Below are 72,089 nucleotides of genomic sequence, written 5' to 3'. Positions count from 1 at the left end.
GTGCTGGCACATTTGAACAGATGTAAACCTTCTATTGCTTGTAATCAAGAAACACACTTATCGCTACAGGAATCCTTGAATCCTTGAAGTTGAAAAAGGTTTGGGTTTGATTTAACTTTCCATTCTATTTCCCATAATACGATGTCCCGTATTGATTATATATGTTTATCTAAATCTTGAACAATCATTAATTGTAGAATTGATAGTCCAGCCATTTCTGATCATACCCCTGTAATTATAATGCTGGAATTGAATTGTTTGTATAAAAGCTTGACTAGATGGAAATGGAACAACTTCCTATTGGAAGATCATACTTTTGATGAATCGTTTCATGAGTTTCATCAGTCTTTCTTTAAATTAATAAAGAGATGAATACGTCACTGGGTTGCAATTGGGATGCATATTAAGCAGCTTTACTTGGGCACATCATCTTATATGTGGTTAAGAAGAAAAACTATTAAAGAGACAGTTGGATAATCTTTTTGATCGATTGTACCTTCTTGAAAAAATATATAGTTCCCCCAAATTGATAGATTGTTTAGGGAAATGATGTCTCTTCGCTTTACAATTAATTAAAACATCTCTCAGAGCACACCTGTGGAGCTTTCCTTAAATATAAGTCAAACATTTATCAAACGTCCAACAAAAGGTTTCTTCTATAAGAATGATTCTGGAGTGGTGTTACACCAGACAAAGATATCTTGAATGTTTTTACCAAGTTCCTCAAGAAACTTTACTATGATTTGCATACAGACTTTAACAAATTTTGTAGCCAACTAAAGTTTCCTCACCCATATATTGATTTAAGTTCCCTTGACAATCCTATACAAAGACATTACATTTTTAATGGCCAAAAAGCCTTAATAAAGTAGAACACCAGGCCTGGATGGTTTATCTATTGATTTAGAATCCCTATATAAAAATCCCTCTGAAACTGGTAAATCATCCATTACATTTAAAGAGGCATTCCTGATTCTTTTTCCATAAGCAAGATGAAGATAATTAACTCCCTCAAAATGATAGGGCTATTGCACTAGGGGTCGTCCTGCACTTGCCTCTGTGTGTTGATAAATGAATTAACTTAGCAGAATTTGTTTTCACAATTGTCTTTGTAGGTATTTCTGTGGTGACATATGTCCATGAAGCGGAGTTAAGTGGGGTTTTGGGGTGAGGGCAAGGAGAGGAAATGCTGTTCAGCTCCACTGCCCAACACATTATGAAAAGAAGACCTCTTTATTTCCTTGCTCAGGCCAAGTGTTTGTGTATGTACTGTGCAGCTTCTCTCATGTGAGCCCAGCAATGTGTTTATGTACAAACAGATTGCAAGAATTGAAACTGTAGAACAATCACCTTTCTGGGGCTTGGAGGTGCAGTCCTATCTCCTAGGACTATGCCACATCGAGGCCTGAGCCCAGAAGGTAGAAATATAGTCAACTAAGGTCACAGAAAGTTCAAAAACCCAGCAGGACAGACAGCAGCAAGGCAGGCCAGTTATTCCATTTAATATCTCAGACCAGCCAAATATTAGAGACCACAGTATACACACTACCCCTAAAAATTGATGTTCATAGGTTTACATTTGTATATGCTTGCTAAGAGATAGCCTAACATCTGCATCATGCAGAGGCTTGGGTTTGATTTAGTTGATGGCCAAGGTCAGCCCCCGATTCCTTTTTCCACAGCATGTCCCCTCTGTAATGCAAGGTATCAAATGAAAAAGTAGTTTTAAAGAAATTTAAAAAAAGGTTGATTAAGAAAGACTGCTCTGTGACTGCAAATTGAACTGTCGTGCCCCTTTGCACACAAATGCTGCACAGGGGCTGACAAGCGCAGGCAGGAGATGAAAGATGCATCGAGGGAGGTAAGTATTTTTGGTATGTTTGGTGTGTGTGTGCGTTGAGGGAGTAAGTGTGTGTTGGGCTGGGAAGGGGCACGGTGGGTGAGGAAATGCAGGGTTTAGGGGGTTAAACCCCCTCGATTTACAGGACATCCAGCAGGAGAGGGTTGGGATGGGGACAGAATTGCCTTGCGAAGTGCGGTGCGAGGGGCAGTATGCGATATTTAGGCATTTTAAAGGACAAACAAAAACAGTCCAAAAAAATCTGTATTTTTTGTTTTCGGCCTTTAAAATGCAGAAATATCACATAGAACCATAATGAAATCCGAAACGTGCAAGCCATACCCTTAGGGGAACGAGAGTGGGGCAAGAGAGCGGGGTCCAGGGAATGGACAGGGAATCTGAGTTTCAATGCAAGAATAGTGAACTCATGAAGATAAAAACAAAATGGTGCAACGAAAGGATGGGGAACAGAAGGATGGAGAAAGCATGAGGGGCAGAAAAAAAGGCTGTAGCAATGAGAAAGTGAACAAGGTGTTTAGGAGTGGCTGCAAATAAAATATCAATAACAATATCAAAGGAGGTGAGAGTGGATAAGGGACAGGGGAGACGAAGAACTCCCAGAAATAGAGGAAGAACTTGCAGAAGAACACCAAAGAAGGGAAGGTTTCAGGGAAGGATGAGACTAGCTGCCTAGTGGTCCCATATCATTTGTGACTGAGGCAACAGGCTTGGCTTTTTGGTCAACATTAAGAACTTTTCATTCTGGGACATGTAGATCTACAGTTTTTGAAAGCCTGTATTTTAGAATGGAAACAAGCTACATCTCCCAGAATGGAAACTGCTATTGACTGACTGAATGTGTCAGATACACAAAATAGCAGACATTAAAATGTGCTTCGCAAGACTGAACAGGGCACATCTGTCTGAAATCAACAAAGACAAAAACACACTATGGAGACAGAATCTCCATCTCCAACAATCCGTGCTGGAAACTCCACAAAATCCTAGGGGATTTCAGCTCCCCCTGTTGCCTAACACAACTACCCTAACAGACAAGCTCTCTCCCATGAACGATCCAACGACTTTCATAACATTGTGCTTGAAAGACATTGCACCGTCACCCCAAAACTAGCTCTGATTACCCCCTCCAAATCCTGTCCTCTCCCAAACCCGACCCTTGCCTCACCCTCCTACCAACCTTCTCTTCATTCACACCTATTTCCAAAGCCAATTTCTAAAACCTACAAGCACTTAGCCGACCCTCTGGCTCACGTGGGGATCCTTGCCCACTGACCCTTCTAAAAAAGATCCTTACCACCACTTGTGAAGGCAGCGTTGCTCGCTCCATCATGAATAACTCCCTCTCATCTGGGACCTTCACAGAGGCCTTCAAAACTTCTCATGTCAAACCACTCATCCCATCAAGCTACTGTCCAATCTCCAACACCCACTTAATTGCTAAACTAAATGACCACGCTGCATACAAGCAACTTGGCCTCTTCATAGAATCCAATGACTCCTCAACTTAGCCCAGTCGGGGTTCCGACCCCTCTGTGCAACAGAATTCTCACTGGTCTCTAACTGGTATGACCTAAAAAGAACTGCTGATTCAAAAGGATGTGCTGCACTCATCCCCCTCAATCTGTCCACAGCCTTTGACACCATTGACCACAGAATACTCAGGAACAGGCTCCTCACCCAAGACATCAAAGATTCTGCCCTCAATTGGATATCCTCATTCATTTGTAATCGCTTGCAAATCATTCTCCTTCCACCTTTCTCTTCCGCCTCTCACCTCATCACAAACGGGGTCACACAAGGAGTCTCCCTTTCACCCCTCCTCTTCAATATGTACCTAAGCACGCTCCCGGCTCTCATCCGCTCACACAACCTGACCTACTACAATAGCAAAAGTCTCTAAACTCCAGCCTCCCCACTTCCCAACCTCGCATCTTGCCTCTCGGATATCGACCTATGGATGATGACCAACCACCTTATTCTCAACCCAGGCAAATCAGAAATCCTAATATGCAGCAAAAATGCTCTCATTCCCCAACCTATACCTGGCAACAGGCCCTGGGAGCCCCACCTACCGACTTCATCTCCGTTAAAAATCTTGGATGCACCATGGATGCTGCCCTATCTCTCTCCAAACACATCACTGCTGTATCCAGAACTTGCCACTTCCACTTCTGCATCCAAAAGTGAATCTCTCCCTATCTCTCCTATCTTCAAAGAGTCTCTGTAATACTGGCCATCATCACCTCCAGCCTACACCACGCCAACTCACTCTATCTCAGCGTCCCAGCATGCCAGCTCAGGAAACTCCAATGAATACAAAACTGAGCAGCCAGACGGCTCCTTGCCCTCTCACCCAGAGAACATATCACCCCACCTTCAGAGTACTACACTGGCTCCCTATCAGCCTAAGATTGATCTTCAAGCCATGTGCATCACGCAATGAGCCCTCCAGAATACAGAACCAGAAATCCTACAGAAGAAAATCATCCACTTCCAACCCCACAAAAACCTCTGTTCGGGCTTGGCTCTCCTCCTCGCTATCCCCCTTACCACTCCACTAGAGTTGGTGGCTCATCCTTCTCTATCCTAGCTCCCACCATTTGGAGCACTCTTCCTCTGTACATCCGCTGCACCGAGGACTACCTGTCCTTCAACAAAGTCCTCAAATTCTGGCTTTTTACAACATTATCCTAAAACCCGTCCCTAACCTTCCAATTCCTAATCCGAGCATATGAATATTCACCACCAGGTGGCGGCAGCTATTTTTACGGTGGCCCGTGAGCTTGCAGCACCTGGCAGCGCTGGCCATTACTGCCGTGTCTCAGACCTCACGCTCTATCAAACAGCAATCATGACCTTGGTTCCCACAAGCACCACAAGCTGGAAGCACTGGCCCTCATCTCATTTTTCACACTATGAAATGTCACAGGATTGATTAATCACTGCACCTGGCACGTATGGGGAAAACAGGCAAATCACAGTCAAAGTGGCTGAGATAGAACAGCACCACCACTGCACTCGGATAGATTGAGATGAACAATGGAAACCAAAAAAGTGATGGGTGTAAGGTTTTTAATTATATCTGAACCACTGGTACAGCCCAGAGCAAGGCCAGTGGTTCTGACTAATTCAAAAACTTCCAACCATCATTTTTATGGTCATGAGATCTACAGAAGGGCATTGTCATGGGAGGATGTTTGTGCCATGGCCATCTCTCATGAAAGAAGGCCATGTGGGGGTTTCTCGTGCCTTAATCAGTGAAGGTAATCAAGAACTAGTCCGGAATTGGCACTCGAAGGACTTGAGGGATAGGTCGTATCGCCCCTCGATGGACTATAAGGTTGGCATCCAATGGTAACAGTAACAATTCAGAAGGATTAGTGCATGCATATTATCTGGGAAATTTGGTGATGCTCTCCAACTGATAGAGCCTCTAAGTATAGCCCATGCTCCTCTAGTTTCAATTTGTGAAGCATAGATTGTTGCTGTCACTAACCGTTTTATCACAGCCACAACAATCGACAAAGGTAGTCACTACCTGATCGGGCGCACAGACAACAAATATCCACCCCGAACTGCAAGGTAAATATAATGCACCACTTTGGTGGACATTGGCTGCAGGCATGGCTACCCACACACATCAGAATACAGCAATGACTACGACAAATTCAGTCTCACTGATCTCATAATTGTTCTGCCTACTTACACAAACTCCGCCTCAACACCTCTGACATCAGTATGCAGCAAAGACCTATGACAAATGTGGGCATGCTGGACATATAGCAAGTCTCTAACACTCACGACATCTCCTGACTCCTCTCAGCACCCATCCACATGCCTGAACTAATGGGTTACTTGTTCTACCAGAGCCTGGCCACCCCTGCTAAGCCTTATTTGGCCAAAATGCACACACACACACACATTCTAATCATACTCCAAGACCTCCAACACTCTGAACTTCGGTCCCCAAGGGCGTTCCACCACCAGCGTATTGAGACTATAACAATAGTAAAAGGCTCTATATAAATGACAACTACAATACAATACAATAATCAACTTGTTTGTATGATTTTAGAAAATATTGTCTAATATAATTGAGCTAGTTCCACATAAACTAATGAAAAGTGATCAAGTTGGATTTGTCAAGGTAAGACGTATTTAATCAAATTCAAGATCGTTTATGAATGCTCTTCATATTATTGATAAAAATAAACACAAGCAGTGTTATATGGGCATAGCCTTAAACGCTAAAACTAGCTTTTGACCATCTAGAGTGGGATAATCTGTTTGAGGCGCTAGAGGTCTCGTGCAAAAGGGATGTGACCTAGTAGTTTGGTCTGGACTGATCCTTTTGTGGTGGAACCAAACCTGATTTGCATATGGTCTTTCCCCTTCTGTAATGGCTTGGCAGGCTGAAAAAGTATGGTCTGGAGGGTTACACCCAGAGCTTTGTCCGTGGGTATGATTTATTAAAAAACCTTCCAGCCATCAACATTTGGTTTTGCTTGAGGTGCTCAAGTGGCATGGTTTAGGAAATGGTTTCCTTTCCTTGGTTAAGCTTCTATATTCAGATTCCAAAACTTCTATTTTTATGAATGATAATTTTTCCTCTTTCTTCTCATTGCAATGAGGCACTAGGGTTATCCCTATAACCAAGTCTGTTTGTTTTTTCTCTTGAATCTTTATTAGAACGGATTTGAAGGAACAAACATGTGCCTGGTATTACATGTGGTAGATCTGAAATTAAAATTGCTGCATACGTGGATGATATTTTAGTTTTTGTAAAGAACTTAAAGGACTCACTTGATTTATTAATGGATACTATCAAAACATATTCTATTGTCTTAGGGTATAAACTAAATAAGGCTGCTCAATTCTTTATGTATCAAACAAGATGTGGCAAATATGGTCTAAAATGGTGTCCTGTGTTTATTAAATATTTAGGAATTCTCATTGCACCTTCATGTGCAGACATAATCAAATTAAATACTCAGACACTTTTAGCAAGTTTACGTGAGTCAGTGGCGGTTTGCTCTTTGCTATACCTCATCTGGTGGGGCAGATTGGAAATCATTAACATGATGCTCTCTCCAGAAGTTCTATACTATCTACAAATAATACACATATCATTAGAGGCCTCTCTTTTTAAATTCATATACACAATTCTTCTTGACTTTCTGAGGGGCCACAAGAAAAGAAAGAGAATATCCTTAAGTAAGTCAAAGAACTCATGCAAGGGGGGGTGGTGTTGGTTTCCTGAATGTTAAGTGTCATCACAAAGCCTTTATCCTTACACATGCTCAAAGCTGGTAACTTCCTAAGGAACCTGACATTGTCCCTAAATGGTTGTGTATCAAGAAAGTACAGATTTTGCCTTTTGACTACTTTAAGGACTTAACATATATGTGTAGTTGCTCTAGGTATTCATTTTCCACATCAATGTATATGGCAATGTCATATCTAAGGCAATTTATTTTTTACTATATTGATCAGCCCTCTCAAGCCCTTTTCCCATTCCCATGGCGTTATACAAATCTGAATATTAATGGCAAACCTGTAGTATTGAAAACTTGGATAAGCAGGGGAACAAAACGTGTTAGCCAAATAATCACAGGGGAAAGTGTTCTTTCATGTAATGAATTTAGTGAGAAATATTTGATTTTGTTCTGCTACTCACTATTCGGACCTGACAAATGCGTGCTTGGACTATGCGAATAGAGAGAGGGGTGACAGACTTGTAATGGACCCAACCAGATTCAATATTATGGTTTCCTTACATTCATTCAAGCTTCTCATTTTTATACATTCTTGAAATAATGGAAGACCATTGAACACCAAGTTATCCTCAGAGGAACATTGGGAAGCAGACTGTGCAACACAATTCAATGAGGTGACATGGTCAAATATCTGGTACAAGAGTTAAATGGGCTCAACCTCAGCTAATTTAAAGCAAACACTTCATTATTGTATACGTAGAGACTTCTTCACTCCGCTGAAACTATATATAGCAAATCTCTTGGATAATAATTTATGTTGGTCATGTCAAATTGAGTCTGAAACATTTAAACATATGTTTTATGAATGTACCTTTGTTAAAAAGTTGTGGTTACAGGTTTGCACTCATATGCAGCATATATTTAAAATCTCTATTCGTCAAGTTTTGCCAATATAATATTAGGTAGCCTGGTATGTACTTCCATGAATATTGATTCCTCATTTGTGACATTTGACTTTTTTATACTAATAGCCGTTAGTTTAATCACTACCAATTTGAAAGACCTCAAGAAAATGCTATTATGGGATGGTGGAACGACATATGTCTAATTCACGGAATGGAAAAATGCATGGCAAATACATGAACTTTATTAGTCAAATATAACAAGAAATGGTGTGTCTTTATTAATTTATTTGATAGTACTTGACAATACTATCTTTAGTCTAAAATTAATATTGTGTTAAGCATTCAATCTCTTCTAAATCGAATCCGTGATTGTTATTATATAATTCTGGCAGCAATGTAATACATTTTGTGCAGTGACTTACTAAAATGGGTTGATATATATCCCCTCCGCTTGTTTATTTCTCTTTCTCTCCCTTTTTTGATATCCTTGTTCTTATATATCCCTCCGATGACTCTGTAGCTATGAAAGCAGTTCTGATCCCTACACAAATCTTAATTTGTATATTATTGCATTTGCTAAAGGTCTTTTCAGTTCTATACATGTATCATGTGTGTAATGTGTGGATGTTAGCAATGTTTATGTTATATTTTAGATCTAAATAAAAACCAGTAAATTAAAAAAGACAACAGATAGTTAGCAAGTATAAAATGTATGTACCATATAGATCTAAAAATCACCAACCAAACACATCCCATATAGCAAGATGTAACTATAAAACATTGTGCTTCTCCATGTTAAGTGGTTCCTGTGGCCCTGTGGCTGAGTGTCTCACAACCCACAACCTTAGTTCGAATCCCAACTGTGGCACTGGCTAGTTCGAGTGGGAGGAGCAAGTTGTTATTTTTGAGTTTCTTAAGCACAGGGAGAACAGTGTCTGCCGTCTCAAAAAAGGGAGTGGACGCCATCCACTCACAGGAACCCGACTCTTGTGCCTCGTGTTAGGTAGGAGCCAATCCTTTAAGAGGAGGTATTGAGCGCTTTCCTGAAATGAGGAAGTGTGGGGGTTAATCCGGTGTTGGCGGGGAGATTTAGAGTCCAGAGTTACAATATAATCCTACTTTTTACAAAGGCGGTTATTTTTTGTGGTGGTAGATGTACTACCAATCACAACATGTTGCTAGCAGACATGTAGAAAAATTGTTAAATGTTTATTATTTAATCGTTATTGAAAATATACTGTTCTTTGATCATTTAGCTGGTGAAGTCTTGATTATTCCACTGCTTGAAAGGTCCTACAAAACAATGCTTGTGCCTTTTAAAGAAAAGGTTAAAAGTCAAGTTTAAAAGCACCAGAAAGCAATAAAAGAAAAGCTTTGTCCCAACCGTAAGCATTGTCAATAACCTGGGGCAGCTTCATTCTATCGTTTTAGAGGTCAGCTGTGCCACTATAGAAGAGGATCAACTATGTACAAATCATTGTTGGCATTCACCCTAAACAAAGCAAACATGCTGAGCTGCCACTGTATGTTCTTTTCCCTCTTCAAGTAGTATTCGTGTCTATGGTAGTGATTAATTCAGAGATTTCCATCTATAACTTTTTGGTTGTTTCTAAGTTTTCTCAAGATGCATAGATATGAGCTGACTAATCTGATCCTAAACTACTTAGGGTCTGAAGCTGCACTTTACTGATGGTGTTCAATACAGGCGAAGATTGATTTTCATGTGTTTGTTCTCCTTTGTAATGACCCAGGGAGGAGAAAAAAGCAATGTAATGGAAGATTACAAAAAGCATTTCATCCATACATGTTTATCCTTACAAAATATAGAATTCTCACAACTGTGATTGTAACTTAATGATGAAATGTTTAAAATAGTTTACATATTAACTGACTTGTTTGAAGAAGATAGATAGCAGACACATATTTCATTTTAAGACAGAGGCTCAATCAGGTATTGGTGGTCCATTGTCTGTCCATGCCATTGCATAAACTAATACTACAAAGAGCAGCAGGTCAGTAGCTGTTTATTATCTCCCACATCACGCATCTTACATGCTTAGAGGGTTGGAACACTTCTTCCCAGGTACCCAGGCGTTGGTTAACAGAAGTGGATGTAAGTTGATGCCAGGTTGGGCGGCTTGCTGATGAAGAATTACATCAATAGCTACAGCATTTGACAGGTATTGGCAGCGCATCATAAACATCAGACGTGGGTCTCTCTTCAGAAAGCATAGCTGTTTGCATTATGACATTGCCGTCAAAGTTGTAATGGCTAAAGATGCATCAGGGAAACAGCAGTTTCGGTTGGGATAAATACATTTGGTTGTCTCTCTCTCTCTGGGCCATTTGTAATGGAATGGAAAGAAAGATACAACTATATTTTTGTAGAAAAAGTTAAATGAATTGTTTTGACTATTTCTGGCAAATGCACAGATGAACTATTTTCAGGTTAGTGAGGCAACCTGAAACTACAACAGTTCCTCCGGTAAACCTATACTCTAACCTCTGAGCCACCATGTTGAACATCAGTGATCATAGCTTTTTACTTTATGACATGCCAGTCTAAGTTGTAATGGATGAAGATGCTTCTGAGACTAGCAAAGCCAACTGGGATACACAAAGGTGCTGGTCTCTCTGAGCCATTTGAAATGGAAATAAAGATAAAACAATATCATGTTAATAGTTAAAACATGAATAATTAACAATCCTACCTATTTCCTGTTATTAATAGCAAAACAAAAGTCACCTTTTTCCTCGCTATGAATAACTCAACTATGCAGCCTGAGTGCTTTATACGCCAATGTTGGATTTGAACCTGCATGCTTGTCATTGGTAAACCCAGTCTATGGCATCTGAGCTACTGGGTCTCTTTTTACAGAGCTTAGGTATCTGCATTATGACATGGCTGTCAGCGCTATAATGGATGAATCTGCATCTGGGATCTAGTAATGCCCATTGCAATGAAAAAGGAGCAGAGTTCTGTCTCTGCGCCTTTTTGCAATGGAAATGTAGATCAATATTTGTGTAATAGTAATATTCAAAATATTCACTTTTTCTGTCAAATGCTCATTTGCTTGCTAGCAAATTGGCTTGAAGCTGCAATTTTCACTTTGTTAAACCTATTTTCTAACCTTACATCAGGAAGTCACTGTTTTTTGCATTATGGCATGGAGGTCAAAGTTGTAATGGATGAAGATGCATCTGGGAACTAGCAATACCCGTTGGGGTAAACAAAGTTGCTGTTCACTCTCTCTCTGAGCCATTTGAAATGGAAATAAAGATAAAACAATATGTTTCTAAAAGTAAAAAAAAAACATTAAAACATCAATAATTAACGATTACCTATTTCCTCTCAACACCTAGGTCAACATAGAGTTTGTTCATGTGAATGACGGGATCTTAACCCTCAACCTTGCTGCTGATAAAAACATGCTCTAACCTCTGATCTACTGCCTCACCCTTCAGAAAGCATAGATTTTTGCACTATAACATAGATTTCGAAGGTGTTATCGATGAAGATTAATCTGCGATCTAATTAGGGGAGGACTGGGGCATAAAATCCATTAAGGCACCATTAAAAAAGGAGCACAAAATTACGCATCATAAATTCATCACTATCCAGAAGACACCGTTTGATTACTGTCCAAAGGGATGTTTATTTTATAAGATATTTTGTAAATAATGCATTTTGAAACATATTTGCTTAGTACCATTGGTTTAAACTAGTGAAGTAACTTAAGAAATTGGACGGACAGAAAAGTGGTTCATTATTCTTTTTTTAAACTGGTCCATGCTAGAATCATGGGATGGCTCTTTGGGCATTGCCCTGTTATGCTATAGGTCAGTCTAAGCCTGCAAACTCTAACCTCTGAGACACTGTGTCACCCTACAGAAAATATAGCTTTTTGCAGTATGAAATTGTCAAATCTGTAATTGATGAAGATGCATCTGGGAACTAGTAATGCTGGTTTGTATAAACAAAGGTGCTGGTGTCTCTCTCTGAGACATTTGTAATGGAAATAAAGATAAAACACCATTATTATAACAGTAACAATTTTAAATGTTATCTATTTCCTCCAAATGCACAGCCCAACTTATCAGTTAGAGTATTTTCATGTGGATTGAATCTATAACCTTGCCATTGGTAAACCCATGCACTAACCTCTGAGTCACTGGGGCTCCCTTCAGAAAACATATGTTTTTGCATTATGACATGGTGGTCAAAGTTGCAATGGGTGATTATGCAACTAGCAATGCTGGTTGGGACAAACAAAGGTACTGGTGTCTGAGCCATTTGTAATGGATATATTGGTACACCAATATTTGCATAACAGTAAAGCAATATACAAATGTTGCTATTAACTCCCAATGCACTACTCATCTTATCAATGAACGTTTTGTCATGGCCACAATCTTGCCATTGGTAAACACATTCTGTCACCACTGAACCATTGGGTATATCTTCAGAAAACATAGCTTTTTGATTTATGACATGGTGGTCAAGGTAGTAATGGATTAAAATTGTTGGGTGTTTTAATGGACCAATAACTAGTTTGGGGAATGATCCCCCCACCCCAAATCGGGCACACACAATTTTTCAATTATTGAATAAAATTATTTTTATGAATCTGTGAACTGCAATACTGATTCCCTACATTGTCCTTCTATGTTGGCACAAAAAACCCACTGGTTGAACAGAAGGTCTATTTATCACTAAAAATAGAAATAGTTGATCAATCTAAATATATACAAATTATACATCAATGATATTCAATTGTCAATGGTGACTCCCATGAAGAATGATCAATAAGCCAGTCCCCTCAATTTTCAATAGTACATTTACAGGATTAGAGACTTTGGTAATACACACATTGCCATCTGTATTGATTTTAGCGTGTACCCACATCCATAGGAAAGTGTATGAGGCTCATATAAAAGCTGTCAATTTATGGTATGCTATATTATTTGGTCTTGTTCCGTGCACTGCTGCCACTTATGTGGACTCTTGTGTCCTGACGGATCCGAAACAGAAGCAGGGCTGGGGAGCTTTGTTAATGAGATTGAGAGGGAGAAGCAACAGAGCGTTGATGTACTATTGGTAGCTTCAGTTTGGAAAAACCAGTCACTGTGTGCTGGTTTGTGATATTTGGTGTTTGGTGTGTTGTGCTTGGTGTAGTTGTGTGGTTGTCATGGTTTCTTTTTTGTTGTTGTGTTGTGTGTAGCTCATTGTACCTTGTGATGGTCTTATGTTTTGCTACAATAGAGGCATGTTTTATGTTGTTCTGTGTTTCATGGTGAGTAATCAGAATATTCGAGAGTTGTTAGTGGGTTTAAGGACAGTTTTATTGCATTTTCTAAGTTCAAAGCATGAGTCACGCCCATGCTCATTCAAATCCAATGCATTGGCTACCCTCAAGAAACAAATGAATGTAGTACCTTGGCTACCCCTGAATAACATCCTAACTAAATGCACTGGTTACCCTCGACTTATATCCATGCCGAACACATTGACCATCCTCAAACACATCTAATGTCAACAAACTGGACACCATCTAAAACATCAAAATATAATACACTGGCCACCCTCAAACACCCCCACGCTCAATACACTGCCTAACCACAAGATGTGTGCATGGCAAAGCACAGCCCAATGCCAGTTTCATTCTTGTGGATTTCTCTTGCTTTTTTAAGTTTGGAGTGGTAAAGAGCCATGTTTTTAACAGCTTCCTGAAGTGGAGGTGATCCTCTGTTGTTGTATAATACCAGAAGCATATACTCTTCTGAAATATTTTTTTCATTTCTCAGGATGTGCAGTCAATTTATATGTCAAGTACTTTCACAGATAAAAAAGGATGGGATTTAATCTTTTCCTCTTTTGAGTAAAGCTCCCCTCAGAATGTTTTCCCCTTAATATTATATGTACATAGATATTTCTGTTTGGCTGTATTGTGGATAGATGGGTACCCTTTTAAGGACTGGTGAAATTCTTCCCCTCTGTTAAAAATTGGGCATCAGTCAGAAAGATGCGGTCAGCTTCCCTCCACATCCTGGTTTCTCTCTCTCTGTATTGGGCCTGTTTGTTATTTTGTCCCTGAAGATGGTGTGGGCTTTACCTCCAAGTAGGCCTCTTTTAAAGTGTACTTATGGTAATCCAAAATTGGTCCTGAAGACAAGCAATCTATTTAAATCTCCTTTCTGCTGTTGTCAATTCTCCTTCTCTCAGTCAGTCCATCCCAGTCAGTGAGTAAGAAAGTGAGGCTACAGAATCTATGAGTTTAGACATTTATAAATCAGCATCCATTCCTTTAGAGGTGTGACAATGTTCCCAAAGTGACATCACGCAAAACCATCCCCTTCTTACTCATTGGGCGTAGCAACGAAAAGGACAGCCTGATGAGAGTAACTTCCAAACCCAGTATCACTTGATATTGTGTCATCTTGGAGATTAGTATATTAAACAATTGTAACTTTCTAAAACATAATTTTCCTCAGATGTGACCATGCTAATACTCGTTCATTAGATTTCTCTCACTCATGTGAATCCAATCATGCAATTCTCATCTCGGTATGACCTGTGACTTACAGATTTTTACATTTTACACTCTGGTATTATTATACAAAAATAATATTTTAATCTCAGAATAACAGGCTCGCCAGCAGAAATGCTAGGATATATGAATCCCTGGCACATTCCTTTTCTGTGCAAAAATATCCACATTTCCCTAATTTACATAATTAACATAATATAAAAAAATATTGTTTTACTTTCAGCAGATGGAGCTCTTCACCCAAAAAAAATTTTAAAGTAACTTTCTACAACCTTTCGCTGAAAAGTTATTTACAAAATGGAGATTTTGTATATGTAATTTTTAAATAGTGCATTTCTCTACCTGTCATAGGATAAATCACAATATGAAATGGCATCCACCATTCATGGCTGATATTCGCCATATGGTGTCTATTCTTTTAGAGCACAGAGCTGGTCATTTATGACTGCTGGACGTCATGGCACAAGTTCTTTGAGGTTTAGTTTCCAATATCCACATGTTTATATAGATTTGCACCCTTGTGTGATTACTGCCTTTTCTGTCACTTTAGTAAGATTGAAGTCTTTAAAGAGGTGAATCGCATCCACCTGAAAAGACATAGTTGATGGGTAGAGTTGATTATGTTGGAGAGGACCACTGCAGGCCTCTTCCCACAGGATATTAGTTGTAATTGTAGTGAATTGTTTTTAGGCGCAATGACACAAGGGGTTGTTAATGAGTTGCATTTGTTTTTCTCTGTAAGGCCTCTTCCCAGAGCAAACACAACCATTTGTGTCCTTTTGATTCAGACAGTGTCATATGCTTGTATGGCCAGTTCAAAGCATGACTGCTTTGCCTTGGAGCAAACACCCCCGTCCTGTATCTGTTGGGGAGGTCAGAAAAATGCTGCTTTGCTTTCTAGGCCTAAGCTAGTTTCATTAATAAACGCAGCCTTTACAAGCCAATTTATTCCCCACGTTTACCTAATGTAATTGTCACTTTAAACAGTGCAATATAATACCTTTTCTTTGAAATCAACTCCTGTCGGAGTGTTATTGTTTTACTTACTCTGTATGTTTCTTTATACAAAGTTGATTCTCAGTTCCGGAAAAAGAAAATCAAACACCAGCAGGCCTCAATTCGATTATTTACTATACTACGAAATGCTGTACTTTTCATCTAGATTAAACTATTCTCCAATTATCAAAAGGTTGTTGGATTTTTCCATGTATCTGAAAATATTTCTCTTTGTGCCTTTTCAATTACTTTGAACATGTACTCTTGTAGATGGAATGCTGTCATAGCACATTTCCCCACATATGTCTCTTTCAGATGCTGTGCACAGGCACATTTTAGGTTTTAAATTCAGTGCTTTTCTCTTCATCCGCCTCTTCATTGTCGATGTCCCTACAAGATGCATCTGAAAACTCACAATGCCAGTTGGAATAATCAAATTTACTGGTCTCTCAGTCTGAGCCATTTGTAATTGAAATAAAGATAAAACAATAAACAAAATCAGAAAATAAACATTTTACCTATTTCCTCACAACATACAGTTCAATTTAGCAATTTCAGTATTTTCATACCACTACGGATAGTTAAACCTGTAACTTTGTCAATGGCAAAGTCACGCTCTAACCTTTGAGCGGCTAGCTTTCCATTCAAATAATTTTGTATTATGACACAGTGCTCAAAGATGCATTTGGGAACTAGCACTGCCAGTTGGGATAAACAAACATGCTGGACTCCCACTCTGAGCCATTTATTATGGAAATAAAGATAAAACAATATTTTTATAAATGTAAAACATCACATATTTTACTTATTTCCTCCAAACACACATGCCAACTTATATTTTTCAGCATTTCCATGCAGCGAAAACTTGAAATGCAAAACTGCCATTTGTAAACCAATGCTCTAACCTCCAATGGCCCTGGGTCTCCGTTCAGAAAGCATATTTTTTTGCATTATGACATCGGGGTCAAAGTTGCAATGGATGAAGGTGCAACTGGCATTGCTGGTTGGGATAAGCACGTTTGCTACAATCTGGGTTCCGTGGAAATCACAGAACAGAAAGTGCATTACTAGACCTGCAGACGCAAATGCTAGGAAGTATAGATGAGGGTAAAACGGGCCTCTTAATTTTATTGAAACTTTCAGTGGTGTTTGATATCCTAGACCACGCCAGACTACTGGAAACACTGGCTGATATCGGTAATTGCTCAAGATAGGCCGTAGAATGGATTTGCTCCTTTCTGAGCGTAAGAACATCCAAGATATGCTGGGTTTCTGCGTGTTCAGACCCCATCTCCATCAAATACGGTGTGCCACAATGGTACTGTATTTCCCCACTCCTGCTTAACAGCTACATAAGGCTCTTGTGTGATAAACTTGAAAGTATGGGCTTTCATTTCACTAACTACACTGACGACTTCCAGCTTATCATGGATGTTAGTGGTGACCATGTAAAAGACACAACAACCCTCAATCACATATACTCGATCAACCAGGAGTGGATGATTGAAAACTGGATGTGCTTAAACAGCCCTAAAACAGAGCTCATGATCTTTGGAACTATCCAGGCCAGAAGAAAGTTGCACCAAGCCTACACAAATTTTACTTTAGACACCTGCACCATCAAGGTGGTTGAAAAAGTAAAAACCCTAGCCACAATATTTGAGGCCTCCCTCAATGCGGATACACATGTCAACTATGTGACTAAAAATGCACACTACCACCTTAAAATCTTAAGACAGATGAATCCTTTGGTGTCATGTAAAAACTGTGAAACCTTAGTTCGAGCCATAATCATGGCCCGGCCTGACTATTGCAACGCCTTACTATGCTGAGCAAGCAAAAGGAACATTCAAAAGTTACAGACTGTTCAAAACGACGCCATCAGGATAATCTACAATGCTACTAGGAAGGATCATATCTCATACTACCGAAAGGAGCTTCACTGGTTGCCTGTAGAGAAATTAATTCAATTTAAGATACTGGCCCATAAATGCCCACATGTAGAGGCTCCAGACTACCTAAATCAAACATTAAGAAAATGCTCCCCAAATAGGACTTTGCGCTCAAGTGCCACACACCTTCTGGTTATACCACAAGCTAAAAGAGCGCAAGGAAAAGGAAGATCGTTCCCTCTCAAAACGGCAAGTAACTGGAATAAACTCCCTATGTATATGCGATCAGAGGAAAGTTACACTGTTCGAATAAATCAGTCCCTCTCTGCCTTTTTTAAGTTTTTGTGCCCTGGTGCCTGCGGGATATGGCGCAGTAGAAATAAATAAAAATAAATAAATGCAAATAAATAACTGTTGTAAATGATTGAGATAACAGATGACAGTCCTTAAGTAACGGGGAGTATGTACATGTGTCCATATAGAATGTTTTCCCAAGGTACATGGACACATGAAAGGATTACATTATCGGTTCGCAACGTGAAGGAGTGAACGGGATCTTGTAATGCTATTGTATACTTTTACAGTAACTTATTCAGTAGGTGGGGCAATACGTATCACGTGATTATTTATAGGGAAGTGAAATGGCGGATGGCTTTGGAACGCTGCCTTCACGAACTAGAAGTGAGATTATCTCCATGATTGGGTAAGTGCTTCTGTTCAAGTAGATAGGCGTCATCACATTTAGCAAGCGAACATTTAAGTACTGCAGGTACATTAGCGAAACGCGGTAACACTGAGACGCAAGCTGCAACATATATGCAAGATGATAATAGACAGTACTGTGAGGAGGTCTGTTACCGCGCTAAGTGAGGGAAGAGTTTAAAATAGCATAGGCGAATTGCGGTACGTGCGAGGAGTGAGATGCATGTTCTAAAACACATGGCAGCAACACAGTGAGATAAAGAAATGCTACTGGGAGTATGCTACTATAATTAGCTTTATTTTATGGGGAACGCGAGAGGAGTAGCCCTTACTTGTGACACATGCACGCCGTTTACTACTAGTTTACATCGAACGAGATCGAGTGATTTACTATGGCCATTCATAGTTGCAGCAAAAGCGCAGCCACATTTTTGTTACAGATGGGACATGTGAAACTACATAGAGCAACGCGCCAGGGATTCCATAAAGGGATAATGTTAGGGAGATATGATGCGTAAGCAATGTTTATGAAATTAACTCAGAGCATGGTATTCTCAATACAGAGAAATCAGGGATATTAACCTGTGAACGCAAAAGATGAGAAAAGACTGTGATTAAGATGATGTATGTTGAAAAGCCAAATGGGTGAGTAACAATTTACAACACAGCTTGTTTAAAGGGATTTTGTATGGTTTTGAAAGAGAATTGACCGTTGAGAATATTAATCATTTACTGGATTAACCTTTTTCTTTTACCTTTTAATCCCGCCCTTTACGAACCCCTTTCTGTCTGTTCTCAACATATACATTCATTGTGTCCTTGTTTGTGAAAGATTGTCATATGTCTGGTTTTGAGAAAGGCTTAGTGCTGAAACACGTGTCAACCAGTGGACATAATTAAAAACCAGTGGACATAATTACATACATCATATTAAATTAAAAGATTCTTATTGAAGGATTATTTGAAATAGCTCTGGCCTGGTGATTTTTTGCATGCACCAACAAGGACTGCATTGGGGTCACAGGTGTAATGGCTGAAGATTCATCTGGGAACAAGCAATGCTGCTGAGCTATTTTTAATGGAAATAAAGATTAAACAAGAAATCATAAAAATTGCACCTTTTACTAGTTTCCTCCCAATGCAGATATTTTGTATTTTCTTGCCGACATGGGGATTTGAACCTGCAAGATCTCCCTTTTTGCTTCCGCTTTCTCTCCTGCTCTCCCCTTCTGATGCACCTGACTGATCCCCTTACTGGTCACCTGGTCACCCTCTGAACTCTGGCCCAGGTTCCTGCATGTCCAGTTGTCCTTGCACTGCCTCTGGGCTCCCCAGCACTTAAGGGTCTGTATCTGCAACACTACAGCCCCTTCTCTCTGCACTTATGAGCCATCCACTGGCCGCATTTGTGAGTTAACTGCACATGACCCTCCCCCTGGCACTTCGCCCCTTCCCTCTTCCCCACACTTGCGTAATCTGAATGACATAAGGCCTAGTAAGATCGTTATTGTGTACTCCCTTGTTTCTCCCTCCTTGTCTTTTCGTGCCTAGAAACACTTGTGTACAGGCATGTTATAAATGCCACATCATATCATATCATTCATAAACCAATGCTCTAACCTCTGAGCAATTGGATCACTCTTTGGACAGTATAGCTATTTTATTATTACAGGGGGTTCAATGGTGTATTGTATGAACATGCATTTAGGAAGCAGCAATGTCAGTTGGAATAAACGTGTGTTGCTCTCTCTCTCAGCCATTTGTAATGGAAAGCAAGATGAAACAATATTTTTATAACAGTAAAAAAAAAACATTACCCATTTGTACAACTTTACCTACCAATTTGAGTACTTTCATTCCAAAAAGCAAAGCTGCACCTGCATATTTCCAATTGATAAATCCATGCTTTAACCTATGAGGTGCAGGGTCTCAATCAGAAATGTTAGCTTTTTGCATCATGACATAGCGATCAAAGTTGAAATGAAAACAGTTGCTTCTGGGAACGAGCAAGGTCAATTGGGATACACAAAGTTGCTGGTCTCTCTGGCTAAATCATAGCTTTTTGCATTATGACATGGGGTCAAAGGCGTAATGGCTGTAGATGTATCTGTAAACTTGCAATTTAGTTTCGGATAAAAAAAATGCTCTCCTAGCTATTTTGTATCGGATTAAAGATAAAACAATATTTTTATAACAATAAAGAACATTTAAGATTATATTTCACCAATTTCCTCCCAAAACACAGATTAAGAATGTTCATGTTGAATTGAACCCCGAAACTTGACATTTGTAAAACCATAAAATAAACCTCTGGGCCACTGGATCAATCTGAAGACAGCCTAGTGTTTTGCATTTGTTTTATTGTGTATTTAGTTATAAAACATTACACAAATGCTCAATGTAAAATAAATACAATCCATAGATCAACAATAAAATCAAACAAATTACACAATACATTAACACTACAAAATAATTATTTCCACATATTAAACCCATTTTAACCACAGACAACATTGAAATCAAACCAATTTAAAATCCTATTTGAATACTAAAAAAGAAACACTCTACATTGCATTAAAATAACTTAGTCAGTTTAAATTGCATTGTCAGTGCTATTGATTATCAACTCATACTATATTCAGGAGACCAATCAATAGACTCTAAGTCAGTTAATATTGCTGCAGCAACTTTCCAAACCTGTACACTCATAATTAGAAGACCCCTACTATAGCCTGATACACATCTTAGCCAAAATTGATAATTTCTTATCACTTGTACATGCTCCACATGATTACTATAGTACTGGCCATAAGTATTATGCATGGCAAGTATTATGCATGGCTGGACAAAATGTAGTCACATGCCTGATTGACTTTACTTGATGGTCATCGAGACAAACCCGACACAAGTGTTTCTCTTTTGGAATACCAAGCCATGCCCCTCTATTGCCCAGGACTTCAAGTCTGTTAAATCTAAGCAGCATGAACAGTCTTCTCATAGCAGGTGATGGAGCAAACCTTATATACTGTTGAGGTTTTTTAAAAGTGAAGAAAATTTGGGTAAGGGTAGAGAGTGATCTAATTTTGATTTTTTTCATGGCTGTTGACTGAGTCCCATTTTCGGCACTGTTTCTAAATAGTTTCAACAGTGCACCTGGGCAATACTTCCATCTGGGATTCCAGGCAATCAAAATAAAGAAATCCTGATTCAACCTTTGAAAGGATTGCAGTATAGCACTGTTATGAAATTAATTTTATGACATTCAATTTACATTTTGCATTCTGAAATTGTGGTCAAAGTTTTAATGGATGAAGCTGCATCTGGAAACTAGCAATGTCATTGGATAACACATTCGCTCTTCTTTCTCTGAGCTATTGGCAATGGAAATAAAGATAACACAATATATTTATAACACAAAAAATGTTCAAATTAAATGTTTTACCCATTTCCTCTCAATATACAAATTGAGCATTTTCATGCCTACAAGGTGAGTTAAACCTACAGAATTGCCAAATGTATACCGATGTGTTAATCTCTCAAGCACTAGGTCTCCTCTGAATGCTTAGCATTTTTCATTATCACATGGCGTTCAAAATTGTATTGGATGAAGGTGCATCTGGGAACTAGCATTGCTGTTTGGGATAAAAAAAAAAGGTGCTGCTCTCGCTCCCTCAGCCATTTCTAATTGATATACAATAAACAAATATTCGTATAATATTAAACAACTTGACAATTAAAGTGTTACCTTTTTGCACCCAACACGAGAGTCAGCATATCAGTTGCACTATTTTCATTCAAATGAACGAATGGACTCAAATCCTTAGGTTTTTGCATTAAGACATGGAGGTCAAAGGTGTAATGACTTAAAATTCATCTGGGAACCAGCAATATCGGTTGTGATAAACACATTTTCTGGTCTCTTACTTTGAGTCATTTATAACAGAAATAAAGATAAAACAATATTTTTATAACAGTAAAAAACACTTTACAAAATTATCATTTTATCTATTCCCTACCAATGCACTGTTTGAGCATGTTCATGTCAACGAGGTGGCTTGAGCCTGCAAATCGGCCATTGGTGAAGCCTTCCTCTAATCTCAACAAGGTCTACCTTGATAAAGCATATTTCTTTGCATCATGACATGGGGGTTAACGTTGAAATGGCTGAAGATGCTTCTGGGAACTAGCAATGCCAGCTGTGATACACAAAGTTGCATACTCTCTTCCTGAGCCATTGTCTATTGAAATAAAGGTAAAACTATATTTTTATAACAGAAAAACCATTAAAAATGAAATATTTCATCATCATACACAACTCAGCATAGCAATTTGAGTATCTCTATGCCAATGTGTAATCTTGAACTTTGCTACTAGTAAACCAATACCTTTGAGCTACTGGCTTTTCCTAAAGACAACATTGCTTTTTGCATTATAACAAAGCTGTCAAAGGTGTAATTGATGAAGATGCATCTGGAAACTACCCAGGGTCGGACCATAGCATAATATCCATCCAGACTCCAATGAAATGAAAAAGTTGCCCTAAATCTTTAATTACTCTCAAGAGCAGACTGTTGGAGTACTACCCAAGGGGGTGTTTTGGGTAAAATATGTTGCAAATAATGCATTTGAAAACATATTTTCTTCATAACATTGGTAAACAATTGTGAAGTTACTTATGATAGTGATTAGCTCTGGAACGAAAGTTGTCCATTCTTTTAAAAAAAGTGCATATCCTAGAATCAGGTGCTGGCATTGCTGGCATTGCCCCATAGGCGAGTGTGAGCCTGCATGCTCTAATCTCTGAGACACTGGAACACCCTTCAGAAAACAAAACATTTTGAATTATGACATGGAGGGTCAAAGTTGTAATGGATCAAGATGCATCTGATAACTAGCAATGCCAGTTTAGATACATAACGGTGCTGGCCTCTCTTTCTGAGCAATTTATAATGGAAATAATGATGAAACAATATTTATATAACAGTATAACAAGTTTAAAAATGTGAAATTCAGTCTATGCCCTGGAATGGACAGCAACCTAAACTGGCCATTGCTAAACCCATGCTCTAAGCTCTAATCCAATGGGTTTCTCATTAGAAAGCAAAACACATAGCCTTTTGCATTATGACATGGTGGTCAAAGGTGTAATTTCTGAAGATGCATCTGGGAACTAGCAATGCCGTTTGGCATTACACATACAAAAGCTCATACAAAAGATATCTTCCTAGTAGGTTAGCTGGTGCAGAAGGAAGGCATGTGTATCAGTGATAGGCCTCAATGTGATCGTAAGGAGTTTGGTAACCAAGAGTGTGACTGGATTAGTAGATAGTAATGCTTTAGCAGTATTTGTGGATGCAGGCACATTGGGGAAATCGTTCATACACAAGGCTAACTTGCTGGCCTCTGTATCCATTGAGCAAGGGGATTAGGGGTTCCATCGGTTCTTCACTCTCATCCTTTAATCAGAACCAATGTTGATCACATTGAGGGTTGAGAGGAGGTTCAGTGGCAAAAGGTAGAGCTTTTACATTTGGCAGGGGATTTGGGGATCTCTGGTTCTCATCTTGTCTTGGATAGTTCTGCTGGCCCCATTGTCTTTCTGGGAATTCTCCTTTGTTTTCTTTGCACTTCCTTATTTTGGCCCAACCAGTCTTTTGGGGGCAAATATCAGGAATGGTTGTGATTATTCTTTCCATAGTTTGTAGAAGGCTATTACTCTACTGAAACTATCAGCTGTGGCAATATGTATCCTCTATACAAATGTATAATAATAGGTATTCATATAAATTCAAACAGAACATTTCTGACATTATTTCATTTATTGAATATACGTTTAGCATTACGCTTTTTATATACAACTGAAAAACATTCTTCAAACAAGACACAAAGATTTCATACACATATATAAACAACATATACACAGTTCCATAAAATACAATAGTTCCATAAAATACTATTAAAATCAAGTTAAAAATCAATTATTCCACTACCTCAAAAATCTCTACATTTCCAGTAACATTTTACAATAAAAAAATATAAGATTTAAATCATTTCCCTCCATAAAACAGTGCCATATCAAACATACATCTTTAAGATCAACTTGATTACAGTATGATTTCATGTACGTGGTTCTTAAGATAACAAGACTAAAACATCTAATAATAATATGTTCCAGGATTTCAAGGACATCTTCCCCATATAGCCTACATTTGCGTTGAGCACGAGGGATCCCAGTTTTGCCACCCTTAATTTCCAAAACATTGCACACATAAACACCCTGATTCATGGAATTATTTGCGTGAAAAACGCAGATTTGTGCACCTTTCTGACCGAAAATCCCTGTTTGAAGTTTTCACGCAAACAAGTTCATGAATCGGGCAGTACATTTTAAAAGAAGGTACTGTCTTATGAAGCCTCTATTCGGAATTGGCAAAATATAAGAAGGTCTGCATGTTCTATCTGTTCTATAGCATATAAAAAGCCACTATTTGATTTCGTAGATAACTGGACTATATGATTTTTCATAACTGTAAGTGATTAACTTCAGTTTCGCCCATCATTTTATTGCCTGGATAGAGTCAAAGGTGATGGGTAGGTTCAAACCCACATGCCAAAGATTATACAGAACAATTATGTTACTCAGGGTGCCCAACTTTATGCAATTCACAAGACGAAAAAAAACCTGAATATATTTCAGAATCTTCAAACCATTATTGAGCACCCTTAAGTTGAGCCAACACGTAAAGGTTCTGGAGATAAAAGTTAACGATATTCCGATGAGATCATATTCTAGATACAGGAATTCGATAGAGAGTGTCTGAAGCAATCTGAATAATTTGTGTAAAACTTTCGCCTCAAATCTAATTAGTTTGGCTGCAAATGTGTGGCACCAGATTTCAATTCCATAAATCAACAGAGGCAATATTTTTGATGTGTATAGCAACAGGATAGTGTGAACAGAAAAAACACCATTCATACCAATAAAAGCACTAATAGAGTTAGCCATTACCATAAATCTACTTTTTGTTTCATGCAGTGAGTGTTCCATTTTAGAGAGTCATATATGTAGACTCCAAGATATTTATAGGTATGCACATGTTCAAATTTGGTTCCATCCATTGACCAAATTGGGCTACATGTGATCCTATTCTTAGCTGGGAATATCATGATCGTACTTTTGGCTATATTAATTTTCATCCCATTTTAGGATGCATACAGGCTGATTGCCTCAATCATAGACTGAAGACATTGGGGTGTATGATACAACAGTACAAGACCATCAGCGTAGCCAAGTTAAGTTAGGAATTCATTGCCTACTTTGATGGGACACTGAGTTGAGTTATTAAAAACTCTATTTAAGTCGGCAAGGTAAAGATTGAATCATGTTGCTGCTATGATAAATCCCTGTTTCACTCCTCTACGGGTATGTATAGTTGTAGACAGTTTCCCCAAGCCATCCAGAGGCACCCTTTACACTTGTACCACTATAGAGTAGCAGAATCATCCTCAATAATCCAGACGGGATATCCCATGCCACAAGTTTCTGCCATAATCTATTCCTCGACACAGCATTGAATGCGGCACTAAAATCAATAAACGGACAGTATAGAGGCGTCTCTCTTCTAGACTTTGAGTATTCAACTGCAGATACTAGGGTAAGAATGTTGTGTAATGTGGATGATTTAGGTCGAAAACCGGATTGGATTGGACTCAGGATCTACTTATCATTCATCCACTCTGTCAATTCCGCTAGTATTACTTTTACGAAGATCTCAGCGGGAATATCCAGCATAGCCAGCATACAATAATTTGAGGGGCACTCACAGGATCCTTTTTGACTAATTGGAAGGCTATGGCTCTCATGCCACATATTAGGGAGTCTGCCTGTTTTACCAAAGTCCGTGAATAGTAAATGTAAAGCATTACCCCATAACTCGGGGGACCTTTTAAACAGCCCATTACAACCATCAGGGCCTGCGGCCCGAGAAGGGTTAAGACGCTCCATAATTAGAATAATATTGAGAATGGATGCTTTACAGTCCCATGTTACAGGAGGTATGACCAGCTCCCTGACTTCAGGATTAGTAGTATCCAAGGTGGATTTAATATGTTCAACCCATAGTCTGTATGGCACATCATTTATAGATGTATCACATTTTGAAGATGATCTTATTATTCTTCAGATTTCAGTATTATCATGAGAAATTGCTAATGCAGCTATACGTAACCATCTCTTTTTTTCAATAGGGCTTTAAGCTCTTTAACCCATACATTATAACTTTTTTCAGCACATTTAATTTTGGCATTAATTGTGTCAGCACTTTAAATACCCGCATAGATATACATGTTTTCCTTGATAACAGCTCTCAATTGTTTTTTAGCTGCAGAGATCACAGGATCATAGTGTATATGCTTTGTGAACACTTTGCCACACCGCTCATATGGGGTTTTGTACAATCTGTGCATCTTTATTTGATCTTTAACACATCCAATAAAGATTGAGAAGCATTCAGCAAAGGTTATGGGAGAGTTAGTCACTGGCCCAGAAAACTGCATAATAAAGGTTGCTAAGAGGTGCCCCGCGACCTCATACCCTTTATTTAAATTATGGGGATTCCATTATATCGGATTTTCACTCTTATTTACAAAGATATCCCCATTCAAGTCATATTGACTAAGTGGCATATTCGTCTGAGTAGATTGAAACAAAATGCACAATGTTAAGTGGTCACTTTCTTCTGTAGGTAGAATTGCCATATCTTTGACCAAAGATAGGCCGCTCTGATTTACAATAACATAATCTATAGTGGAGGCACACTTTCCACGTACTCAATTGTATGCACGCAGGGCATCACCAGCACAAGACCCATTTAGGCACACAAATCCGTATGTTTTCAAGAGGGCTGCCCACGTCCGACTTTGATACTTTGAAGCACTTGGTCTTGCAGGTGCAGAATTCATATTCACCTGAAAACGGTTATCACCAATATCAATATCTGCATTAAAGTTGTCAATTAGACAAATAGGGGAAGTTGGTGACCTAGCATCTAAGATAAACTTCACTGTTGCAACATTTCTTTTGGTAGCTATGCACTATGCAATTAGGGGGGTCGTAGATATTAGCCAAGATGATTGGCATTTCTGCATACTTGATGTTAGCAACCTGAACCAACTCTGCTGCTCCTGGCAACTCCCAAATCTGCCACGGATGCCTAACCGAAATCAGCAGTCCCCCCCCTTTTGCCTTCCACGTGGACCCTTTGAGGCTGCTTTCCGCAATATATGACGACCATCCAAGTGGATGTTTTCAGTAAACCATGTCTCCTGGAGAACAATTACGGTGAACAAGTCTAGCACAGACCAAAGGGCATCTGTTCCAAAAAGATGAGAGAACCCCTGTGTGTTCCAAGAGTATAAGATATTAATGTCATCGTAATGATGAGGTAAAGTGAGGTTTAAAGGCAACAGGGAGCTATTGCCAGTACCCTTCGTTAGGATCGATCCTTACAGGTATCGGAGTGTCATTAGAGGGTTCTAAACAGATTGTCGAAGAGCTGATACTTCCAGTTACAGCTAAACTATCAGAAATGGTTGTTGGGGTACCGTTTAATATTGATGATGCACGGGCCACAATAGTCTTTTGTGGAGCAGCTGTAAACTTTAGAAGAAGGGATATCCTCCTTAGTGCCCGATGGAATGGTGTTAGACTTACCTGGCCTAAGTTTCGATGGTGGGATATATACTATATTACAAATATATCCCGGTCTGTAGAGCTTGGGCACATACCTCAGAATATAGACCAAATTTGCATCCGATTTAAACCATATGTTCGAGATACTGACAGCTACATGGTCAATCAGATCAACTATTGTTAATGTCATCAGACGCAATGACACACAATGAATTAACAGCATGAAAGATGTTAAGAACTGCTGATCTATTTAGTGGAGGTAGATATTCATCTTTGGATACATGTCGTAGTTGGAAGGCTTTCATATGTGTGGCCTCTGAAGGGATGAGGACGGAAGATTCCTCATGGGTGAACTGGGGCGGGGGTGCCAAAAGATCAATTAAGGTAGGTTGTCCCCCTTCCTCAGTCAAAAGAGTAGAGTTTAAGGCCTGTACCGCTTGAGGCACAACGAGAGGAGCTGTCATAGAGATTGCAGACATTTGATATGGGCTGGTGTTAACAGTAGGAGGTGCAAAGGATACTGGTCCCAACCCACTGATGACAGTAGGGGCACCATTTGTTGCTACAAGATGAACCACCATCGATTCAACAAGTGGTGTGATATGTATATCACTATTTACAACCATGGGGAAGGAAATAATCCCAGGTATGCTATGAACAGGTAAGCTACAGGCATTCTTTTGTGTTTTTACTCTCTTGGCGTACATAATAGCCTGGCATACAGGCTTCGCTTTAAGTTTAATAGCTGTATGTTTAATTGGTGGAACAGTCCCAACCCCACTGGTGAACAAACCGGTGGACTTATCCATAGGTTCAGTTTTTGTAGATTGAAAAATCTTAGGGGCATCTCCAGATATCATTGTGTTGCAACTGTGGTCTCTCACAGTTTTCTGTGTCCGGTTAATACTCTTATGAAGCAGTATAGATTGAATGTCGAATTTGTTTTCCATGTTCTCACATTTCGCAATAAGGGTTGTCAACAAACATTCAAAAGTCAAAAACATGTCATTAGAAGATATGGCCGTGGTACTTAGATCATTTATAGCTTGGTCAATAAGTGCATCTTTGTTAGCAACCAATGGCATTTCAAGTTCACTACCACAATCTATATGTGTCATGGACAGATACTGCAGATTTATACTGTCAACCACAGACATTTCATCATCTTGAATATTTGGAGTAATGGGAATATTATAGAAGAGAAGGGGATCAATATATAATATATATATATTTAGTGAAAGCATTAATCCAAGGAAGAGCACGCCACAAGTACAGACTGGCCAATCTAAATCAATACAACAGTCCATGGCATTACTGGAAAAATTGCATAAAAAAGAAACAAATAAATGGTGGGAAATTAAATCCTTGCAAAACTATATTGACAATTAACGGATACCAAGGGGTCTTAGAATTTTGACTACCCCAACATATGAAGACCCGGACCCACAAATGCTACAGGAATGGGGAGAAGCCACAAATGAATGCTCTTTTAAAATGCTAACAACCTTGGTGAAATACGCCAAAAGTGACAGATCAAAGGCCCTGAAGGAAATAGAACTATTGTAATCAAGTGTATATATGGGTGCAGAATCTAAAACAGCTAATGAGCTTAAAGTACACAAGGATAAAAACATCAATAAGTATGAAGAAGAGATAAAGGAAAGGAAACAGAGGAAATTCCTACGTGACAAAGAGGACTATGCCAGTGGAAGGATTTACACCTTCTCTAAAAAATATGATTCCATCAGAAAGGGAATACAAAACCAAAAACAGAATTCGATCGCAGTTATATCCGATGAGGAATCGGAGATAGAAATGAGTGCAGGTTCATCCTCGGATATCTCGACCTCAAGTGGTACGAATGAACCACTACCAAGATTGAATTTTTTAGAGGAGATGAAACTCCTGCACCAGGTCGGGAAGAACACGCAAGGCAGGAACCAGTCGAAATACACAAGAGGGAGAACAGACGGGGGAGAAGGGGCCAAAGCAAATCCAAAAAAGAGAGGCCAATCCGGAGCCCCGCAAACACGCTCTGGGAAGGTCAAGAAACAGAAGCAATGATGATGACTCAAAACGCACAAGTCGTCAATTTGTCAGAAAGAATATTAACAGACACAGAAATTCAAGTCCTGTCCAAAGGTTTATCTTTTTGTCTGACATCTAACTTTGATTATACGCAATGCAGAGTGGACTTTCATCTATTCATTAGAAAAATAAGGCTGGCAAAATTCTTTGCAGGAGTAGACATCAATGATACATCCTGTCACTCAGAATTAGAAATGCCATCGGCCCTTACCATCAAAGATATACCAGCTTTGCGCACTTTATCAGAATTACAAGCAGACAAAGATGAGACAGACATGAGTACATCTGATTTGGCATGGTCCTCCAAAGTACCGGAAAATCTACTTACCAACATGCCAGCACCAAGCGCTTTAAAGAGAAAATCGAGATTTATTCCCCCGACCAACAATATGGCACTCATAGACCTTTTTGAGGATCTAATCATAGACGACTTGAAGAAATTGGCCTCTGCCAAAAGGAAAATGTATCACAACATAACCTCAAAAGAATGTATAGCCATAAAGAATTTAAAACAAGATGGAACAATTGTTATACGGTCATCAGACAAGGGAGGAAATATTGTGATTTTGAAAACAAAAAATTATAAACGAGAAGCATTACGTCAATTGAGACAACTGGATAATTATGAAAAGTTACCAGCAAATCCATACAAGGCTTACAAGATGAAATATGATCAAAAGCTTAAAACATGGTATTAGATGGGCCTCTTGAATACACGAGAAAAGGCTTTTTTAACAAAGGAGTTTCAAATATTACCAATAATACACTTTTTACCAAAAATTCACAAATGCAAAAGAACACCACTGGGAAGGCCAATTGTGGCATCTATTGATTCTCTATTGGAGAACACGTCAAAATACCTAGATCAATTCTTGTTTCCATTTGTCCAGAAACTGCCATCATACGTCAAGGATACATCTGATTTTCTCCAACAAGTCGATCTAATACCATGGAGACCGGGGTATTTACTAGTAACGTTGGATGTGATATCTCTATATACATGTATCAAACATCAAGAAGGAATGGAAGCCATCAAAAAATTTCTATCTAGCAAATCACTAAGTTTTAGAGATCATTCACAAATGTTATTGTACATGCTTTTCTTTTGTCTCACACATAATGCCTTTATGTTTGACGGCCAATATTACAAACAATTGTGTGGTACAGCAATGGGCACAACGGTAGCACCAACATATGCGAACCTATTTATGGTAGCCTGGGAAGCAAAACTATTCTCAGAGGAAACATTATCAATACACACCAACAAGGTGATCCTTTGGCGCCGTTATATTGATGACTTATTTATACTATGGGATGGCAGTGAACAAAAATGGATGGTTTTCTTTAACATCTTAAATGAACATGATACCAATTTGAAATTTACCGAACAGCATGATCTTTTAGAGGTAATATTTTTGGATATTAAGATCTCTGTAAAGAATGAAGCACTGACGACTGAAACCTATAGGAAACCAACAAGCACCAATTCACTGCTTCATGCCAAGAGTGCACATCCGAAATGCCTAAAAAATAGTATACCCTACGGCGAATTCTTAAGAATGAAAAGGAACTGTAGTGAAAACGAAACTTTTGAAAAAAATGCCAAAATCACAGCAAAGAATTTTATGGCAAGAGGTCACAAGAAATCGACTATCAATAGTGCATTTAACCAATGCACGAAACAGACACGAGCAGAGATTTTCAGAAGAAATAAGGTGAAAAATGAATTGAAGCTACTGGAAACAAAAACTGATAATATACGCTTCATCACAACTTACAATAATGGGGCTAAAGACATTCAAAAAATTCTGGCCAAACGATGGGCGCTATTACAGAAAGATCCAGACATCGCAGGACACATTCAGAAGAATGCTAGTGTGACCTTCAGGAAAGCAAAATCGCTTCAATCAGAACTATCACCAAACCTTTTCTCGACCCCGTCACAGATATCAAATCAATGGCTATTAAGCAATCAGGGGGGGTTTTACAAATGTACCAAATGCAAGGCCTGTAAATATGGGGTGTCTTTGAAGAACTATATACATCCTCGAACTAAGAAGGAAGTGACTATCAAGAAACATATTACCTGTGTAACAACTTATGTGGTTTATGTGATAACATGTGGATGTAATTTATGGTACATAGGCAGTACGAAATTAGAAGTAAAACTACGGATTCTGCAACATCTTCATGCGATTAAAAACAAAGATCCAACCTACCCCCTAGCCAAGCATTTTGAGGAAAAACACAATGGAGATGTCTCCTCGTTTAGATATTATGGCATAGATAAAATCTTACCAAATCCAAGAGGGGGTAATCGAGAACTGAGATTGAGACAAAATGAATGTAAATATATTGTCGATTACCAAACAAAATACCCAGATGGCCACAACAAGGATGAGGAGCTCTACACATTTGTGGGAAACTAAAAGTGATTCCTTGAATTTTCTGATGTTTTTTGATTTATCTGTCTTATGCCTGTACATAAGTATATGAATGCTTTATCCCAGACTATGAGGCTACTGCAGGTCTGCTTTTCCTTGACATATGCTTTCTTTTGACGCACTGTTTTATACAACAGTCCTTACATTTCTTAACATGTACGAGGCTTTTTAAAATCATCACATATATATTTGTTGAAATACAGTTGTATTTTATCAACTTGTTACAGCCCCCCCCTTTTTTTAAGCACTTGGTAAATGCATCATCTCTGTTGTTTCCTCTCTCCCCTGTCCCCTAGGTGCCTCTTTCTTTCCTCCAGTTATGGAGTGACCATATATAATGAAAGCATTAAGTACCTTAATTTGGCCAAAGAAGCACTTTTTCTTAATCAGGGAAAATTATGGCATGAATATTGTGTTTTATTATACATGGTAATTATAAACATCATAGTTAAGTTATATACTGAATATATTAAGCTTTCTATTCTGACGAGAAGACTCTTTTATAATCAGTGAAAACCTTGTCAAAATTGTAATGTTGCACTAAGCACTTTATCTGTAACCTTTGTCATTTATATGACACAGAATATTTGCTGTGATTAAGCATAATGTATTCATAAGCATCCTAGTTAAGTTATATACTGAATGCACTAAGCACTTTACCTAAATAGGAACACCATCTTTATAATCAGTGTAAACCTTGGCAAGATTGTTATGTGGCACTTAGCACTTTATTTGTACCATTAGTCATTTATATGATATAGAATATTTGCTGCTATCATGCATAATGCACTTTATCCAGCATTGAAGCAACAGTGGAGGGGATGAAATATTGATTATTATGATGCCTATTGTACTATATTCCTAAGGATGAAAAATAACCATTTCTTACCCCCTGTAATACTGAGAGACAATTTTGTTGCCAAAAGTATTTTAATCGATGCTATCATGCGCTAAGCACTTTATTCAAGATTTTAGAAACTTGACAAATTGGAAACATTGGCAGCTATAATGCACTTTGCACTTTGGTAATGGCATTTAAGATTTTATGCTGTGGTAATTTAAATGGAAGTGACTTTCTCTCAAAAGAATGTTTGGTCATATTTATGAGATCTTGGTAATACATGACCTATGACAGCACAAACGTTTTTGAAAGGTGTGGAAACACACATTGTCATATTGCACAATGCACTTTATGGATATGGGGATAATACATTAGCCCATGAATATCTGAGTGGCTACTTTTGTAGCATCTTCAAAGGTAACCCATTGGATGTAAGATATATATGCATATACCTTTTACCATTCCAAGATGTCACTCAGAGAAACATGCATTGGGTCTGAGAGGGAAACTCAAGGGAAAGTAAAGAAGGACTTCTTTCTCGCATGCACAAGTGTTTAAATGGAAAGCCTGTCATTTATGTTTACAACCAGACGAAGCCCTTTCGGGTGAAACGCGTAGTTGTTTGTGTTCTCTCCTGAGCAACTTGTCCACTATGCTTTACAAATAAAGGACGTTTGATGGAGATCCTTTTTTGACGTGTCTGGATGATTTCTATGATTGAGGAAGAGTGCCGTCCAGGAAGCAATATTCCGCTTTCTTTTTCCTTCTTTTTTGTTTATATATATATATATATATATATATATATATATATATATATATATATATATATATATATATATATATATATATATATTACATGGACACGGTAGCGTCCATGTAGTTATGGTTAAGTTGGTGTTTCCATAGGAAGAGCATTTTTTGGGTGGCTTATAACTTCGCTCCCTCTGGACGAATCCTCACCAAACTTTGCAAAGAAAGTATATGGCCCACTCTGAATTTGTTTGCAATGATTGGAGAGGTTTGGTCAAGGGGGGGCAAAGTTATAGGGGGGGTCCCAAAACGTTTGTTTTTTCCCATAGACATAATGGAAAAAAAATTTGCGCACGCCTACAGCCCAAACCGCTGGACGGATTTGCACCAAATTTGCGGCAGGAGCGGGGGCTTGGTGTAAATCCGTCCAGTAGATTTTTTTTAAATGAGCAAAATGTAAGGCAAAAAAATTAGTGATATCTCCGTTCGCTCCGCGGACGGACTTCCCGGTTCGCTCCGCGGACACTGCCCTGATTGGCCGAGAGGCTTGCATGATGTCCGCGGACATGCAACGTGTTCGCTGATTGGACGGCGTGGGGCGTGAAGCGCGTCCGATTTTCTGTGGTGCCCGATATCTTGCATTCGCCGACGTCCGCGGACAACGCGGTGAAACTTGGATTACAAATTGTATTTAGTGGAGTGTGTTGGTGTGTAAAAGTGTTTGGGGAGGGTGGGGGAGTATGAGATAGGTTCAATGTTCTGTTTTTTTTATGTGCTAGACACTTTTGTTGTGTTCGATTTGTCTGCGGACAACACGGCTGTTCTGAAATTTTCTATATAAACTAAATGCTGGGGTGTTCTGAGGACGGAGTATGTGTCCGTTTTGTTCGCAAGCAAGCTAAAATTGAGCCAAGAACACTTGCGGTGTCCTTAAATGTTCGTACATAAACAAAATGGGGGTGTCCTGAGGTTGCTGTCCGTATTGTACTCTGGCAAGTTGAATGTGGTCTAAGAACACTTGCGGTGTCCTCAAATGCTCTGATTACTTACCGGTAATCTTCATTACTCCTAGTCCTACTCTTCCTTGTCACAGTAGTGACGACCCTCCTCACTCTCCCTGCGGGGAAAGTCCCATGCTCCGGCTTGGTAATATGAAACTGAGTGATGTGGATGTGGGGGAGGAGTTATAGGAATTTAAAGAAATAGAAGAAGTTCCTGTGTCGGAGGCAGTGGCCTCATGAAGTAAGTACTGGGACGAGGAAGAGTGGACGTTGAGGTAATGTTTGCAATTAAACAAAATGGGGGTGTTCTGAGAACGCTGTTCGTATTGTTCGTTGTCAGGTTGAAAGTGTTCTAAGAACCCTCCTTATGTCCGTTGACATTACAATTTCCTATGGGCCTTACCCGACTTTTTGTCCACTAAACAAACGATAAATCAGGCTGCTGTGCGCCGACATTATGTGATAATCCTATTACTTGCCCCATCGACCTGGCAGACCTGCTTTTGCGACACTAAATCATATCTCACGCCCCTAAGCCTGACATTATCAAAGCATTCATATTCCCTGTCTCTCTCCGTGATGTTACAGGGTGCGTAGCCAAACGCGCCCAGTCATCTCCAGTCCTACACGAATTTACACAGAACCCGGAAAACAACACAGATCATCTCACAACACAGCGCGCGACAATTCGGAATATGAAACTGTGATTTAAAAGCAAACAGCAAGATTGTACATTTCGTAAAGTACTTTTATTTGACATCAAATGTTTAGAGAATATTCAGCGATTTGCATTTGTCTTTGCTGTCGATCTGCAAAAGTTCATCTTGAGTCACGCGCTGTTCCTTTGCGGTACACAGGGTGTTGGTTTATGATAAAAGAAGCACTATGGTTGCACTGATAATCAGAAGGGTGTTCCAACAACGAGGCATTAGACCACCATAATGGTTGGTATGTTGCTTCTAGCCGCTAGTACCGCATAAGGGCATATTGGTCCTTGGTGATTGCCCCATAAAATGGTGAGGGTCCTGAAGTTGTTTAGAAGTAGCTGCACCTGGCAGTTAAAAAATCCGTCGGCCGGGGTCTGAAAATCGTGGCATTGACAGTAGGGAAGGATGTACCTGTTTTAAAAACATAAATTAGTCTCACGAGCCGATCTTCATTAAAAATATTCATTTTATTTATTAGGGCGTGAAACTATTTGCTAGCGAGGATAGTGCAACAGAGTATGTTAACTTATTCCCACTAACCCACCCTCTCTCCTCTACCTTTTTCAGAGCCGTCTGAGCGCCAGGGGACCACTTCGGCGGTGATAGTGTGCGGTACAAAACAATTTGCCACATTGAACGAACAAGTACAACTTAACCAGGCTTTAACGCCACGCTATTGTTATTATATTCCGGTATAAAATAATCTAAAGGGTTACTTACATTATATTGGCATTTTCCATTGTCTACGCGTAATGCAGTCCCTAAATATGACTCCCTCTGTGCCAACGATCTTTCTCATAGTGATATAATATATAAAAGCGGTTTAGTTTCAGAAATTTCATCCTTATCGTCTCCTACGTTTTTGCACCCCTCCTTCAAAAGAAGTCTTTTGGCACGATCCCTGTCTGTCAAGGTCAAAAAACAATAGAACCTTATAGTGCGAGTCGTGGGCCACTCCGGCCTGCAAGCAAAAAATGGAAGCAGCTGACCTTCACTGTGAACGAGCATAAATTCTTACTTTGCAACATTCTGTGTAAAGCCATCCCTGAGAAATTGCTTTTTACACTCCATCTTTGTATATTGTCTGCGTGCTAATGAAAAATGTTTGTTAAATGGAGTTTATGGTTAACTTGCGCTACTAAAAACCTATGAAATTCAGTGAAAAAACTTTGTTAAAGGGACGTTATGGTTCCAAGTAAAACCGAAAAACCCCTGAAATTCACCAGTTATGGTAAGCTAAGCAACCATAACTCGCGCCACCACCGTACACTGCTAAGCCTAACACCCAGGACATCAAAGATGACATCACAAATGTCATTGATGACATCACTGATGACATCACATGTGCATTTACCTTTCATGAAAAGTCTGTACAAGTATTCTTAGTGTAATGTTAATTAAAAAAGTGTCAAAGATTATTGGAATAAATATCAAGTGCTAATCAGTGCATTAAGCTATGCATTGATATAAATAGCATTCTATTATTAACTTCAATCCAGTATACTAAGGTACTCATGTAGAAACATAGGCATTGTGTGCAGCATACATGATGGAGGTGCAATATTCATAAGCTTGACATGTTGAATAGTGAAATGATAACTGTTTTCATATTAGAGTTTTGCTTACAGTGAAACTTGTGATAAGTAGGTAATAAAACCCACTTACTACATAATTGCATTATTATAGACAAATCACAAAGAGACAAAACCACATACAAATATGAATATATACAAGGGAATTGAAGTAGGAAAAAGAAACAGCAATAGTAGCAGAAAGTGTTCATAACCTAACTGATTACCTTTATGCAGAGAAATGATTGCTCTGTTTCAAAGCTGTTACTTACCCTATCTATATATATCACATGATGTGTCTGGACCCTAAGGAAAATAGTGTGAGTACAACATATAAAAATATGAGCATATACAGGGAAAGTACAGTAATAAAAAAACATCAAAAGTATCAGAAAGTGCTGATAAATCTACTGATAATTTTAATGCACAAAAAGGATTGCTGTCTTTCAAGGTTGTGTCTTCCCCTATGCATATGTTTCATATGATATGACTGGACCATAAGGGAATTATTCTAAGAACATACTTGAAGGAGAAGTCTCCGAATACAGTAATTTACAATTTTTAGTTCCTGACTGTTACTGAAGAAAATCATGTGGCCTAGATATTTCAGGAAAGGAAAAAAGGGGGAGTCAGACATGTGATGTCATCAGTGATGTCATCAATGACATTTGTGATGTCATCTTTGATGTCCTGGGTGTTAGTCTTAGCAGTGCACGGTGGTGGCGCGAGTTAGGGTTGCTTAGCTTACCATAACTGGCGAATTTCAGGGGTTTTTCGGTTTTACTTGGAACCATAACGTCCCTTTAACAACGTTTTTTCACTGAATTTCATAGGTTTTTAGTTGCGCAACTTAACCACAACGTCCCTTTAACAAACTTTTTTACTGAATATATATATATATATATATATATATATATATATATATATATATCTCCCTGCATTTGAACTAGCCTATTATATGCAATGATTTGTGCCCTATATCCCTGCATTTTAACTAGCCTATTTTGCTCAATGAGTTATGCCATATATTATTGTATCTAAACTAGCCTTTCCTGACCTAGCTCTGCACTGCCAGTGCACCTAATCCAGCCTATTCTGAATTGAACAATGCCTAGCAGTCAACCTAGTCAACCCTTATATTAGTTTTTCACCTTTGAAAGCGCACTCTAGCTCTCAGCTCATCATACCTGCCCTCACTCCATGCTCAGGGCAACACCATAGACGGTGATAGATCAACATGTACATCACATGTATCTACACAGTCCTACTAAGGACTATCCCACCCACATGCTTCCTCCACTCCCCATTTCACATTGATAAAACACTACCTTACAAGTACCATAACTTCACTAAGATACTCATCCCTAATCACTCTCCACTGCTGTACTACAACATGAACACACCATGTAGTATTACAACCAGAAACCAAAGACTCTGATCTAGACTACCCAAACTATTTGAACTACTCGCCAGGTCCATAACCGAACCCAATACGAGAAACCTCCATCCGCTCACCAGCCACTATCAGAACTCACTACCCAAAGCACCCTTTAAAAATAAAACTACCTATCTAACTCCATCACTACAACCAATAAGCAAAATAGCTCCACATTTTAAGGGCGCCTTAATCAACGCCTGTTCCCTGGTGGCACATGCCACAGAAATAGCAGATATTTTACAATCTGAAGACTATGACTTCCTCGCCATAACAGAGTCCTGGCTCCACACGGCAGCAGACCCAACCATCATTTTGGCAGTCACTGAGAACTATACAATAATCAGATCCGACAAAACAACGGCCAGGGGCGGAGGTTTAGCCATAATAGCCAATATCAACCTCGCTATAAGACTAGCACCTGCGCCTGATGTTAAATCATGCAATCTTTGACTGCCAAAATACCCATCACTGGCTCTAACACCCTTACGATCCACCTATTGTACAGGCCCACGGGTCCTATCGGCTCATTTGAAGATGACCTTGCCACCATTATCTCGAACAACCTAAAAAATTCCTCCCAAGTCCTTTTATTAGGCGATTTCAATTTAGGCTTCAACGACCCTAAAGACCAGCAGGCAGAACTCATTGCTGGCTCCCTCACCGAGCTTGGCTTCAGCCAAAAAGTAACATCCCCTTTGCACAACAAAGGGAGACTGGGTTGCTGGCCATAACTGTAAAGCCACCATTACATCCACCAACCCACAAACTTGGAGCGACCACCATCTCATAGCCTTCTCACTAGAAGCCACAACGCTTTCCCCCAAAAACAACTCATTCGCCCCTTCTATTCCCACTAGGAATAAAAAAAACATCACAGCACTTTTAGTACCAACTCTCAATTCTCTCGCAGACTTTTCCGACCCCTCCACCTTGGTCGAGGAATATAACAAAATAATAACCACAGCCCTTGACACCATCGCCCCGCTAAAAATCAGAAAATGCAAACCTAAAAAACACCCCAATGCCTGGTTCACCCCACACCTCAAATCACCAAGATTAGAAAAGAGAAAAAATGAAGCCATATGGAGACATTCCCCAACAGATGACAATAGGGCTAATATATCCAATATATCCACCCTCTACAAGAAGGAAATTATAATTGCCAAACAAAATACCTATGACAAACGAATCTCACAAGCCAATTCAAGTATAAAAGAATTATTCACAATTCTCAAAGAGCTTGAATCTCCCATGCCCGACACAGACACCTGTTTAAAGAAAAAAAACTTGTGCACTAGCATTCAAAAAGCACTCTACAATAAAATAACAAGCTTACAAGACAAAGGGCCTCGTTCCGAGATTGGAGGTAGTCATGGCACTATTTGCGCCATTACTGCCTCCAATAACGGTACTGGCACCGGTCTCGTTCAATGGTGACTTAGCGGTGCAGTCCGACCTTTGCGGGACCGGTAAGTCCCCATTGAGAAAAACATTCCCCATTCCAATTTGAGCCGCCATAGGGCTCAATGGGAATGGGGAAGTAGCTGCAATTTGCGGTACCCTTATTAGCTCTGAAGTCCCTTAACGGGTCCCGTCCTTAACACCTGGTCAGACCAGGCGTTAAGGAAGGGACCCACTAAGGGACCTCGTAGTAGGGCGGTAAGGGATTACCGGCACCGGTCTCCATACCAGTGCCCGGTATCCCTTACCGCCCTACTCCGAATGAGGCCCAAAATTGCCAAAAATCAAAACAACCGCCAGAACCTAGCAAAACAACCTAGCAAACCCAAACTCACCCCAAAGCCCCCCAATCGCTTCAACTTCACCAAAGTCTCCATCCTGGAGATTGAGAAAATTATCCTCACGCTCAAGCCATCCAATTGTCAAGGAGACCCCTGCCCAGCCCAAATTATTAAAGAGGCAGCTAGAGATTTATCCCCTTTCATCTCCAAGCTCATCAATGCATCATTCGTCACTGGTACCATCCGAAACAATGTAAAAGAATCCTGGGTACTCCCCCTGCTCAAAAAACAAATCTTAGACCCCTCCATACCACAAATTATAGGTCCATCACCACTGTCCCCTTCCAGCTTAAAATCTTGGATCGGGTAGCATACCTCCAAATTCAAAAATATCTTGAACAACATCATCTACTAGGAGTCCACCAGTCGGGATTCAGACAACAACATGGGACTGAAACAGCATTGATCGATCTTAAGGCACAGAACGATACCCTCAGAGACAACGGCCAAACCGCCTTATTGCTCCTGCTTGATCTGTCGGCTGCCTTCGATTTGGTTGACCACAAAGTCCTCTGTAATCACTTGGACTTGGCCGCAAATTTTTCTCAGGACACCATCAAATGGGTGCAATCCTTCTTGAAAGACAGGACCGTGCGGGTCTTCTCGCCGTCAGCCTCTGCCAACCCCATCCCTTTCCCAGAGAACAGCTGTAATAGTGCCAAAAGACGTAGCTATGGACAGAAGTCTGATGGCTGACGCTGATAGCGACACAGTGAACAGCCAACAGCACTTCCAAATCCATACGCAAATGCACGCAGTAGCCCAGTTATGTAGTGTATCTTGGTTAAAGGGGGTGGAGCTTCCTGGGTCACACTCTGTACATAAGGAAATACAAGAAATATAAGAGATATTGTAGGACTAAACTATGCCTAAACGAGAGATAACATAATACTACATGTAAAAATATATACCAATATTAACTGAACTCAGCAGCTAATATTAGGTAAAGTAAAGTTCCTGAGAAGCAGGGTCCCAGCAAGTAACATCAGCCAACAGCACTTCAAATGGGCACTTCCAAATGCGCGCGGCAGCCCAGTTATGTAGTGGATCTGGGTTAAGGGGGGGCAGAGCTTTCTGTGTCACACTCTGTCAGCAGCTAAAATTAGGCAAAATAAAGCTTGTGAGAAGCAAAGTCCCCAGCAGGTAACAGCAGCCAGCAGCACTTCAAATGGGCACTTCCAGATGTCTGACATTATCCAGCAGATACGAGCTCACTCTGACCAAAGCTGTCAAGGAGAGCTAGCTATCCCTGGAGAAGGTGCATCGCCCTAGAGGATGGCAATGTGCCCCCTATCTAGGAAAGGAATAGAAAATGCTATAATGTACTAATTTCACCCTACATATGTACATCTTATTTGTGATGTTAGCAGACTTTCATTGGCCTAAAGTGATGTCTTTTCAAGTGCAAACTATACTAGGCTGCAATGTAGGTTGAAAGATAAGGAGAGTATGAGACACAAATTGCCTTAAAGTAGTGTTTAGAAAAGAGAAAGTATTTGACTTTTTTTTAAAAGGAACTACATTGAGGCATCTTCCTTTTTTCACCCTGTGAACTCAAATTAAAAATGAGAAGACCACTAGTCTTCCAAGAGTAACAATGAGGAGATCATGACAAACAGACCATAAAAAAATGCATGATCGAGCACAAGTCATGCGTGCAAGAAAGACTTCAGCTCCGATGATGGAGCAATTTATGAAAAATAACCATACTGAGACTGACTTCACGTGGATGACCTTGGAGAAAATTACTAATCCGGCATGTGGGGGAAACATGAAAGCGATTCTTTGGAAAGTCTATAGACTCCATACCAACACCAAAGGCCTTAATGAACATATTTGCTGGCGTTAGCAACAGTAGTTTCTGCAAGCACTGAAGCAGTGCCACCAGGGTTAATAAGTGTCCGGATTTTAGCTTCTCTCAAGATTTTAGCTTAACTTTGTGTAATATGCTGAGTCTATACTGCACATGACTAGAAAACAAGAAATAGAAAACATACACTACAACCACATGTTACTGATTGATTGTGTATTGAGTTAAAGGTAGGATGTAACATTTGCAGGTAGATTGTAGTGAAGAGGTTGTGGAATGTAAGCCACTCCGATAAATGGTATATCGATGTATAAGATTCATACCAAGAATTATCGGTAGACAAGATGTGATTGCACAATCACGTCATGTCTGCGTGAGTGCTACGGTGACTCAGTGCCTGAGTAATTGACGCATTGACGTCAGCATGTTGACGTGACACATAACTCATGTACAATGGTGCCAGCCAGCCCTACAGATAAGGGGTGTTTTGGTTATGTTTACTCTCTAAAAATAGGCAAATATTCCCAATAACTAAAAAATAAGGATTACAAAATAGGAAACAGACACACGCAAACCTGTGCCGCTGGTTTCATCCAACCAGCTCCATGGGTATGTTTCAACCAGTAATGTATGCAGTACCACTCGAAGAAACTGCTATTATTACTGCCTGATCTGAAGAAGTAAATCGGCCTCATTACGAGTTTGAGGGTAGCCATGGTGCTGTTAGCGCCATGGTTGCCTTCAAAATCGTGTCCAGGTTCCCAGAATGGGGACTTACCAGGTCATTCCAACCTTGGAGGACTCGGTAAGTCCCCATTCAAAAAGCCATTCCCCATTCCCATTCGAGCCCCCATAGGGCTCAACGGGAATGGGGATGGAGCTAATAACAGGCCCGTTAAAAATGGGCCCGTTATTAGCTCCTTGGTCCCCTTGCGGGACCCGCAAAGGACGTCTGGTCTGACCAGACGTTCTGTGCAGGTCCCGCAAGGCAACCTCGTAATAGGGCGGAATGGGTTTACCAGCACCGGCACCATTACCTGTGCCGGTAAACCCATTCAGCCAACCTTGTAACAAGGCCCAATATGTCTCTTTTAATGTCTATAGGTGCAATGAAATCATTTATTACGATTACCTTTCCGTTTTCCAGTTAAAACATTTTTACTTGCTTATAAAATACTCTAATTGGGAAATAGACTTACATTTTTAATCCCCCAAAAATATAATTTGACTTAAAATAGTGAGTAAAATACTCCAACTTCAAAATCGTATCTGGAGCAAGGTTGCCAGCTGATAACTACGGACACTTTGGGCCTCATTACAAGTTTGGAGGCGGCCATGGTGCTATTAGCACCATGGCCGCCTCCAAACCGGGCTCCATTAGCGGATTCCTTCAATGAGGAATAACCGGGTCATTCCAACATTGGAGGACCCGGTAATTCCTCCTTGAAGGAACCATTCCCCATTCCCTTCTGTTCCGGTCCCACAAAGGGAACTCATAATCAGCACCGTACCGGCACCCTTCATTACGGGACCGCAAGGTTCATAATGAGGCCCCTTGGCTCTGCTGCTGAGACACAGAAATAGAGCACACAAATCGGGCTGAATGAGAGGTAAGTGGAGACAGAGGAACCAGCATATTTGTCTTGTTCCTCTTTGGCTATTCCCAAGATTGTGATTGACTTATCACTAACCATGAGATGTCTTTCATATAGACTAACAGACACACTACCTTTTGAGTGTTCAAGACAACAACAACAAGAAAGAGCTTGTAAATCATTACAAAACCCATGTAAGCATATGTGATATGTCGGATCACATACTTATTAAATATTTTTGAATTCCTTACCAGCCTGTCAAGGAACTTGTATTTTCTACTGGCATCTGTCTAAGGGTTTCTTGCAGGATCCCAGAATCTCTCTCATTCACTGCCTCTCCTCATCTTAGATGGGGTGTAAGAAGGAGGTGCCCAGATTGTTTGGTCAAGTCAGCTCTGGTGCGGAGGACACAGTAGCTTGGGGATGGGGAGGATGAACTACTCTGGCACTTGGGCCACTTGCCCCGCCTGTCATTGACCTGCTCTCACTGCAGCGCCAACACTACTGAAAAAGAATATAATGTCCTCTGCTGTCTCATTATCCTGGACATTCTATTCCATATTAGTCTTTCCCTCCATAATCTGGGGGGACAGCTACATTGATTTTTCCGAAGAGCCTATGCCCCTTAAAAATTGTATCTATCCTCCTCAACCTGTTCTTGACTTCCTTTAGTACCCTGATCTTGCAGTCATTGGGAGTCATTAAAAGTTGGGTGGCAAAGGATACCGGGCACCGGTAAGGAGACCGGTGCTGGTAATCCCTTACCGCCCAATTCCAAGGTCCCTTAGTGGGAACCGTAAAGGACGTGCTGACCACACGTCCTTTATGGGTTCTGCTAAGGGACCAGGGCGCTAATAACGGGCCTGCTATTCGCGAGCCCGTTAATAGGGTCCTCCCCATTCCCATTGATCCCTGTGGGGGCTCATATGGGAATGGGGAATGGTTGGTTCAATGGGGACTTACCGGTCCCTCCAGGGTCGGAATGCACCGGTAAATCCCCATTGAACCAGACCAGTGCCGGACCCGGTATTGGAGGCGCCATGGCTACCTCGCAATAGCGCCATGGCTACCTCCAATCTCGGAATGATGCCCATTGTGTGGGAAGTGGGTTGGAGAAGTATTTGCTCTGAATGCATGTGTGGGCACACAGTGCAATAAGTTGCAACATGCAAGTAAATAAAAAGGGGCTGGCTTTTATTTTTGGAGCTCTCATGTTATGTTATGTTTCGTAATTTTATAAAGAGCACGGTTGCCCAAAGACATCATGGCACTAGAGAGGGAGGAGCATAAAGACCAAAACAGAAAAACAGAGGTGCGTCACAGAATCAGAACAGAAATGTTTTAAGAGCCTTTTGGAAAGACAGATGGTTAGGAAATAGCTTTAGTGAGAGGGGGAGGGTGTTCCAGAGCTGAGCGGCAGCAACAGAGAACACCTGACCCCCAACACATGAGCCGAAAGGATGGCACAGAAAGCAGCCAAGAGGCCACAGACCGCAGTGGGCGATTGGGAACATAGTGCACAAACTTAGTGCGCAGACCCTGGTCATAAAGAGCGCGGTGCACAATGCATAGAGACTTGAACTGAATTTGCTTAACCACTGGGAGCCAATGCAATGAGTGCAGCATGGGGGTAATGTGGGCCCCATAAGGGAGACTTTGCAGATGACCTACCATCCCCTTAGGCTGGGCCAGATATAGAGAGTTGCAATAATCCAACTTACTCATGATCATGGCGGCTACTACAGGGGGACGAAGGGTGTCTGGGATCAGATGGAGAGTCTTTCTCAGTATTTTTAGCTGGAGATGGCTAATCTCGCAGACCGCTGAGATCTGAGCTTCCATTGACAAATTGCTAGTTATAAGGACCCCCCAGGAATTTATCCTTGGTAGAGGCACCAGAATTGGGCCCAGAAGGAGGGGATCCTGAGTGAAGGGATGGGAAGGATCCTACCACCATCACCTCTGTCTTTCCCCATTCTGCTTTAACCAGTTGTGGCCCATCCACTCACCCACGGCCGTCAGACACTTATTTAAACACGCCGCTTCCTCTGTCTAATCAAGATCAAGACGGATCAGCAGCTGGGTATCATCGACGTATGCATAGAACCTGACGCAGAGGGAGCGACTAAGACGCACCAGCAGGAAGATATAGATATTAAACAGAATGACCAACAAAGCAGACCCTTGAGGGACACCACAGCTAAGGGGGCAGGCCTTAGAAGTGAACGGAGGAAGATAGAGAGTTTGAGACCTATCCGACAGAAAAGATAGAAACCATGCACATATCTCGGAAGTGATTTGCAGGAGTAGAAATGCTGAAATGAATATAATGAAACCACATGGAATAAGAAATAAATTATGCTTCCCTGCATACACATTTATGAGAATGAATTTGGAGAACGAGGGGTAGTGAAGAGATTGATCTCATTAAGAAATGTTTTCTGTCCTGATGAAGGCCTAGAGGTTAAAACAACAAGAGATCGCTAAAGGATGGGTGAATCTTATTTAAAAAGGCCAAAATGCTATATGTCAACCATGGTAATGGAAAAAACATCCTTGTAAAAGTGGGATACATACGATTAGGAAGTATGTGGTTACATCTGTCCATTCTGTAAAAAAGTGAGGATCTGCAAAGTCGTAAAGAAAGTTGTGGAAAGGGAAAGAAAAGGAAACTCACTTGGAAATCCCTTATATGCATCCTAATGATGGTGGAAGGGTAACCATGCTCCTGCTTATGAAAATGTAAACAATGGATGAAAGACAAAAAAATTAATCCTTGAAAAATGTACTGTAAAGCACAAACTGCGCTTTAAAAAACTAAGCCCACATCAAATTATGGTTTGCAATTTTTGGTAATGTGTATGTTTTGTTATGGTGTGTTAGATATATTTGAGTGTTTAAGACATTGGAATTCATATTTTGTTATTGTATAAAATGAATACATTGTTATTTTAATTGAGAAAAAACATTGGACATCCATTTTGCAGCAATTGAATCATTTCTGCATTATATTCCATAACATTTTGAAATGATTGCACAGGAAAGAGGGGTAGCCTGTTCACTTGTGGTTGTGATATATAGACATTGTGTCAAGCCATCGCTTGTTCTAACCATGTTGCAAATGTTCCCCAGTGTCTTCCGGTTATCTTACCCATTTGTTCTTCTAAAGCTCAACTGAGTGCTCCCGATTTGTCAAAATGCAATATTCCCTCTGTGGGGAATTGGGTGTGCTTGTTAAGTCCTGTCAGCTCAATAGTCTAAGTAATAAATAATATGGTTAAATTTGGTGAACATATAATGTGCCAGTGAGCCGTTTGGAGGGGCTTCAACCTGTCTGAACTCCCCCACTCTCACTTGTCCCTGTACCACTCAGTCTTTAAGCCCATTCCTTTGTGGTCCTATGTAGAGATCAGAGACATGCCAGAGTGGTCCTGAAAGGACTATTGTGCACTGAGCCTGCAAACATCTGTTGGTACTGATTAAGATAGGGTGTTTCTGACCAAGCAGATCTCATTCTTTTCTTATGATTTTTATTTTCCCTATCTAAGACTCAACACCAGATAGCAGAAATAGTGCCTTAGAGTACCTGCTCTCATCAGAGTCAGAATGCATTCAGAATGAACCCATATATGTTTATCTGAAATCTGGAGGGTTTTGTTACCAGACCCGCTTAACTAAATTACCATTCCATTCCCGGTATTTTGCCAGATCTATTTCAGGTTTGAAAAAATTATACAATGACCACGAACACTGCAATAAAAAAGGCAAAACTAAGACCCAGAACTTCCAACTCATGTTTGCATATTCCCAAAACAGATCCCCCTTTTGCCTAATCGTATTAGTGAAATGTCTTGGCTCCCCTGATTGTCTACTCATGCACATTAAGATATATGTGGGGTACAGCCAAAAATAAAGGATGTGCTAGTCATCTAAAACTCAAATTGTGGTCAAGTGCAGCAGTTGCAGCATACAAAGGTACCTCTAACCTCCCAATATAGACAACTAAAGAGTGAAATGCATGCTGTTGATCAGCGCTGTGACCCTGAATACAATGAGCAATCCACAGTTTCTCAAAAATTTCAATATGGCAATCTAGAATAGTTCTTCACAAAATCTTTTAATACCATGTCAAAAACAGCCGACACGTGTTTCAACCTATGTGTCATCCTCATGGCGAATTATTCCAAAAAGAGAGACCCCCGTTCTCATAAGTAGTCGGATACTAAAACACAGTTTGCTAAACTTGCGCAGATTCTATGTGTTCACCACACCACATCCAAACTCCTAAAATGCTCAATCCGGTCGCTCCTTCCTTTAATGTGCCATGAACTCAAATCTCCTTAGCCTGAATTATTTTATTAAACCCATTGGATTACACATATCGGCTGTTTTTGACATATTATTGAAAGATTTTGTGAAGAACTATTCTAGATTGCCATTTTCAACCAAAAAAAGATGTTCTTATTTTAACTTTTGAAATCGTTTTAAGAGAGTGATTGCACGTCAAGTATTTTTTTTTAGATTGATATTTTAAATGTTGATTATGTATACATCATCATGTGGCGTTGTGAAAGTTTTATCATGTTGTGATTGATAATTTGATTATGATTTTAGTATTAATCTTGCATGAATGTAAATATATTGAAAAGTTGATTTATCAACTGTAACAAAAAAAAAAGATTGTCATATTGAAATTTAAGAGAAACTGTGGAGAACATTTAAGGATACCATAACAAAACAAACATAAACACTATGAGGGCAACTCATAGAATTCAGCGCACAAGTGGCGCACGCTGCTGGCGCACAGTGTGCGCGTGCAAATTTATGTGCCAGCCGCGTGCGCTAAAATCCATTTCCGCGCACAGCGTATTCATGGATTTCAGTTTCCAAAAGCAGCCATGGCGCAGAGTGTCGCAGCAACCCTGCAGCAGTGCCAGTTATGCCCCCAACCCCTCCCCGTGCGCCATGCACAGCGCACAAATCCCATACATGGCGCACAGGCCCACAACCACGAAAACGCATGTAAAACTCCCCGCGCACCCCTCCGAATACACGTGTATTCCTGGTGTGCGCTGGAAGTATCACACGCGAAATGCCCTGTGCGAGTTGGGTACGTGTATTCCTGGGGTGCGCGGGAAGTTTCACACGTGATTGGAGAGGGGAACATGTATTTCGGGGGTGCGCAGGAAGTTTCACACGTGAAATGCCCTGTGCGAGTGGGGTGCGTGTATTCCTGGGGTGCGCGGGAAGTTTCACACGCGAAATGCCCTGTGAGATTGGGGTACGTGTATTCCTGGGGTACGTGGGAAGTATCACACGCAAAATTCCTTGTGCGAGTGGGGTACGTGTATTCCTGGGGTGCGCGGAAAGTTTCACACGAGAAATGCCCCGTGCGAGTGGGGTACATGTATTCTTGGGGTGCGCGGGAAATATCACACATGAAATGCCCTGTGCGAGTGGGGTACGTGTATTCCTGGGGTACGCGGGAAGTTTCACATGCGATTGGAGAGGGGAACGTGTATTTCAGGGGTGTGTGGGAAGTTTCCGACGCGTTTGGCCCTGTTCGAGTGGTGTACGTGTATTCCTGGGATGCATGGGAAGTTTCACACGCGATTGGAGAGGCAAACGTGTATTTCAGGGGTGTGCGGGAAGTTTCACACGCGATAGGCCCTGTGTGAGTGGGGTACATGTATTCCTGGGGTGTGTGGGAAGTTTCACATGCGATAGGCCCTGTGCGAGTGGGGTATGTGTATTCCTGGGGTGCGCAGGAAGTTTCACACGCGATTGGAGAGGGGAACTTGTATTTCGGGGGTGCGTGGGAAGTTTCACACGCGATAGGCCCTGTGCGAGTGGGGTATGTGTATTCCTGGGGTGCGCGGGAAGTTTCACACGCGATAGGCCCTGTGCAAGTGGGGTACGTGTATTCCTGGGGTGCGCGGAAAGTTTCACACGAGAAATGCCCCGTGCGAGTGGGGTACATGTATTCTTGGGGTGTGCGGGAAATATCACACATGAAATGCCCTGTGCGAGTGGGGTACGTGTATTCCTGGGGTACGCGGGAAGTTTCACATGCGATTGGAGAGGGGAACGTGTATTTCGGGGGTGCGTGGGAAGTTTCCAACGCGTTTGGCCCTGTTCGAGTGGTGTACGTGTATTCCTGGGATGCGTGGGAAGTTTCACACGCGATTGGGGAGGCGAACGTGTATTTCGGGGGTGTGCAGGAAGTTTCACACGCGATAGGCCCTGTGCGAGTGGGGTACATGTATTCCTGGGGTGTGTGGGAAGTTTCACATGCGATAGGCCCTGTGCGAGTGGGGTATGTGTATTCCTGGGGTGCGCAGGAAGTTTCACACGCGATTGGAGAGGGGAACTTGTATTTCGGGGGTGCATGGGAAGTTTCACACGCAATAGGCCCTGTGCGAGTGGGGTATGTGTATTCCTGGGGTGCGCGGGAAGTTTCACACGCGATAGTCCCTGTGCAAGTGGGGTACGTGTATTCCTGGGGTGCGCGGAAAGTTTCACACGAGAAATGCCCCGTGCGAGTGGGGTGCATGTATTCTTGGGGTGTGTGGGAAATATCACACATGAAATGCCCTGTGCGAGTGGGGTACGTGTATTCCTGGGGTACGCGGGAAGTTTCACATGCGATTGGAGAGGGGAACGTGTATTTCGGGGGTGCGTGGGAAGTTTCCGACGCGTTTGGCCCTGTTCGAGTGGTGTACGTGTATTCCTGGGATGCGCTGGAAGTTTCACACGCGATTGGAGAGGCGAACGTGTATTTCGGGGGTGTGCGGGAAGTTTCACACGTGATAGGCTCTGTGCGAGTGGGGTACATGTATTCCTGGGGTGTGTGGGAAGTTTTACATGCGATAGGCCCTGTGCGAGTGGGGTATGTGTATTCCTGGGGTGCGCAGGAAGTTTCACACGCGATTGGAGAGGGGAACGTGTATTTCGGGGGTGCGTGGGAAGTTTCACACGCGATAGGCCCTGTGCAAGTGGGGTATGTGTATTCCTGGGGTGCGCGGGAAGTTTCACACGCGATAGGCCCTGTGCAAGTGGGGTACGTGTATTCCTGGGGTGTGCAGGAAGTATCACACGCAAAATGCCCTGTGCGAGTGGGGTACGTGTATTCCTGGGCTGCGCGGGAAGTTTCACACGTGATAGTCCCTGTGTGAGTGGGGTACGTGTATTCCTAGGGTGCGTGGGAAGTTTCACACGCGAAATGCCCTGTGCGAGTGGGGTATGTGTATTCCTGGGGTGTGTGGGAAGTTTCACACGTAATTGGAGCGGGGTATGTGTATTTCGGGGGTGCGCGGGAAGTATCACACGTGAAATGCCCTGTGCGAGTGGGGTATGTGTATTCCTGGGGTGCGCGGGAAGTTTCACATGCGATTGGCGAGGGGAATGTGTATTTCGGGGGTGCGCAGGAAGTTTCCGACGCGTTTCGCCCTGTGCGAGTGGGGAACTTGTATTCCTGGGGTGCGCGGGAAGTTTCACACGCGATTGGAGAGGGGAACATGTATTTCGGGGGTGCGCGGGAAGACACGCGATAGGCCCTGTGCGAGTGGGGTACATGTATTCCTGGGGTGCGTGGGAAGTTTCACATGCGATAGGCCCTGTGCGAGTGGAGTACGTGTATTCCTGGGGTGCGCGGGAAGTTTCACACGCGATTGGAGAGGGGAATGTGTATTTCGGGGATGCGTGGGAAGTTTCACACGCGATAGGCCCTGCGCGAGTGGGGTATGTGTATTCCTGGGGTGCGTGGGAAGTTTCACACGTGATAGGCCCTGTGCAAGTGGGGTACGTGTATTCCTGGGGTGCGCAGGAAGTTTCACACGTGAAATGCCCTGTGCGAGTGGGGTACGTGTATTCCTGGGGTGTGCAGGAAGTTTCACACGTGATTTTGCTGTCAGAGCGGGGTACGTGATTTTCGGGGGTTCACAGGGAGTCCTACACGTGAATTGGCAGTGTGGGTCCTCCCAGGTGATCCCTCTACACCCTCCACGGCCCCTGCAGGCAGCCCACATCACAGGGGACTACCCTGCACCCCTGGTCATGTCCCACAGGCAGCCCATCCACCATGGGCATGCCCCCCAGCCAAGCCACATGTCACCTTGCACTACTGATCACCAACTCATGTTCCCCAGCACCCCCACCCCCCAGCAGTCAGGGGCACCTGCCAGCAGGCCCCCACTCATGTCCCCCAGCAACCCCACCCCCCAGCAGTCAGGGGCACTTGCCAGCAGGTCCCCACTCATGACCCCCAGCACTCCCCAGCAGTCAGGGGCACCTGCCAGCAGGCCCCAACTCATGTCCCCCAGCACCCCCAGCCCCAGCAGTCAGGGGCACCTGCCAGCAGGCCCCATTCATGTCCCCCAGCACCCCCACCGCCAGCAGTCAGGGGCACCGGCCAGCAGGCCCCCATTCATGTCCCCCAGCACCCCCAACCCCCAGCAGTCAGGGGCACCTGCCAGCAGGCCCCCACTCATGTCCCCCAGCACCCCCACCCCTCAGCAGTCAGGGGCACCTGCCAGCAGGCCCCCACTGATGTCCCCCAGCACCCCAACCCCCAGCAGTCAGGGGCACCTGTCAGCAGGCCCCCACTCATGTCCCCCAGCACCTCCACCCCCCAGCAGTCAGGGGCACCTGCCAGCAGGCCCCCACTCATGTCCCCCAGCGCCCCCACACCCAGCAGTCAGGGGCACCCGCCAGCAGGCCCCCACTCATGACCCCCAGCACCCCCAGCAGTCAGGGGCACCTGCCAGCAGGCCCCCACTCATGTCCCGAGCACCCCCACCCCCCAGCAGTCAAGGGCAACTGCCAGCAGGCCCCCACACATGTCCCCCTGACCTCACGTCATGACGATCCTCAATCATGGGCCTTATGGCCAGCCACATCACACCCCACGCCACCCCACCCCAAAGACCCAACCAAGTATTGCATCCACCCACATAGAAATGCCCATTACATGATACAACCTGAATGTCAAGTATGTAAATGAACACATGTCCGTCACACACACACACAATGGGTGCAAGTGAATGTGAAAACCCACATCATGACATGCATGAAATCAATGAGAGAATACCACACATCGAAGTATGAAACAAAAATGTATTGAACCCAAAATGAATGTAATGAAAAGAAAACACACAATCATGTAAAGAAGAAATAAAATGCAGCATGTGCAGAAAATAATCAAAAAGAAAATCAGAATCCAAAGAAATCCAAATGAAAATGTGTCCAAAGTCTCAGTCCAACAAAGCAAATCCAAGGGAAAAAAATAAGTGAAATCCATTGCTCCATGGTGAAATGAAAAAAAAAAAAATCCACTGTTCAACTATATACAAATCACCAATCCAGGGTCCATGAGCCCAACAAATGAAATGAAACCTACAAAAAAGACTGCCTAATAAAGAACTATATACAAAAACGTGGTGCATTGTCCAAGCACCCTAAAATAAACAAAAACAGAAAGGAAACCTAACACTATCTAACTATATACAATGGCGGTGGGCAAGTCCTGCGGCTCACTCTGTGCTGTCCCGGGCCAGGGCATCATCGAACTCCATGTCGATGTCCTGGAGGCGGGCCTCTGCCCTGGCCCCGAAGTCTCGCAGGGAGGCACTCATGGCCTGTTCCAACTCCCTGCGAGTTGCCTTGAGGCACTCTGCCCGCCTCAACGCCCGATGCATGGAGAACTCTGCCCTGACCATGGTGAGCCGCGCCTCTTCCGCCCGCAGCCGCTCCGCATCTATCCGCTGGCCGAAACGCTGCCACACAGAAGACACTCCCATTCCTGGGTCCTCCTGCCCTCGGCCGATGCCTGCCCCTCTGATGTTGATGGCCCTGAGCCATCATTGCTCTCACCTACAGCCTGCTTCTGCTGCTGCTGCTGTCCATGTGCCCTGTCCGATGGTGCCTGCACATCCTCCATCAGCTGGTCTCCAGTTGTGGTGTCCACCCCTGCTGGACCTCTGACTCCCCACTGTGGCAGGGATGTGAGCTCCACCAAGCTGGCTGTTTTGGTTGGGCCAGGTCCACAGGGGACCCTGGTGGAATCTGGGCCAGAAGACGGCAGGGAGAACGACTGGCACGTACTCTCCACAGATGAGGAGAGGTCCATCAGAGTGCGCGACACATATACGAACCCACAGATTTCCAACAGTGCCATGTCGCAACGCTGCTGTTCATGATGGCGTGCGTTCTCCGCCCAGGACGAACGCACGTCATCACGAATGTCATGCGTGCGCAACGCGACACCAATCAGGGCGGAGCCCATACGGTCATGGGACCCCTCGTCCACAGGTAGTGGAGAAGCAGATGACATGGCACTCTCCCCTACCTGCGGACAGGCCTGGGACGGGGCATCCCTGCTGGTGCATGGTGGTGTAGTCACAGGGTCAAGGAAAGAGACATGCACAGGCCCCTCCATGGTGACCTGTGCTGCCTCGTGACCCTGGCCCTGGACTGCACCACTTGCACCAGTGGTACTACCCCCACCAGGCCCCATGTCTGGCTCAGTAGCGGGCTCCTCCTCCTCTGTGGAGACCACCAACCTGGATGTCTCCATACCGTCTTCCACCATTGCAAGCCCCTGTGGGGGCTCACCCGGCCCTTCTGCCACAGCCGTAGTGGCAGACGCGGCACCAGCCCCCTTGCTCCCGGATGATGGCAAGTCCTGGGAGGGTGGCTGGGCCTTGCGTCGCCTCCCGGTGGAGGCATCCCCGCCGCTTGGCTCCACAGTGCCGTCTCCGCCCTCTTCTTCACTTGACGCTGCATAGAGGGAGACATAGAACACAAGCATCAGGGTACAGCACAACATTCCCCTAGACAGGAAGCAATAACACATGAGTTGCAGTGTCTAACGTCACTTCCATCCTGTCCCTCCACAACACATGGGCGAATGCACGCAACACACATGCATGAACAGGCACGGCGCCTGCAATCAACATCAGCATCCATGTACAAGGGCCTCTATTAACCAAAATCTTGCCTTCAAACTCACATGCATCATGGCTCACACTGATCTCATGAACACACATCACCGGAGGGTCATGCATCATGCCTTGCACACCTCAGACACAGTGGATAGACACAGGGCATTCAACGGTGACCGCACTGCATGAGTGAATGTACACATCATCACAGGCATGTGTCATGAATCCATGGCGTACCTAAGTCACACACACACTTCTCAGACACACACACATGTGCACCATACATGTACATGACAGCAGCACCCATCCCTCACACCCCCACCATGTGCAAGAACAGACACTGGCATGCTTTCATGTGTGCATTTGACATACAGCTACCCATGTTGCATTGTAACTCATGCACCAACCATGTGGTTCACACATTACTGGTCTCACATGCATGACCATGATGTCCCTGCACAAACACATCCATACATGGCCTATGTCACATACAGGCAAGTATCAGACTGCCAGCACACTGCAACATGCCCTGTCTCACACACCAATGCTTGGCCACTTACCGTTCAACTCCAGACGGGTCTTCCTCTGCAGGATCTGGGTGTGAAGCGCTGGGCCTAAGCATTCCAGGACCCTCATCTGGATGTCACTCATGCTGACCCGGCCCCCCTCTGTCAGGTGCCGGGCCTTGTAGAGGGTCCTGGACCTCAAGTCCTCCCAGCGCTCCTTGACTAGCTTGATGTCGCGGGTTGCCACCCCCTCCGCGTTGATGGCAACCACTACGTCGTCCCAGATCCTCTCCCGTCCTTCCTTGTTGGTACGTGATGTTCCGAAGAGGGCATCAAAATGCCCCAGGACATGCTCCACCAGGACACCAACTTCCTTCACACTGAAGCTGGTGTCCCTCTGCCTCTCTGGCTGGGGGTCGCCAGTGGTCTCATATGATGTTTGCCCCGACATGGCGACCCCCGAGGCAGGAGTGGGTGGGCAACTGGGTCCTGGGGCTGGACTGTGGAGCGATGGTATCCCAGTCGGGAGTCTTCTGTTCCAGCAGGGGTGGACACAGCAACTGGAACCCTGGCTGACATGCAGGCACCAAATAGCAGGGCACGTGGGCGGCAGGCAGGCAGCAGCAGATGGCAGGTGGGAGCGTGCTCAGGGGTCTGGGGGGTAGTCATTTGGCCTTCTGGGCAGGAGCGTGGTCTTCCGTGTTTTGTTGTGTGGCCAGCTTGATACGGAGTGATTTGGCATGTGAAAATCTTGCACGTCAGCGTGTAATTCGAGGAAAGGCCCTTTGTGCGTAAGCGCATCAGCACTCGTACGTGGTTTCATTGGACCAAAGGCCCTTAGCGCGTAAGCGCTTCTGTGACGTGAATCGCGCGGGCGTTTCCCTCGTGACTGGGCATAGTGGTTCAGCACACGTGAAAAAACTGCACGTCTGCGTGTGGATGCATGTAATCTGAGGAAAGGGCCTATGCGCGTAAGTGACGTGACACGCGCGGGCGTTTCCATCAACATGGGTGCATGTTCATCATACACGTCCAAAAACTGCACGTCCGAGTGTCAGCTTGTGTAATTGGAGGAAAGGGCCTTAGCCCGTACACGCGTAAGTGACGCTGTACGTGTGGGCCACTTTAAAATGTACGTGTAGGACCCCATTCCCTTGTATGTGCTTTTCGTGGAGAGCGAGTGGGTGAATTGTGTACTTCTTGTCGGTTCGCACGCGATTACTTCACAGCGTTTCAAGTTCGTATTCCCTGTTACCTCTGACAGCATTCTTTATTTTTTTTGGGCCTGTTTCCTCAAACAGCGTTTACTTCTTCTTTTGTCCTGACTCCTCAGACAGCTTACAGTTCTTCTTTTGGCGGGGGTGTTGTCTACGCACACATGCGCATTTTTTTCACATTCTTTTTCCAGGCAGATGGTGAGTCGCGCACGCATTTACCAACTGTGCTTGCCCCGTGTGTCGCGTACCCCTTCAGAGGTCATTGTAGGCTGCGTGTAACACACGTATGCTTGTTTTTGTGTTACTGGATGCCACAGCAGGTCACAGACAGCCTTGCTAGAGCACTAGGGTATGAATTCCATCTAGTACCCTACCCCTTTCACCCCCAATTGCCCAGGACAATTGTTTACTGCAACTCCCATACGCACAACAACATCAGTGCCATGGTTGGGAGGTGACCTAGCGGTAAGGGAGGCAAAGGTGGCTGACCTCCAAAAGGTGGGCGTGATGGGCGCGGTAGGGTATGTGGCCAGGATTTGCAGGGTGCCCCTAGACCCCCATGTGTGGAGGACCAATCAGGGACACCCATGCCCCCCCTGGTTGAGGGAAACGTGGCTGACACCATCCCACCTCAGCCCTTTTTGGACCAGCCCATTGTGTCACCTGAGCCAGCATAGGATAACTCCCGGGCTGACTTCCAGGTCAGCAAGTCTAAGCCACGTGTGTCGGTGTAAGTTGCTGTCACCAGGCCACGTGGATCTGGGGCAGCGATGTCATCTGCTGCCCCAAGTGGCAGGGTGGGGAGGCTGCAGGGGCAGCTGCAGCTCTATCCACCCCAGCTCTGAGTCTCCCAGCCGGGACAGTGTCACTCCTGGTCCATCAAACTGACGTTGCCCCTGCCAACATCACACTTCAGCCAATGCCTGCACCAAGACCTATGGTCATTGTGCCTTCGCACACTCCCAGTACCCAGTCCACCTGCGCTTCTGCCCCTACTGACCAGAGCGGCGCAAGCCACTCAGGCTCAGCTCCACCTTTGAAGAAGAGGAAGAAGGGTGCTCTGGCACTACAGGCTGAAACCCCAGACACGGCTACACAGTCCGGCACGTCAAGGAAGCCTAGCTTTAATGACCCTGAACTTGATGCACTTGTGAGATATGTGTCGGCACATAGCCGCGAAATGTTGGTGACTGCAGGGTGCAAGACCACACCTGGTCAACGTAGGGCACACTGGCAGACCATCACGGACCGCATAAGTGCCCTTGGATTTGTGAGGCGCACAGCTGATGATTGCTACAAGTGGTGGAATGACCTGAAACGCAGAGCAAAGAACAAGCTGGCCTCAAATCATGCCGCTACTCTGGTGACTGGTGGTGGGTCTCCACAAGAGGACAACAAACTCACTGAACATGAGTCTGTTGCTGGGACCTTCGTCACAGAGGAACAGATCCAAGGCGTGGGAGAACTACCTGATTACGACGCATTGTCCGTTGAGTGCCCATGCGTGTGTGTGTAATCCATGTGTATGTTGTTTGGGTGACGGGTTCTGATTGAGTGCCAGGTGAGGGTGTGTACTCCTGAGTGTTATGGGTCACCCATTTGCTTCCTCCCATACATTCACATGCCTTGGATTTGGGTATGACTGTATCCCTTCTGCCCACAGTTGCCAATTAGGCCCACAATAGTGCACTTTACCTTGAACTGTCATCTTGTAACTACATTGTTCAGATTTTGTAAGTGTTCATTCAGGCTGATTGTTTCCACTCTCCCATTTTTGCTATGCATTATTCTTCCCTATTGCGACATATGTGATATGCTTCGGTCATTGTTTACAGCCCACACTGGGCCAATATTTTTACCTGATTATGTTAATGATTACACCATTCAGACCGATGGAGTATTGGGCTGCAGAAATGTTTTATTAGGGCCTGTTTGCATGTGGAAGATGACAGATGTTTCCTGTAATGTTAAAGTGACCAACCATTGATCAGCCCACAATGACTGTGTTTCAGTGTGTGGCACATGCATATTTTGCAACACTATTCAGCATCAATCTTTGCATCATGTCGATGTGACATGGATGTGTGACAGTACTCATTCACTGACATATTGCTGTAGTTTTGTAATTTACCATGGCTATGCTACATGACATCTGTGCGGTGGCATGTGTCATGTATGTGTATTTGACATGCCACTCACAGCCTGATGTGTGATGCCAGTGCTACCCAACCTGCTGCAAATGTGTTGCATTTCCATCTTGCTCTCCCCAGTGTCTGCCTTTTTGACCCCACTTCCAACTCTTTGACAATGCATGCATGGCAGGGTTATAGTCATGTGGGACATGTGTAAATCATGTACTGGATCTCTGGCTTGTCACGGCCTATGTGTGTGCTATGGTGCTCATGCCTGTTTCCATTTGTTGTCTTTCATGTTTTTGCAGGTGATGACGCACTTGGTGCTGTTGAGGTTGAGGAGATGGTGCAGACCCAGGAGGAATCTCAGGCACGAGCGGGCACCAGTGGAGGACGTGGTGTGGTGGTGGGTGAAAACCCAATGTTACTGCAGACCATACTGCCAGGGGTGCCTCTGGGTGCACCTCCCCATACCTCTATTCAGGTGCTGAGTCGGATGATGAGACTTATGTGACGTCGCAGGTAAGTGTTTCTGGCAGGAATTCTGTTCTGTCCAACCCACCTGGACCAGGGGTAGAACCCTCTATGGGGATGTTAGTGTTGGTAGGTCCGTCTTTGGCGGTTACGGATGCAGGGTCACACTCCACAGCATCTGATCCTGCTACTGGGCCAGCAGATCAGAGGGGGAATGCCGTCCTGCAGCCTCAGGCAGTGCCAGCACAGCAAGGTGCAGATTGCCTTGCCCCAAACAGCTGTGGTGCCCGTCGACGCGGTGGACGTGCCCCACCAGGCAATACTGTATGGGAAATCTCCATGTACGGTATGGCAACCCAACAGGCAGCATCAGTAGAAATGATGGCTCAGGCATGGGAGAGGGTGGCCACTTCCATTATCCCCCCTTAAAGGCAGATGGAGCAACAACAGCAGGCAACAGACTCCATTTGCCAATCACACAGGGAAGACATGTTGGCATCTAACAGGGACAGACGGGCGGCACTGGAGACTCTGCGCAAATCCATATTGATAGAGTCCCAGGGCCACAGGGAAGCCCTGAGTGTAGAACTGCTGTCACGAAGTCCAGAATCCAAGGCGCAGGAGCGACGCAGTACCAACCACCCCCACTTTGATCGTGGAGCCCGCAAGTCAGAGCTTACACGGGTTTCCTGGACCAGAGCAGGGAAGGAGGGTTAGGGTCTTGATGGTTGGATAGGTAGGGGGAAATTAGGTAAACCGGATTGAGGGTGAGGTAGAGGTTATGGGTGGGAATGGGGTACTTTGCAGGGAAAGATTGGTTGCTGCGCACTTTTGTTCTGGTGTCCTCAGCCCTTCTAACTACTTGTACATAAGCACCAATTTGCACATAAGAACATTCTTACACTGCCTAACCCTAAGTCATCAGATCAGTACAGGAGTTAGCATGCAACTTAACTCTGGTCTTCTGTGTCTTGTCCATGAAGAGCAGTCACGTCCTTGGCACGTCTGGAGGGTTGTTTTCAAAAGGTCCAAGCTAAAAGAAATTAACAAGCATTAAAACATGCCCTCTGTCATAGTCTGCATTCACCTCATGCAGCCTCACTCACACTGGCACACTCTGAAATGCCCCTGCAAATGTGATAAAATGCACAAACGGTCTTCCTGCAGACCCTTGTGAACAATATGTGCTTTTAAACTGTGGTAGGATCTCCGGTGCTGTGTTTTCGCCTCACGGGTCTGCTATGGTCTCCAAGAGGCGGAAACACTCCAAATGACAAATCACCCGTGCACAGGTTAATTTGTCCCAAAAGAATGCCGCCGGCGGATCGAGCGCCGAGGTTAAGCCACTTCGCATTTCGTAGCGGTGCTGGGGCTCTGGGGTGGCAAGCTGACGCCCCCTGCACCTCCCCCTCGATCCCCTTGGGCCCTTAGCAAGAAGGAATACTTATCTCGTGTGGGCGAGGGGCCGGGCTGCTGCTCGGGTGGGGCTGGGCCCCTCGCGTGTAGTTTTGCTGGAGCTCCGGTCCAAACGTCTTGTCGGCATGGAGTCTCAAGCGCAAGCCCCGTGCTCGGGGCTCTCCTCATGCGCGATGGGGCGGCCGCGCCCTTCCTGGTCCCTGATTGGCCCAAAACGTCCCTGGGCATGCTGGGGATTGTAGTCCTTTGGCGCAGGCTGCTGGGAAACGCAGTCTTTAGTCTCTTTCTCCTGCACATGGGGCAAAGCAGCCTTTTGTATGGTTGCATCTTTGTTTGTCTCTCCCCACCAGTGCCCACAACAGTACCCACAACACCCCTGCGCCTAGCCTGTCCTTGTCTCTGCCTACCTGAGTCCCTGACAGTACTCCCCCTCCCACAGAAGGCAGTTGTTCCGGGTTTACTAGGATAATTCCTGTGAAAAGCACGCAGCAACCTGGGGGCATGTACATGCTGGGAGGGTTCCCAAGTGCGTTCCTCAGGGCCATACCCCACCCAGTCAATGAGGTAAAACACTTGGCCCTTTTTATCTTGTTTAGAGTTCAATATTGCTCGAACCTCGTACTCAGGTTCCCCTTGCACCATAACGGGAGGTGGTTTTCTGGCAATTGTCCCATGTGGAGCGGGTTTCAGGAGGGAAGTGTGGAAAGTGGGATGTACCTTCATTTGGGGAGGTAAGGTCAATTTTACTGCAAGAGGGTTCACAATTTTAACTATTGGGAATGGACCCAAATATCGGGGTTGTAATTTCCTGGGCCCTTCCATGCGAAGGTTGCGGGTGGATAACCACACTCTATCTCCCACACTGTAAAGTGGACTGGTTCGACGACGCTTATCTGCATAGCGCTTATATGCGTCCTTGGCCTTTGTGAGATTCTCCTGCACCTCCTTCCAAACCTGCTCTATGCCCAACCGTTGTCCAGCCAACGTAGGCAATTCAAATCCTGAAGCTGGAATGGCCACTGGGAGAATCCGTGGGTGTCGCCCATAAAGGCAGTAGAACGGAGTCTTTTTGGTGGATGCATGTGTGGCGTTATTATATGCCAATTCTGCCAACCAAGTATGCTGGACCCAGGTTGTCTCCCTACTTGTGGCAAAACACCGTAAATACTGCTCCAGGCATTGATTCACGCGTTCTGTCTGGCCATCTGTCTCGGGATGGTATCCGGACGACAAGCGGACTTCCATTCCTAGAATCTTGCAAAACTCACGCCAGAAGCGAGAGGTGAACTGTGGACCCCTATCTGTGATCACACAATAGGGAAGGCCATGGAGGCGGGCTATGTTTTGCAGAACTAATTCGGCAATTGCACCAGCAGTCGGGACTCCCTTACATGGGATGAAGTGGGCCATTTTCGAAAAGGTATCCACTATTACCAATACAGAAGTGTATTCCTGAACCTCGGGAAGATCCACAATAAGGTCCATGGTGATCGTATGCCATGGTATCGAAGGAGTCGGTAGAGGATGAAGGAGCCCAGCGGGTTTTTGGTGACTAGCTTTATTTCGAGCACACACCTCGCATTTAGACACATACTGCAGAACGTCGTGCCGCCACTTGGGCCACCAGAAATGTCTAGCCACCAACTCCTGAGTTTTTGACTTTCCCGGGTGTCCCGCCAATGACGAATCGTGGCACCATGATAAGGCCTTTTCCCGTAGTTGCTTGGTGGGCAAGTACAAGGCTGACCCATGGTAGGGGAGTCCCTCAACGAATGTATTCTGAGGATCTTGTTTGCACCACTGATGGATGTCCTGCATAGTGAGGTCTTTTAATACGGCCTCAAAGAAATCAGAAGTAGCTCCAACGATACGTGTTGGGGAAATAATAGGTTGTGGTGTAATGCCTGCCTCTCGCTCTGCTGACTCGGGATAGCGTGACAATATGTCTGCCTTTCGATTGTTGGCTCCGGGTCTATATGTTATGATGAAATCAAACTCGGCAAAGTATTGAGCCCATCGCAACTGGCGCGGGCTCAACGTCTTGGCGGTTCTTATAAACTGGAGGTTACGATGGTCCGTTATGATCGTGGTGGTATGACGTGCCCCCATCAGGTAGTGTCGCCACTCACCAAGAGCTGCCTTAATTGCCAACAATTCCCGATCGGCAATGATATAGTTCTGTTCAGCTGGGAGTAGTTTCCTTGAGAAGTAGGCCACGGGATGTAGCAGGCCTGTCTGAGGGTCCCGCTGGGACAGGATAGCACCTAGAGCGTAGCTAGAGGCGTCCGTTTCCACTACAAATGGTCTGGACAAATCCGGGTGTTTCAGTACCGGGGCGTCGGTGAAGGCCTTTTTGAGCTGTTGAAACCCCTGGTCGGCCGATGTGTCCCACACAAAAGGGCAGCCTTTACGGAGAAGCTTCGTGATTGGAGTGACCAATGCAGAAAAGTTCTTTACGAAGCGTCTGTAGAAGTTCGCAAACCCCAGGAATGACTGAATCTCTTTCACACTGGTAGGGGGAGCCCAATCCAAGATTGCCTGCACCTTTTTCTTGTCCATTTGTACGCCGGTTGGGGTCAGGAAGTAGCCTAGAAATTCCACGGTGGTACAATGGAATTCGCACTTCTCCAGTTTTGCATAAAGGCGGTATTCTCGCAGCTTTTGCAAAACTGCGCGTACATGTCGGACATGTTCCTGGAGATTTTGAGAATATATTAGGATGTCATCTATGTACACTACCGCACATACGTCTAAATATTCTCTAAGGACCTCATCCAGGAAATGTTGGAAGGCAGCGGGGGCGTTACAGAGACCGAATGGCATAACCTGATATTCGTACAATCCGAACTTGGTCCGGAAGGCGGTTTTCCATTCGTCTCCCTCGCGCACCCGCACAAGCTGGTAAGCGCCTCGAAGGTCCAACTTGGTGTAGATTGTCGCGTCCCTAACTTGATCCAAAAGAACTGGGATGAGAGGAAGCGGATAACGGTTCTTGATGGTTATCTGGTTCACTCTGCGGTAATCTATGCAAGTCCGGAGCTCTCCAGACTTCTTCGGTACGAAGAACAAAGGGGAGGACACTGGCGAATTAGAGTGGCGAATAAATCCATTCTTTAAATTCGCAGCTATGTACTCTTGGAGGTGATTGTTTTCTGCCTCCGTTAGGGCATATATACGACTACACGGTAGAGTAGCCCCAGGCTCCAGATCAATTCTGCAGTCAAATGGCCGATGTGGGGGTAATGACTCTGCAGCTTGTTTGTTAAACACGTCCATGAAATCTGCGTATTCTTGGGGTATACTTTCGGGACGCATTTCCTGCTTAACCGAGACGTTGAGAGCACACACTGAAGGTGTACTTTCTTGCCGGCAATGTTCAAGACAATGCGGTGAGTCCAGACTGATTGAACCTGTGGTCCAATGAATTTGGGGGTTATGCTTTTTTAGCCATGGTAATCCCAAAATCAGCCCAAATTGCGGGGCGGCAATGATATCAAAGGCAATGCTTTCCCTATGCCAAGCTCCGCATTGTAAAGTCACCAAACAGGTGTTATGTGTTATGGGCCCTGAGCTGAGAGGAGTGCCGTCTACAGCACGTACAGGTTCCGGGTCTGCCTTTTGTTGTACTGGGATACCTAAGGTAACCACGTACTGGACATCAATAAAATTACCTGTCGCTCCCGAGTCCACAAACATAGTGACCTGTTTCTTCTGTGTTTGGAACTCCAAACAACCCGTCAAGGTGACATGCGTAGCATAGTTCGAAATGCCTGCCATTGGGGCCCTGCTACTCAACAGGCTCGATCGGGTGACCCCCACTACCGACGAGCCGAAGCGTTTCCCTGGGTCTTGGGCTTGCTTGGGCATTCACGAACAAAGTGTCCAGCCTTGCCACAGTACATACAGAGGCCGTCCTTCCTCCTTTCTTCCTTTTCCTCTTTAGTGAGGGGACCTCGAACAGAACCTATCTGCATTGGTTCTTCCCCCTCAGATCTGGCCGCCACCCCCCGGGATCCCCTATACAGATCCAACCGAGGCACAGGTCGTGAATCTCCCTTTCGTCTATCGCCCCGCCTTTCTGCCATTCGATGGTCAAGCCGTAAGGCCAGATCAATCATCTCTGAGCATTCCCTTGGCTGTGGATCAACCTGGGCAATAAGGTCTTTGATGTCATCCCTCAAACCTTGATAAAAGAGGGACATCCGTTTATCACGGGGCCAGTCGGCTTCGGCTACCAGCCGATTGAAATGAGTGACGTATGTCACTAGTTCCTTAGACCCCTGCTTGAGGCTTAACAGTTCCCGATCCTTGCAAAGGGTGGCAGCTCGCCGGTTAAATATTTTCTCAAACTCCGCCAGGAAGTCATCCCAGTCATAAAGAATGGCATGGTCCTTTTGGACTAACGGATTTGCCCATGCCGCAGCGTCCCCCGTGAGATACGATATTACAAACGCCGTTCGGGACTGAACGGACCGAAAGGCTGCAGTCTTAGTCAGAAAATGGAGACGACACTGAGTAATAAAAGTGGTAAACTTTTGTGGGTCTCCAGCGTAGCGCTCAGGGGGTGCCAATGGAACTATTGCCTCCGGGCTCACGTGTACCTGCACCGGAGTAGGTGGTTGGCCAGATAAGGGCGCTGTCTGAGCTGCTAAACTGCGCACCTGTGCGGACAGTGTGGCATAGTCCTGTCTAGACGCTGCCAGTTCACCTTGTAAGTCTTGCAGGGCTTTGGCTATTTCTTCCATGGTTTCAATGGGGGCTGGCCACGCCACTCGGGCGCCTGAATACTACGTGGGCTTGCGCTTCTGTCACGAAGTCCAGAATCCAAGGCGCAGGAGCGACGCAGTACCAACCACCCCCACTTTGGTCGTGGAGCCCGCAAGTCAGAGCTTACACGGGTTTCCTGGACCAGAGCAGGGAAGGAGGGTTAGGGTCTCGATGGTTGGATAGGAAGGGGGAAATTAGGTAAACCGGATTGAGGGTGAGGTAGAGGTTATGGGTGGGAATGGGGTACTTTGCAGGGAAAGATTGGTTGCTGCGCACTTTTGTTCTGGTGTCCTCAGCCCTTCTAACTACTTGTACATAAGCACCAATTTGCACATAAGAACATTCTTACACTGCCTAACCCTAAGTCATCAGATCAGTACAGGAGTTAGCATGCAATTTAGCTCTGGTCTTCTGTGTCTTGTCCATGAAGAGCAGTCACGTCCTTGGCACGTCTGGAGGGTTGTTTTCAAAAGGTCCAAGCTAAAAGAAATTAACAAGCATTAAAACATGCCCTCTGTCATAGTCTGCATTCACCTCATGCAGCCTCACTCACACTGACACACTCTGAAATGCCCCTGCAGACCCCTGCAAATGTGATAAAATGCACAAACGGTCTTCCTGCAGACCCTCGTGAACAATATGTGCTTTTAAACTGTGGTAGGATCTCCGGTGCTGTGTTTTCGCCTCACGGGTCTGCTATGGTCTCCAAGAGGCGGAAACACTCCAAATGACAAATCACCCGTGCACAGGTTAATTTGTCCCAAAAGAATGCCGCCGGCGGATCGAGCGCCGAAGTTAAGCCACTTCGCATTTCGTAGCGGTGCTGGGGCTCTGGGGTGGCAAGCTGACGCCCCCTGCACCTCCCCCTCGATCCCCTTGGGCCCTTAGCAAGAAGGAATACTTATCTCGTGTGGGCGAGGGGCCGGGCTGCTGCTCGGGTGGGGCTGGGCCCCTCGCGTGTAGTTTTGCTGGAGCTCCGGTCCAAACGTCTTGTCGGCATGGAGTCTCAAGCGCAAGCCCCGTGCTCGGGGCTCTGCGCATGCGCGATGGGGCGGCCGCGCCCTTCCTGGTCCCTGATTGGCCCAAAACGTCCCTGGGCATGCTGGGGATTGTAGTCCTTTGGCGCAGGCTGCTGGGAAACGCAGTCTTTAGTCTCTTTCTCCTGCACATGGGGCAAAGCAGCCTTTTGTATGGTTGCATCTTTGTTTGTCTCTCCCCACCAGTGCCCACAACAGTACCCACAACACCCCTGCGCCTAGCCTGTCCTTGTCTCTGCCTACCTGAGTCCCTGACAACTGCATAACCTCAGGCAGACTCTGGTTGCACTTGAGGCTTCCAGCAATTTAAGGTCAGAACAGCAGCTGGAGCAGCTCACACGTTCGCTCTCAGCTGAGCTGCATGCAACTTGTGAGGAGATCTGGGCATCACGCGAGGCCATGCGTGCAGAAATGCAGGCAACCTGTGATGTGCTGCATGGGGATCTCCGCACTTTAATCCTCCAGAATCAGACCTTCCAGACCTGCATGCTTGCTGCCATGGAGGACGATACCAGGGCTTTGCGTGGGCTGCCTCCCATAGTACCAACGCCTCCTGATGCAGCAGCAGAGGATGAGCAGAGCGACAGCAGTTCTCCCACAATGGCATAGCCGTGCAGGCCATGAGCCCAAGGAGGTATTTTTTCTTTCGCAACATCCACGCAGGTGGGTGTTGATGTGCACCCTGTCCTCGAACCTCCTGGGTGGCCTCCCCATCCCTCCTGGCACCCACATGGCCATTTTTGATTTTTGATTTTTTTTTTTTTTTTTACAGTGTGTTGCCTTGTGTGGCTCCCGTGGGTATCCACTGTATTCCGGCTGGGCACATGCAGGCTTGTCCTGAATTTGGGTTAGATGCTTGCGTTTGTGAGACACACATCCCTCCTGCTTCCCGTTTCCATGGGCTTGCAAAGGGTGTGACCAAGTGACAGTGAATTACACAGTGATGTTGGGCTCCCATGAGCTGTGTGGGCAGTCTGTAGTCAATACTGTGTAGACATCCCTAGTGGATATTGTTGTTGTAGTGTACACTGCATGGTGTATTGATATGTGCTTGTGCATCCATGTCTTCCTCCTAATCTGCAGGTTCCTTCCTCATGTCTTCACAAGGCCATCTACTTTACAGATGCAGTTCATGTTGTATGCAGTACACTGAGACATTTGCGTGGCAGCAACACTCTTCAGTTGTAAGGGGTCGAGGTGCTGGCGTATTCAGGTTGTAAGACTACCACTACTTGAACTTAGTACTGTCATGTTTTTGCATTTTTCCATGGTGTGTTGCAGCATTGTGTTGGTGGTAAGTATTTGGTAATGTGTGATATTAGTTATACATTACTGGGAGCATATTGTGTGTGGGCACTTTCCATTGGGGACAGTGTACTTTGTGACACTTGTGTCAGGTCTTGTGCATTGCTTTTTTTGCTTTCACATTGCATGACATGCCATGGTGTGTTTGGTGGTGGAGCTGGGGAGGGGTTGGGTGACATGGCACTGTTCTCATGTTGTATTTAGCAAGGGGGTAATGAATGTAGCAGCATAGATGTATGTGTTTTGATGACACAGCATTGGTGGTGTTTGGGTAGGTAGGGATGCACGCAATGTAACACTTCCAGGTGGCCAATCTCAGGATGGTATGGTTGTGACAGTTGAGTGTCCCTTATGTCATCATCATTGATTGTCAGCTGGTATGTGCCAGGGCTGTGTGCACTCCACAGGGTGTGATTTTATGTGAAGTAATTAGCCACCAGCTGTGTACGGGCTGCCTCACCATGTCCCCTTCCCCTCCCATGCACAGCGGGCGTGCATGTGGTTGGGGATGTGGGGGCACCACCATGTCCACCGGCAGGCCCCGACATGTTGCAACGTTGTGCAGGACACATGCTGTCACTATGATCCTGCACACTACTGGGGGAGCATATAACAGCTGCCCACCAGAGCGGTCAAGGGAGCAAAAGTGTGACTTGAGCACTCTGGATGTGCGCTCCACTATGCCCCAGGTTGCAATATGGGCTGTGTTGTATCTTACCTCAGGTGGCGTGGTGGGGTTCCGAATTGGCATCATCATGTGGGTGCTCAGAGGGTAGGCACTGTCCCCTGGGGAGGTGGTGATGGGTATCATTAGTGGGGTTGTGACATTACTCAGTATCTGACATGCATGCATGTGCAGTGCCATTTATACTCACCAAGCAGCCATGTATCGCCATGCCGCCCAGCTTCTAGGTCCCGGTTTAGGGTTGACATTCTGTAAATGAAACTGTCGTGGGTGGACCCTGGATAGTTGGCATACACTGAGGTGATGATTCCCTTGGCATCACATACTACCTGCACATTGATGGAATGCCAGTGCTTGCGGTTTCTATAGATGTGCTAAGATGCCCTGGGGGGACGTAGAGCCACATGGGTGCAATCAATGGCACCTAGCACTTTGGGGAATTGTGCCACCCCATAGGAATCCTGGACAGCAGCCTGCCTTTCTGCAGGTGTTCTGGGGAGGTATATGTGCCTGCAGTCTGATGGGCGTGCAGTCATGATGGCGAACACCTGGTGTAGGCAGCGTGACAGTGTGGCCTGTGACACCCCCCCCCACTATAGCACTTATCTGCTGAAATGATCCAGTGGCCAAGAAGTGCAGTACATTGAGGACCTTCTCCAGGGGGCTGAGTGCTTGGGAGCACAAGGTGGGTGATGTGAGGTCATCCTCCCACTCACTCACCAGGTCGAGTATTATGTGAGGTGGAAACCTGTACCTCCCATACACCTGGTCATCAGGCATCCCAAAAAGGCTGGTTCTGGGTGTAAAAATTCTGGGCCTGACTATCCTCCTCCTCCTCCTCCTCCTGTGGTATCCCACGACCACTGCTGCTATGAACGGTATATTCATCTTGGCGTCTGAGCTTGTTTGTTGTTTGCGCAAACTTTTATGCTGCGCGGGTCCACTTACGCCTGCTTCCTGCTGGCGTATGTGTTTCCAGATTAGCACGTCTTTTTTGGCGCACGCATTAGCCCCGTTCGATTCCATGAATACGTGCCGTAGACACGCGTGTGGGCGTTCTGCGCATTTGCCTCCTGTACTTCCCCCGTGACGCCCACATTTTCACGCGTTGTTCCACATTCCACGTGTTATGCCCCCTGTTCCGCCTACTTTTGTTGTGTGCACTGTGCTATGTGTGCTTTCGCTGTGCACTTAGCGCACGCTGTTTGGAGACGTGTGCGCCAGCATGCACCACGCAGTATTTTAGCGCACATCCAGGGATTTACACGCGCACGGACTTCCATGAATCGCTGTGCGCGGGTTTCACTGCGATTTTTGCACTTGCACTGCGATTTGCACGCTTTCGCACGCTTTCGCACGCTTGCGCTGACAATTTCAGTGCACATTAATTCCATGAATCGGCCTCTAAAAATAGTGCTGAAGAGCATTTCCATATGCTCATTGATAAATGGTTTGAAGAAGGTATACCAAATGAACATATAATGTCCTTTTTAAAAGTAATTCTTCCTGAAATAGCTACAATGTATTTTCTTCCAAACGGGGATAAATATTTTGAAGCCTTGTCATCAGCAAAACCAATTATGAGCAGCAAATGAGAGTTTCACTGAACAGTGTCTGAGTGTATTCGTTACTTTTTACAAACCTTTGTAGTCAAATTGGAATTCAACATACATTTTTACAATCTGGAAAGAATACTTTTTTAGTCACTCTTGATGTGTATGCATTATATGCACTATATTTGTACTCTATATAGCAATAAGGCACAATTTAGCTTTGAAATTGGTTTCTTCATTTCTAGGTGAAAAAAATGTATTTTTTTTGGATACCGATCAAATTATGTTAGAATTTATAATGAAGAATCACTACACAGCCGATCATCGGTGCAGTGCACTACAACCCAGCCGGGAACGGGCATTGTGTAAACCTCTACGGCACTACGTTGGAGCCAATGTTATATCCAAGGAGGGTGTGGAGACACGGAGGTTGAAAGGGTTAACTGGAGGAGCACATCATGATGCCGTAAGAGCGTCCAAACAGAGAACAGAGAACTGAGATCTGAAAGCAGTCCGCTTTCTATTTCCTTATTCTTCAAGACTGCCTACATATACACCGTGCAGGCGCGGAGTGCGGCGCGGTGTGCGAAGCAGTGTGTCTGGTGTCCGGTGTCTGGGGACTGGGGACTGGCCACTGAACTTCGCCTCCAGACACACTGCCCACCAGGAATCTCGACATCGATCGAACATGCCGCCTGTTTCCCCTATGGAAGATGACATCAGCCGCCGGCTCCGAAGTAGCAAATTACCTCAAGACGTGGGAGAACAACAAGACCTGCAAGATCTGAAGGAGGCACCCAGGTGAAAAGCAAGTAAAGCCCCTGCTCCCCCTCCCCCGCAGTCAGCACCGGGCATTAACACTTTGACCCCGCTCCCCTCCCAGTCCCACCTGACTTCATCTCCCTCGAGACCTCCCCTCGAAAGCACGACTCAACACGAAAGGCTGTTTCACGAAACCGAGACCGACGGAATGGCTACCTCTTCCTCTTGTGGCCGAGCAGATGACCTGGAAATGGAAACGGAATTGCAATCAACCCACTCGACGAGTTTGCTTGCAACAGAAGCCCAGAGGCCGTCCAACTACCAAACGGGTACTGTGTTCGGCCGTTTCACCGCCAATGCGAGCGACACCCAGCCAGAATCTGCCGAAGGGCAGTCTCGGCGGGTGTCTCAAGGACTGGGTGCTTTACCTTTGACGGCCATTCTTGATGGGGGCACGCCAAAGCATCTCTTCTCTCCAGGAGTGCGCTTCCACGCAACAAAGCGTGACACTCGCGTTGACGAGTCAAAGACGCCTCAAACGGATCAAGCCTCCAAAGAATTAGACCATTCAGCTCAAATCCATTGCGACAGATCCACACTCCAGAATCCACCTAAGCGCTCAAAGTACGCCAAACTTGAAGCCACACCCCGTAAGAATACCAGGAACGAGTCCTGGACCACGGACTCTGGCGGCGAGACCTCACCTCTAATTAGATGTTCTCCCGACGACTCAGTCTTTGAAGTGTCACCAAGGGAAAAACAGCCCCCCGCTGCACAATCAGCCGACCATGCCGACCCGCATACAAAACTAACATCAAGTTCCGTGGAAGACGCAGCCTTGCCCTCCCTTAAGGGTGACACAGCACAACCACCAAAGTCTAACTTGGGAACCAGCCCTCCCGCTACTTCCAGGGATGTACTGGTGCCGCCATTATCAAATTCGACCTCAGGCGTATCAAACCTTGTCACCAAAGGAGAGTGTCAAAAGCAAAACCAAGCCCAGGAAAGTCTGGACAAAAAACCCCGTAAAATGCAGCCTAAAACTCAGAGAGGCTTCAAAGGGCTGACGGTCCCGCTGCTTACCTCGTCCTTGAAAGAATACTTCATTAAGCAGCATAAAAGAAAACTTGATCAGGACCCCGAACTCTCAGACACCGAAATCTTGGAAGCGATTAGAGAATCTTCGCCAAGAACGAAAGCTCCAAAGTCAATCTCCTCAGCCCAAGATTCTCCCCTATGCCAGCCTTCTGTACCAAAGCTGCTACCGCCCATGGACCAAAGAGAAGTTAAAGTTCAAGCCTTGCACAGCATAAACAAGTCAGGGATCACGGAGGGGCCACAAAGTGAGGAGAACACCCCCTGCATACCGACAGGGTCAGCAAACGAGTCAATAAACAACATTTCATTGTCTGATGACACTAACATCATGGCGCATAA

The 72,089-nt window shown here is 44.1% G+C and overlaps 1 long non-coding RNA gene across 1 annotated transcript; it reads left to right on the top strand.

Annotated features, from left to right (window-relative positions):
- Window positions 1-18,059: 18,059 nt before the first annotated feature.
- On the top strand, window positions 18,060-59,169 carry LOC138510993 (uncharacterized). The gene is made up of 3 exons (XR_011280519.1): window positions 18,060-18,121; window positions 18,684-18,765; window positions 58,962-59,169. It is a non-coding gene; the product is annotated as an uncharacterized lncRNA (long non-coding RNA).
- The last annotated feature ends 12,920 nt before the right edge of the window (window positions 59,170-72,089 follow it).

This window comes from Ambystoma mexicanum, chromosome 6p (genome assembly GCF_040938575.1).
Source record: "Ambystoma mexicanum isolate Mex_15411 chromosome 6p, UKY_AmexF1_1, whole genome shotgun sequence".
Classification (NCBI taxonomy): Eukaryota; Metazoa; Chordata; class Amphibia; order Caudata; family Ambystomatidae; genus Ambystoma; species Ambystoma mexicanum.
The sequence above is the reverse complement of the archived record's forward strand: the minus strand, read 5'-3'. Positions and strand labels throughout refer to the sequence as shown.